Consider the following 64141-nt stretch of genomic DNA (forward strand, 5'->3'; position numbering starts at 1 on the left):
CGTAACGGCTTGTCAAACTAGACCGCATGACAATACTTCAGTTTCTGATTGGCCATACATTCAGTATTTTGAAATGAACCAATAGTACTTAAATTACAATAAACTTTAATCGGGTCATTGAAAAAAAAACAAATATCCATTTGCAGGCACAATACGCACACAGGAAATAAAATGAGTTAAAGGCAGGCTTTTAGTTTTTTAAAATATGTATTTGTTCTTAGCCCCAAGTAAATATTTTGGAGAGTTTTCAAAACAATTGTTGCTTTATTTTTACAACACACATTGTTGATGTGATAAACGCGTATATACTGCTTCAGGTAACCACTTGGAAGTTGGTTACTTATTCCTGGTTTCTTATTCGCAGTGTAGTTGACAAAGCAGCGTGTCCTTTTTCTGTGTGTTTTAACTCACTTACAATTAATATATTGCCAATGTTTAAAAAATCATCGCTCCTTCTTTAAAACACTAGCTCATTAAATATCGAGGTATCCCTAGATAGGTTATCACCCCCTCTTTGCAAAAACACTAAAGATTTTAGTTAGCAAGCCGTACCCCACGATCAGCAGCACCCCAAATTGTAGCCCATTATAACCAATACAAAACGCATGGGGGCACCTCTTTGATGCCCCATTTACCCTCCTTAGACGCCTTGCTCACTAAATATCGATGTATCCCTAGATAGGTTATCACCCCCTCTTTGCAAAAACACTAAAGACTTTAGTGAACAAGCCATACCCCACGAGTAGCAGCACCCCAAAGTGCAACCAATAAAAATGCATAGGAATCCCTTTGCTCTTACGTGTTGATAAACAGGGTCCAAAGTATAATGCGGAAGTTGGCTTCTTATTTGCCAGCTTCTTATTCGCATCCCGCAAATGTAACACAAATTGAAAAAGTAACTAGGGTATTATTGGGGGTTAAATCGCTCTGGGCCACATATTTCAAAGTTGATTCTCACAGGGGGGATCCCCTCTACATCACCTATATGTATTTTGATACATTTCAACATTCACTGCCGAAGCTTATTACTTATTCTTCCAGAAGTAATGGTCGGTTGTAACAGGGATACAAGGTTATATTTGCGCCGGGCCATGTTGTTAACAAGCCTGATGTTGTCGTCCAGGCTTTACTGTGAAACTGACTGTAACCAGGGAGGGTGTGAGCGCATTCTACTGGACTGGAGAATAATGGCACGGGAGTTTAATTATGAACCGCAAGTGTAAACAAACAAGTAAAAAAGATTAGCCTGTCATCAGACATGTCATGGTAATACAAAATGCATTAATATACGGTGTATTGGTACTGAGTCTGGTCTGGGAAGGGGGACACACAGGCGCATTAAGAGAATTTCAGCGGGACATTTTTTTTATTTCAGCTAGGGAGCATTGGAGCAATGGCGCGGCCTAGCGCAAACACTGCATCAATCAAGAACTCCACTGATCAATAATGCAACAAAAATGTGTAGTTGAGTTGTTCTGAGTGAACAGACTCTTGTTGTCCCATAAAAAAAAAAACTGTTCAAATATTCGAGCTGTAATCAGTTGCAATTCAGACCTTCTGACAACAGCGATAATGGTTCAAACATTGGCAGACTCCTGTTTTGTGCAGAGACTTACCCAACCTGCATGATTCTTGCTTATCTCTTAAATTATTGTTCAATTCTTACACCACAGGTAAGTTATACAAACAGAGAGTGAGAGAACACAAAAGATCAACTCCTACACACAATGCTTAGGAAGGAAAGTGTGTATTTGTAGTCATAAGTAAAGATCATTGAAATATTCTTCAACATATTTGCTTTGGCCTTTGTTAAGCGAAAGAATGTTACATGTTGCACACAATCAGTTATACTTGTAATTATAATTACAATTAGATTAAAACTTAGAATTCAGTGTTCTTGTTGGCAAGTATTTGCATTTATGTTTCATCAACTACAAACAATGTTTTCTTTTGGCTTTGTCATGTTAAGTGATTGATAAAAGTGTAGATGGATTTTACCTTGTACAGAACAGCAGTCTGCAGTGGTATGTGCTTAATAGTGCCTTCACAAGATGGTACTACCTCCCCCAAGCACTTTATCTTCGTTTTTGCTTATCTAATGTGTCATGCAGGAATTCCTCACTCCTTAAAACCTACCCTTCCACCATGTATTCTTTTTTCTTTTTTTATGAAACAAAGATACTCAAAATTATTAACCCACAGAGGAGGCCAGAAGCACTAAACAACGTGGGTTACATCACATGTAAACTGCCAAAAATTATTTTAGCAATTTTCTCTTATTTAGATCAGAAAGGTTGTCTGTTAAACGTACTTCTTTTTTTAACCTGGATAAACAGTAGTTGTTACTTCTTTCTTAACAGGACTTTCTCAGCTTTTTAAAAAATATTTTACTGGTTATTTGTGTCAGTCCCCAAAACTAATTTGTAAAAGTTGCTAATGATTTCATTGCATTAGCTTATGTTAACAACACAAATCCTTTGGTTTCATTTTCAGTTAAAATTACCCAAAACCTCACCTCACTAGGATGCTGCATTTTCTGGCTACCGAAATGTGTGCTTCACATTGCATCTAAAACTAAAATGTATTGGTTCCCTTTCAAATGTAACTTCTTTTTTTTTTTTTACTTCCACATACATTGCAGAGGATTAGGACCAATATTGTACTAAATTTTCAGCTTTCACTATGGCTGAGGTTATTGTTGACAATTGCCTGTCAAAGCTGAAAATGAACTCAGAAGCTCAAGCTTGCATCAAAGCAAGTGTCTAGCACTGCCTGTTACTCGTCACTTGACAGATGTTTAATTGGTTGTTAAAGGTCTGGGTGGATTCAAAACTTTGGACAGTTTAATAACATTTGTTTGGTTATAAATAAAAGAAATACATTTAAAACCTGTTCGTCAACCTTAACTTTTAGCCTTAAACTATAAACTGAGGTAAAATTATAAGAAAACAAGTCAAATAAGCGATGAAGACATTAGCTGTCTCCTAGTGAGAACACTGAATTCCCTCTTAAATTTTAAACAAAATATACATTTTGAGATTTGCTTGTGTTTGATGCTCAGATTTGTGTTAATCAAAATGAGAGGAAACTACTACCTTTCAAAGTATGGTAACATTATCAGACGCCCACGCCCACCCCCACACCCTCTTTCCCAATATCAAGAGACAGGGTTCTGAAAAATTCCTAGAGGGAGGAAAACAGTACAGTTCACTGGAGTGCTTGTAACGGTCTGACTCATTCAGTTATCTGAGTTTATTAACCCAAGCACCTGCATCCAAGACACTTCAACAGAATATATTCAATTCCTGTGAACTTTGGTGAGTATATTTTACACAATGTATAAGAAACGACAAGTAGACAAAAGTTTCGCTGGTCTAATTCACTTAATTTCTGATAAGTTTTAACTTGTATTCTGATTCAGCTTTTTCAATTTAATTATTTTCACAGTAAAGCATAAGAATGAAAACAAATCTGATCTCTGTGCGTAGATAGTCATGTTGAAAATGTTCTTTAAGGGCATCATACAGAAATAAGAAATATACAAATGAAGTTTTTAATTAGCTAAGGCTTTTTCATTTTGTATTTCCTTCTTATGCATTTTATTATTATTTTTTAATAAACATGGCTTGTTCTTTGCAAACAGTAAAGGGATACAGGATATATGTAACCACAGTTATAAAAGAAAACTGAAAGCCAGGGATTAGATTTGCATCTAGTTTCTGTTTTTATTCAAATAAAATAAATAAATAAGAAAAAAAACTGCACCACACATCGTAAATTATATGAAAAAATTAAATATTAATTCTATTAAAAGTTTACTGTCTTTAAAACGTTATTTTAACTGTGGTGTAACATTCTTGTACTGAACAATTGCCTGATGATCAGGAATGTCAGAAGTATTTGCAACTAAAGAGTAGTCTTAAACACTAAAATATGTTCATAATGTGTCTCATAAGAATTGTTTAATTCTTAAACATTCAGTTTTACAATGTACAACAGGTCTATGATAAGATAGCTAATGCATGATTATAAAAATTGTATTGCGAAAAAGAGAGAATTCACTGCATTAGGAATTATATTATGTATGTTAGATTTCAGCAGCAATAAGTGCTTTATTGAAAAATCTTTGTTTACTACTAAAACAGATACATTTTTTTAGATAACCACAAGAAAAGCATATTTTATGTAAATATCCATACAGCATTTATACAAAGTCTAGTCAATTAACCTAAAACAGTGGCATAACTAAATATTGCCACCCATTAAATATATTTTTAAAAAAATAATGTATACTCATTTTTTATGCAAAGTGCTTTTAATGATTTCAACAATTATGGTATTTTTTATTTTTTTTTGTAATGCTTCCTATTAGTAAAATGAAAAAAAAAAATCTTAAATTGTCAAATTTATGACATTTTTATATACAGAATTTACTTTTTTTTATAAAGAACCCCATCTACTGGAACATTCTTCATGTTTGTCAAAACTGAGGCTATTTTAATTATACTAGGTTTCACAGTATTACTGATTTTTGTTTTCTAAATTTCTTACAGACAAATTAAAAACATGTTCCTGTTTCTCAGCTCCGTTCTGGTTATGTCTGTGTTTTGGGAAGCTAAGTGCAACCAAGCAAGTAGCAACACCTCTTTCTTCCCTGAAGTACATGGCGGCCTGTGGTCCCTTGACCTTTCCAATAGAAACCTGAGCTCTAGCGACATTTCTTGTGGGACATTTAAGCATTTACAATTAAAATACCTCAATCTCTCAAACAACCACCTTGTGATGTTCCCTCTCTGTTTGCCAGCAACCCTAAAAGTCCTGGATTTAAGCAACAACAACATTTCAGAGCTTACAGACCACAGTTTTCAAGACCTTTTGGATTTGCATACTTTGATATTAAGTCACAACATCATCATACAGGTTTTGTTGAATACAACTTTGAACCTAAAGGTTTTGGATCTCAGTTACAATCAGCTTGTATCATTGCCAGTGACAACAAACTGGACCAACCTCACTTACTTGTCCATTGCAGAAAACCAAATAGAAAATGTTTATCTAAATGATTTAAACACTTTCCAATCCCTTGAGCATCTGAACCTCGCAGGAAATCCGCTTGCATATTTTAACACATCAGGCAGGGCAGATGTTTCTGCAAGCAACCTCATTGAGCTGGACATAAGGAAAACCAATATAACAAGTGAGTACTAAACTTGTCATTTTAAATATTTCTGACTATAAAACACTAAAGAGCGGCCCTGTCTTGGTATTGCGTGGCTTGTATCACATGGTTTGCACATACAGTAATCCGCAATACATTATAAATATATACAAGCTATATAGGATTGAATTTATATTGATAGGGTGCTTTAAATACAAGCTGGTAAACCTTCTTGTAGTGCAATATCAGACTGTTTAATAATTCACATTAGCCTATATCTATATAAATTCTGATATATCCCATGTTTTCTTTCAAGTGAACTTCAAAAACACAAGTTCACTGAACACTGGAAACTCCAAGATTTTCAACATTTTGCAGCAGTTGAGATTCCTCTCCATTGGAAAGTAAGGACTTTTGAAAATGTGTCTCTATTTAGAAAAAAAAATGTTTTTTTATTCAAAAATTGTTGCAAAAATCATTTACAAATTTGTGAAATAGTAATCAGAAACTACTTACTGTTTCAATTATTAGGGCAAACATGTTTAATTCAAATGTTTATTTTTATAATTTCAGCTGCAGTCTGAGCACAGTCGACTCAACAAATACAAGTTCTTCAACTACGACCGGAAATGACAATGAAAGCGTAGTTAATTGTGAGCTTGGGCTCCGTTTGCTTCTGTCTGATCCTGGCAAGAATCTTGAAAAGTAAGAGCTACAGCATTCTGTAATCGTACAACTGCACAGGTCCGGATTGAAATATCCTTATTATATTGTTATATTTATTTATACTTTAAAGCCCTTTAAAGTATAAAGTGAGTGCATCCACAGTATAGCAAATTCATCTGCACTGTTAGGGGGCTTTAAATGGGTCTTGAAAACAAACATCAAAAAAAATCTCTCTGTATTCTTACCTGGAGAAAACTGGTAACTCATTTATAGGTGGATTTTACGTATGTTTATTTGGACTGAATTAACACACCAAGATAGAATATCACTCAACACTTTGCATTAATTTGTGTTCTGAAAAGTCTTTTCACTAGCTAGCAAGTTTACTCAATAGTTATAATGTACTTAATATTTACACAGGTATAAAGCAACCACAAGTGCCAGTATACAGAATGCACTAGACAATATTGGAACTATCAGAACAGATGGGACAGCCATTTCACCAGTTAAAGAGACAACAAAATCTGCAGCTTCAGAAACTACTAGAGGAATGACTACAGAGACTACACCAGTGACGGCAGTCACTTACACATATGTGGTACAAGAAAAAACTACATCTACAAGAACAAACGGGACACCCACTTCCGCAAATTCAGAGTCTACAAAAGCTGCAGCTTCAGAAACAACAAAAACAGCAACAGAGACTAAAATAGCAGCTTCAGCCACCCCAAAAGCAGCTACAGAGAGCACCAAACACAGACCGCTGAGCAAGCCCACCATTCCATTTGAAGTATTTGATTATCACTATGAGTCTGATTTACCATCTAAACATGATCAATTTAATCCTCAATTGGTGCCATGTGACTATGACCCCTGTAGAGACCGTCAAATGCCTTGCTTGGACCTGCAGAAGCTGCATAAATGCTTATGCCCAGGAATGTCTACAGCCGCTACACGGCCAAACCCACCAACACTCAAAGCAGCAGCTGAGATTACATATACATCTGCCAACATCCACTGGTGTGCTCCTTATTCTACTGTAAGTGAGTACCAGCTTAAGGTAGAACGAGAAGACAGACTAGTGCATCTGAATGATCACATTCACGAAACGTTTAGAAGGTTTACTTTGTACGGGCTTCCAGCTGGCACAACACACCGTGTCTGTGTTGCAGCAAAGAACAAAGCAGGAACCTCTGAAGATGTATGCACTACATTCAAAACTGAACACGATTATACAATATTCATGTATGCCTTCGCCACAGCTACAGGTTTACTTCTGCTTGTTGTAATCATACTGGCAGTATGTCTGTACAAGAGGTCTAAAAATCCACCTCCCCAACTTCCATACCTTACAAACTCGATCTCTATACAGAACCCAGCATTCAGCCACCCGATGGGGAAGTATGATTTTTCAAATAACATATAAATGGGGTGAGAAACAGTAGTTTGCTTAATTTGTTAAAAACTAGTTGAACCAAATTTACCTCACATCAGTTTTCTAAATATCCATTTTAAAATAATATAGTTTGATATCCATGAAACTATCTTGACCCTGCTTTCCTTGTTTATAAACAGCATAGAGAAGGAACATCAAATGTTATAGTATTTATAAAAAACACATTATTTAAATACTTCATAAGTAAAAGCTTTGTGAACATGGCCCATGTATCGCAATACTGTTTTTCCTCCCTTACATGTATAGTGGTGCACTAAATTGTAGACAGTTACCATAATATTCAGTATGGAAAGTTCTATTTAGTAGTATATTTGACAATAATCTGCATATTAGTTATGGGCAAGAAAGTAACATGCAGTAACGCTTCATTCAGACTTCACACTGAAGAGGGAACTTTGCTAATCTCCCTGTAAAAATATCATACTACAGTATACATTTATGGATATTAAAACTAAGGATAAGAATATGTTTATTCTTTGGTTGCAATTTTTTTGATGTTACCTTTTTAGGGTTTCAATCATTTTGTGTGTTGCTAGTGTTTTAAGATATATATATATATATATATATATATATATATATATATATATATATATATATATACATAGATAGTACAAACTCATTTATCCACAGTTTCAATTATCCGTGGCTCTGAAATACAGTACTTTATTGCCTATGTAGACTTAATGATCGCAGTACACACATATAAAGACGCATGTGTCAGTGTAAGCGGTGGAGTCGACGCCAAGGCAGCGCTGCAGATGTGAGGATCCATGTATTGGTATGAACAGCAGAAGGATTCTGTAAAGTTAGTTCTCCTGAGACGGTTACTTAGTGAAACCCAGCAAACATATTTAGCCTCACTGAAACAAAAGATTATGATGGACTTTCTCAAGGTTCAAAAGAAGAACTTACAGCACTGAATTGTTTAAAAAAGCTGTTGCGAAAGAACAAAAAAAAGTCGTGTTGGTACGTATTTTGTTGAAATGTAAGTCAAGTTTAAATTACACAGCATGCTTGTTTAATTAGTATTAAAGTTTAAATAAATCACAGAAAATTAGCAACACTTACCTACTATTACTTAATATTAATACATGGAATAAATTAGCCAGCCACACAACTTAGTTTAAAGGAAAATTGTGAGCTCTGATGGGCCGAATAGCTTATCCCCATCATAAAATGTCTTATGATCTTGCAGCTTTGTAGTAATTTATTTATTTTTTGTAGTTTATTTAGTTTTCATTAGTATTTTTTTTTTTTTTTTTGTAACCGTAGGGAAACGATGTATCGCATTTTACAAATATTTTGCTAGGAGTATCACTGTCAAAGTAAACTAACTTTAAAACATTCTTGTGTCTTTGTAATATTTGTATTGCATACATCTCCAGTAAACGCTAATTTGGTTTGCATTACTAGTGTCTGTATTTTATTCATGTATTCTAGTCACATGCAATGACACCTCATGTATCCGCGGATTTCACACATCCATGGACCTATGCCACCTAAAAGCATAGTTCCACGCACGCGGATAAATACAGTAGTTCCACTGTGTATGTGTCTGTGTGTACACACACACACACACACACACACACACACACACATATATATGAAAAGAAAAGGTTTTTAAAAAATGTACACAAAGTTGAAAAGATTAAAACATATTTTATTTTCAGGACGTTTTGGGCAAAAGCCCTTCAGCTGTTTAAAAAGAAAAGTCTATATATATATATATGTGTATGCATATATATAATAAATATCGGTTTGTAAATATATATATTGGTTCAGTTATATACATTGGTTCCAAATTTGTCTACCTATGTATCTCTACCGATTTTTAAGCCTTGACACAATTGAGACATGGATTGTGTATGTGTGCCATTCAGAGGGTAAATGAGCAAGACAAAAGATTTACGTGCCTTTGAATGGGGTATGGTAGTAGGTGCCAGGCGTGCCGGTTTGAGTGTGTCAAGAACTGCAACGCTGCTGGGTTTTTCACGCTCAAGTTTCCCGTGTGTATCAAGGATGGTCCACCACCCAAAGCACACCCAGCCAATGGCAGGCCAGTGGTCGAAAACGGCTCATTGATGAAAGAGGCCAAAGGAGGCTGACACAAATTGTGTAGAGCAACAGACAGGCTACAGTTAATCAACTGACAGGCCAGTACAACATTGGTGCCGAAAGACCAATAAAAGAATGCACAACTTGTCGTACCTTGACATGAATGGGGTATGGCAGCCGACAACCTAACAGAGTTCCACTTCTTTCAGCAAAACACAAGAAACTGCGGTTGCAGTGGGCTAAGGAATGAAGACACTGGGCACTGGAGGATTGGAAAAACATTGCCTGGTCTGATGAATCCCAGTTCCTGCTGTTTCACGCTGATGGGTGGCGTAGTGGTTAGGGCTCTGGACTCTTGACCGGAGGGTTGTGGGTTCAATCCCTGGTAGGGGACACTGCTGCTGTACTGCTGCTGTACCCTTGAGCAAGGTACTTTACCTAGATTGCTCCAGTAAAAACCCAACTGTATAAATGGGTAATTGTATGTAAAAATAATGTGATATCTTGTAACAATTGTAAGTCGCCCTGGATAAGGGCGTCTGCTAAGAAATAAATAATAATAATAATAATAATATATATATATATATATCATCTATATATATCAGCTGGAAGTTGGTTACTTATTCCTGGTTCCTTATTTGTGATGTAGTTGACAAAGCAGCGTGTCCTTTTTCTGTGTGTTTTAACTCACTTACACATCTTGCTCAATTAATATACTGCCACTATTTAAAAAATAATCGCTCCTTCTTTAAAAAAAAAAAAATATATATATATATTAATAACAAATCTGTATCAGTAGCATAGCGGTACCTATTACCCGCTTATTTCGCCCCATTTAACCCACCTTAGACGCCTTGCTCACTAAATATCGAGGTATCCCTAGATAGGCTATAACACCCTCTTTGCAAAAACACTAAAGATTTTAGTGAGCAAGCCGTACCCCACGATCAGCAGCACCCCAAATTGTAGCCCATTATAACCAATAGAGAACGCATGGGGCACGTCTTTAGATGCTCCATTCACCCCCCTTTAGACGGCTTGCTCACTAAATATCGAGGTATCCCTAGATAGGTTATTATTATTTGTTTATTTAGCAGACGCCTTTACCCAAGGCAACTTACAGAGACTAGGGTGTGTGAACTATGCATCAGCTACAGAGTCACTTACAATTACGTCTCACCTGAAAGACGGAGCACAAGGAGGTTAAGTGACTTGCTCAGGGTCACACAATGTCAGTGGCTAAGGTGGGATTTGAACTGGGGACCTCCTGTTTACAAGCCCATTTCTTTAACCACTGGACCACACAGCCTCCTAATAGGTTATAACCCCCTCTTTGCAAAAATACTAAAGATTTTAGTGAGCAAGCCGTAGCCCACGATCAGCAGCACCCCAAAGTGTAGCCCCTTATAACCAATAGAGAACGCATGGGGGCACATCTTTGATGCCCCATTTACCCCCCTAAGACGCCTTGCTCACTAAAATCGTTAGTATATTTACCCCATGACACGCAGCATGATGGATGCATGTATTCGTGTGGTTTTCTCCATACCCTAGGCCTCCCATCAGCGTGAAACAGCAGGAACTGGGATTCATCAGACCAGGCAATGTTTTTCCAATCCTCCAGTGCCCAGTGTCTTCATTCCTTAGCCCACTGCAACCGCAGTTTCTTGTGTTTTGCTGAAAGAAGTGGAACTCTGTTAGGTTGTCGGCTGCCATACCCCATTCATGTCAAGGTACGACAAGTTGTGCATTCTTTTATTGGTCTTTCGGCACCAATGTTGTACTGGCCTGTCAGTTGATTAACTGTAGCCTGTCTGTTGCTCTACACAATTTGTGTCAGCCTCCTTTGGCCTCTTTCATCAATGAGCCGTTTTCGACCACTGGCCTGCCATTGGCTGGGTGTGCTTTGGGTGGTGGACCATCCTTGATACACACGGGAAACTTGAGCGTGAAAAACCCAGCAGCGTTGCAGTTCTTGACACACTCAAACCGGCACGCCTGGCACCTACTACCATACCCCATTCAAAGGCACGTAAATCTTTTGTCTTGCTCATTTACCCTCTGAATGGCACACATACACAATCCATGTCTCAATTGTGTCAAGGCTTAAAAATCCTTCTTTAACCTGTCTCCCCTTCATCTACACACACACACACATATATACACAGTATATATATATATATTGTAAACCGTCCGACACTCATGGTCATTCGTTGCCCCTTTAAAATACTGACCCAGACACAAGAAATGGATTTTTAACTGTGCTAACGCGCTACTTTAATAAACAAACAAAATAAAACACAAAATAAACACCTAGCTCCTTTTTGGAGCACTGACTAACAGGCAGGTCCCTGACTCACTCGCAGGACGGCTAAGCCGTTTACCTGCCAAACAAAATAAACCAACAAAACACACACACAGGTTTCACACTACCTTTTTCTTTTGTTTCGCCTGCACGCACTCGCAAGCGGGCTCTTCACACAGCAGCCGTGCAGACTGACTGCACTCTTTAAATACCCTGCACCTGGTTCTAATTTAAAATAACTACCAGGTGCAGAGGATAATTAACAATAAAACAGTTAACTAAACGCACATGTCTTCTGCAGGGAGGATTTTAACCCCCCTCCCTGCTGTGTTACTATATATATTATATATATATATATATATATATATATATATATATATATATGTGTGTGTGTGTATATTAACAATTACTGTTCTGAAGGCGGATTGCGGTATCAGTATCTACATTTAAATCCCATTCATAATTTTCATTAGCAGCTTGATCGCGGTTGTGGGTGTCGCCATCTTTCTGTTGAGTAGCTCACCAGCTTTGGAAGTTGGTGAGTTCGCTGAGTCAGCGTTGAGCCAACGCTGCGCGTCACTAGCTCTCAAACGGTGAGTTTAGGAACGATTTTGAGAGTTGTTGCTTCTCAGCGTTGAATTTAGGAACACAGCCCGCCTGAGGGATCAAATTGCTCAGTCCACTGGTAAGGTATTGTTGTTTTGTCCACTGTACAGTACTTTATTGCTGTTATTACTGTTATCAGCGTGTGTCGACCTAGTTCGTCCACCCTGTTAAAAAAAAGACAACACTACACAGCTGTGCTTCCTCCCCCGGGTCTCACTGTTAGGCAGCCCAGCTGTTGAGTCGACCTCGTCGGCTGCCCTAGCCCAATCACCTTGGTGCATCGGATCTAAAAAAAGCCTAAAAATACCCTGTGACAGGATGACAGAGGTTGAGACTCAGAGACAGTGTGAAAAGTTCAAAAATAAAGCTTTTAATTCACAAAAATACAAAATAAACCGGCACGAGGGCCAAACAAAAAGGTTCCAAAACACAAAATACACACAAAATGAAACTTACAAAAGAATAAGGCTTCCAGGCTGGGCATTGCCTTCACTGGATTACAAAATGAACAAAAACAGCACCCACAGGAAACCACTTGCTTCTTCTCCTTCTAGAACTCTCCCCTTACTGGGAGGCTGAGGCCTCCTTTTATGCCAGGTGGCTGGATGATAATTGAATAATTAATGGATTGATTGCTCCCACCTGACGCAATCAACCTGGGCAGGGAGGAGAATTTAACTCCATCCCGGCCAGTATTTCAAAGGGCAGAGCCCTGCTCTGCCACATACCCCCTCTCCTTCACTGTTGCACAAGCACTCTTGCCCACCGCGGTTTACAAGCCTGTGTGTTTCCTTGGTGTAAGCTGCTCGCTGCTTTAGATTACACTCGGTCAGGGCTGCACTGCCTGCTCACCCTCTGTGCTTGCGTCCTTGGTGCTTGGCCTGCCCGTGCACGGGGCGATTAATTCCTCTGTGCATTCGGTGCTTAGTGCTTCCCAGCTTCCCATGCCCTTGGTACTTCGGTGCCTCGGGTTGCACGGTGATTCAGTGCGCATGGTACTGCGGCACCTCGGTGCACACAGTGACCTCTGCACAAGGTAACCTAGGTGCTTGGGCACCTTAGGCTTACCCACTGTTCCCTGTACCCTTGGTGCTTCGGTACCTTGGTACATACAGTGACCTTAGTGCACATGGTGCTCCGTGCACGCACTCTGTGCAGTGCCTCAGAGCCCGGTGCACGCAGAGCACAGCGCTTGCACGGACCGTGGTACTGCGATAACCCTCTCTGCACACCTCCACCACTGGAGCAATCTAGGTAAAGTACCTTGCTCAAGGGTACAACAGCAGTGTCCCCCCACCAGGGATTGAACCCACAACCCTCCGGTCAAGAGTCCAGAGCCCTAACCACTACTCCACACTGCTACTCCATACTACCTGCACCTCTCCAGCTTATTCCTGCACGCAGCGCCCTTGGTTTTTACCTCGGTGCGTAGTGATGGCGTTCTATGCGTGCATGTCCTGTGAGGCTAAGATGCTTTCTGAGGAAACCCACCAATGGTGTGTAAGCTGTCTCGGGGTAGAGCATGCCACTCTAGCCTTTCAGGATAAGACCTTCTGCCCGATCTGCGCGTCTTTTCAGCCGTGCTCTCGGGATAAGAGGCTTAAGTGGGCTAAAGGGTTGTCCACCACCCGGTGGGGCCAGGCCGTCAGCGGCTCTGGGATTCCCCGAGTACCCCCTCTTCCAACTATCACAGAGCTCACCCGTGCCCTGCGCTCAGCCGAAGAGGCCACGTCAGCACTCTCCCTCTCCAGAGCAACTCGCAAGGCGAGTTAAGCGCTCGACCAAGGCGAGGGACATTATGGACCTGAAGGCCTAGATGGCCCAAGTGTTAGAGCTCTTGGCCAGGCAGCAGGCCCCTAACCCTGCTCTGGCCGGGGCACCTGAGGCGGTGCGCACACTATACACAGCCCCTCCTCTCCCTATGGAGACGCAGGATGAGCTGAAACCGGTGCTGGGAATAGCTGAGGAAGACGAGGACGCTATTTCTTTGGTGTCCTCGTGGGATGGTGACTTCCTTTCCGAGGAAAGGGGCGCAATGCACCAGCTGCCTCTTGAAGCGGCCCTCAGCTCCAAGATATACTTGGATACTGGCTTGCCCCACCTCTCCAATTCGACATCTGAGCTTGTGGAGAGAGCTTAAGCCTTCCTCAACATTCCCTGGAAGGCAGCAGCTGAGTCACGCCTGTCCGTCTTTAGGACACAGACTGTGGCTCCGCGCCTTCAGCCTTTCCCCACGTTCCCCAACTTCCTTGAGGAAGTGCGCACCTCTTGGGAACATCCAGCGTCCGTGCCTAGTGTGCTGAAGTAAGCCTCTCGGCTGGCTTCTTTGGAAGGCGCAGAGAAGCTGGGCATGACAGACTTTCCTCCTGTGGACTCCATTATCGCAGCCTTAGTTAAGGCTCCGCCGGTATGTGGCTTACCCAGAGACCCTGCTTGCCCTAATTCGTATTGCAGGGTCACCGAGATTCACTTGAAGAGGGCTTACACTGTAGATGCGCAAGCCACTCGCCTGGTGAACACAGCAAGCTTGCTGACGGCATACCTCGATGGTATGATCCAGGCATCGCCTCTCCCAGAGCCACTGGTGTCTGAGTTACGCACAGTGATCAGCTCTCTACTCCAGGTCTCCGGGTTCCAAGGGCAATCCCTGGGCCAGAGCCTGGCCGGTATGATTGTGGCTTGCAGACAGCTCTGGCTGTCCCAGGCGAGGTTCCCTGATGCTGACAAATCAGCGCTCCTAGATGCGCCGATTTCACCAGGGCATACTTTCGGTCCGGCGGTGGAGGAGATAGTTCAACACTCCCACCGAGAACGTGAGGCGTCCAAGCAGGTGGCTGCAATGCTCCCTGCACGCACCCTGGCGAGGGGAAGGTTGAGCCACTGGCAGCCATTTAGGGTGCAGCAGGTCACACGTACGGTCCCAGTCCCCACGGCTCCCGTGGGTGACCTGAGGCACTGCCTACAGTCCACAGCGCCGGCAGGCAACCAAGCCTCCCAGCAGGGACGTGGGAAGACAGGACACGGAGCCCCCGCTTAGCAGGCTATCCGTCTCATAGACCCCATCTCCCATGTGGAGGGGTTCTACTCGAGATACTTCCTAGTTCCCAAGAAGGATGGTGGCTTCCGCCCCATCTTAGACCTGAGGCACTTCAATGGTTTTCTAAAGAAGAGGTTAAAAATGCTGACCCACCGTCACATTCTCCAGTCAATCTGGCCAGGCGACTGGTTTACCTCAGTGGACTTAAGGGACACGTACTTTCACGTTCCCATTCGTCCAGTGCACATGAAATATTTCTGCTTTGCCTTCCAGGGAAGCACGTACGAGTTTTCACTGCTGCCATTCAGCCTCTCCCTAGCCCCCGCACCTTTTTAAAGTGCGTAGATGCCATCCTGGCTCCCCTGCGGCTGCAAGGGATCAGGGTGTTGAACTACCTGGACTGGTTGATCTGTTCCCAGTCACAGGAGGGAGCAGTGGCCCATACGGCAATAGTGATGGAGCATCTGGCGAGGCTGGGACTCATCCTCAACGATGCAAAAAGCAAATTGATACTGGTGCAGTGCCTAACATTCTTTGCTCTCCGGCTGGGCTCCCTTGTAATGCACGCTTACCTGTCACACGACAGAGTAGCAGCTATAGAGGATTGTCTCTCCCTGTTTCATCAGGGATCGAGTTTCCCTAGTGTGTTTCCAGAGGCTACTGGTTCCGATGGCCGCAGCTACATCAGCCATGTAGCTCGGCCTACTCCGTATGTGCCCGCGTGCCTCAACATCTTCTGGCTACATCCAAAACGCAACAGATACCGTTGTGCGTGTTTCATAGCCCTGCGTTGGTGGAGACAGCCCTCCCACCTCCGCAAAGGTATGCATCTAGGAGTAGTGGACGTCCCTGCACATAAATATGCTGGAACTACGGGCAGTTCACCTCGCTCTCCAGCACTAGTGGCCCAGAAAGCTGCTTTACACGTTCCCGCCGTTATCGCTGCTCCCAGCCTTCCTAGAGAAGGTCCGGTTCAAGAAAGCAACGGTTCTGCTGGTGGCCCCGGAGAATCTGGTTTGCAACCTTGTGCCAGCTCCTTCAAGGCCAGCTCTAGGAGATCCCGCTCCGCCTGGATCTTCTCAGTCAGTCAGGCAAAAGGCACTCTTTGGCACCCGGAATCAGGCAGGTTCCAGTTTTGGGACTGGCCCCTGAACTGGACCGTTAGCCAGCCCTAGGGCTCTCTGGTGTGGTTGTGGGCACCTTGCAGAATGCCAGGGCAGCCTCCACTAGGTCGTTATACTTCCAAAACTGGTGTCTGACCCTCGGTCATGACCCCATATCTTGCCCTATGCCTGTTATCTTGCAGTTTCTGCAAGAGTTGTTAGATGCGGGTAAAACGCCCACTGAAGGTGTACCTGGCAGCTATATCCGCATGCCATGCTCCAGTGGACTGTTTCACCTGGTGCGCATTTTTTGTCAACCTTTTCTAAAGGGTGCCCGACGTTTACGCCCTCCCAGGAGGTACGTTCTCCCAGAGTGGAGTCTTGACATCGTGCTGGAGGCTCTCACGAAGGCCCCGTTTGAGCCCATGTACTCCATAGAGTTGAAGTACCTGTCGCTTTGATCGCTTACGCAGCTTCGAGGCAAAAAGAGACCGAGCATTCTGTGCAGTGACTATTTGATCCCTCGGGAGGTGGGACCTGGGACATCACTCCGCAGATGGGCCTATTGGCAGCTTTGATATTAAATGCTCAGAAAGGCAGGCAATATCCCAAAAGTATCATCGGTGGTCATCTTCTCTTTCAGGGAACCTCGCTTACAACCGTAACCTAAAGTTATCTGTATGACAGAGGCATCTTGATAAAGCAGTCACTTCAACTTGACCAGGACTGACCCGCGACAATTTAAACTAGTGTAAACATTACTTATAAAAAATATTTTTATGCTTGAAACTACATTTTTGTGTAATAGTATAGAAGCCGTAGAAATTGTGCAAAACCAGAAACACATTTTTGAATGCATCAGGATTGTTTTTTATTAAAACACAAATTTGTATTAGTTTCATTTTTTCCCACCAAAAACAAAAACTTAATTTAAATTTTAAAATTAAATCTAACATATATAATGTTTATTTTTTTGCAATAGGATATACAGAAACTGCTTGTATATTACTGACAAACAGTTAATAATATTTACCACATTTACAGTAAATATTGTCATTAAAATGTATTACTTTTTATTGTTATACTTTTATGAACAGGCATCTAGCAACAAATTGGGTGTGTAAGTTTTGAAATGTTTACAGTTCATGTATACCATGTAATTTCTAGATCAGGGGTAGTCATTTTTAAATTAATTAAACTCCAGTGTTGTTAATTTAAGTAGCTTAACAAAGTAACTAATAACCCCCATTTAAGGGTAGCATGGAAAGGGATTTGGGGTCTTAACATGTTAAAATGTAGTATGGGGTCCATTCAATTGATCTAAATGATGGCAGGATAGTGTTATAATTTAAATCATCAAAAAATCATACTTCAATCATACAGAAATATGCTAGAGACCCATACATCACTTTTACATAGCTGTTTGAATTTCATAACCATAGCACACGTGTCAATATTTAATTTACTAAACAGTGGCAGCGATTCAATCTGCCTTTGTTTGATTGAATAGACACCAGTCTTTAATTTTTAATTATTACTGATTAGATAATAATTGCTAAAAGTTGTAGTAGTTAGGAAAGCTCAGACACAAAGTATCATCAGTCCATTTTGTTTTTGCCTATGGAGACTGAAGTGTAGTTCTTGTTTTTCTGTCCCTTCACATGGTTTGAAGCTGGTAAACCTTTGCCCCTTTTTTCAGCAAGTAGCCTTGGTCATTCAAGGAGCTGATGAAGCCTTCAAAATCAGCAACCTGCAAACCGCAAGGATTGTAACTTATTATTAGACTTTAAATACACTTGAGTCAAAGACAAAGCAGACAAAATATTTTCTGTCAAAGTTAAACTACCTTATAAATGACTTGCGCTTTAATAAAAAAAAAAGCTTTCCTTTTTATTTAAAAAAAAGTTGAAAACATACAGGTGGGGGGGGGGGGGGGGGGGATAAATAATGTTGCAACCTTCAATTGGCTCATTGACATAAACAATACCAAGACAACAATGATAAATACAATATTATCAGATTCACATTTTTTATTATTATTATTATTATTATTATTATTATTATTAATTATTATTATTAATAAGCCTCACCTAAGAATTCTAACAGGATTTTTTTCATTACCTGTATCTGTAGCTCTCTGGCGATTTGGCGCAGCTGTTTAAAATCAAACATGTTGTTATAGGTCCGCTCTGTTATTCTATTGAGCACTGCAATAAACTTTTTTGCATGTGACCTGTTGCTCATGCCCGAACCTAGCTGCGAACGATCAAAGTCCAGCTTTCCAAATTCATCAGAATAGGTATCCAATAAGCTGTTGGAAGTAAATCAAAAGAAAAAAAAGATGTTATACCATTTTTATTAAGAATAAAACAACCCACTTTAATATTTTCTTTAGCAAATTTAATTTGAATTAGGATAATGTATGGTTGATCATAACAGTGATATTGCTCTTCTTGTTATTCTCCTTATTGAAGAAGAGAAAACAAAAGAAGGTATGAATTGGCAATGGCCTGGGTACACTACAAAACATAATCAGTGAAAATGTGTATGTATCAATATCGTCTATTCTAACTATTTTCCTTGTTTTTGTACATGTCAGGTTTTTTGGTCATATGATGATTACAGTGGTCTAAGTATTGTATATGCTAAATTGACAACACAGGGTAATCTGGGGAAATATATTGCCTCTGAAATGGAAAGGACCAATAAAACCATCTGTTGTTTGGATACAAATAAGTAAGAAACTCCATATATGTTGTCTGTTTATTGAAGTCTAATTAAAGAGTAATTGACCGCCTACCAGCCATCCTTTGTGCAATACTTTGTACAACATATTATACAAATATGGACTGGAGTTGAGACATATAATGGAAAACTACTGGCATTCAAGTCAGTCTAGGTCAGAGCAGTATACTTAGGGCTTGAAGTTTTCAGGTTTTATTTTTGATCACATAACGTCTGTTTAAACTATATATATATATATATGCGCAATAAGGCACGACTGGGTGTGTGATATACTCCAATATCACCATGCCCCAGGTGCGTTGCAAGCCACTAGGCAAAAAATTGATTTGAAGACTGTGGCTTCGGGCATTACAGACCCCTGTCGGTAACAAGCCTTCCCTCAGGTCAACACTTTTCTACTATAGCCCTCATCTCCAGTCCACATTTACTATATACATGCTGGATTCTGCAGACTCAACGCCCTGATTTGAATGATGCCCCCTGCCCCCCAACTTTTAGCTGAAAATAAAATGTTCACCATTAATTTCTGGTTTTAATAACCATGTGCAAATAATGCCTGAGGGGGAATAGCGAGGCTCACATGAATAGAAAAAAATGTCTAGAAGTTGCTCTGTGGATTAATGATTCAGACAATTGCTTGAACCATATTTTGGATTTTTTTTTTGTTGTTGTTTCTTGGACATTGTAAGATCATGTAACTCAGTCATTTTTTTTTTGCACTGAACATTTTAATGCTATAGTGCTGCTTTGGATGCTACGTTGTAATTATTTCGTGTTGTGTTTTCACACTGGACACTCCAATTTCTTACTTACAGAGATTATGTAAAGCCATTTATTTTAGTGGACCGAAAATGTCACATTTAATATCTTTTTTTTAAATGTAGCAACTTTTATTATAGTGTTTTTAACCTATAAATGTGGTTTCTCATGATGTGCTTTTGCACTACACACTGTAACTTTAGAGTTAATGTTTGTTTTGTGAAAATATTTGAAATGACAAAATAGTGGAAATACTGCAGCAAGTTTGAATTGTATTTCACCAGTCAATAAATATGATAACTGCACTTCTGGATTCTTTAGCGTGACTGTGTGCTCTACCTTTGAATTTTAAGCATGTCTAATTTTATCTACCTAATAATGTCTGTAATTTTGCCCCCGCCCCCCACGCTTACCTTAACGATAACTTTACGCCAGCCGGGGCAGAATCTGGTGTGTATCTATATATATATATATCTGTGTGTGTGTGTGTGTGTGTGTGTGTATAAAATATAAGCCCCCAACCTGTGTTTCATTATCTCCACAACATCTTCTGCATCTGTTTTTGTACATTTCTCTCTGAGTTCCAGTCTTGCTCTTGCCTTGCAAAAGATACATACATGGAATATCATCCTTTATTTATAATTATAAAGCCATTAAAACACATACGACTAGATAATGAAACGTTGTGGAGATTGCTGTGCCATCCAGTTACAATGAAGTGTTATGCCCACCAATCTTCCACATAATACAACCTAAGTCCTTCTACACATCGAATCAGCAGTAAGTCATCCACTGATTTAGATATTTAAAAATTCATAAAACGCAAATCTACATAAATCAACAGTAAAATGATATCTCTATTCTTTCAATATTTTAAAACAAAGCTAGATTTTTTTAAAGGGCTCTTCTGCACAGTATGCTTTTTCTTACCATTGACAGTTAGTTAATGGTGCAAACATTGCATGGACACAAAAGCTTACTATACCTGGCCCCTTACACCATAATTTAATGTCCCCAATGTTCTAATACAGACAGCATATCTTGTTTGAAAACTTAAATGCTAGGTCACAACTGCATTTTACATAAACTAGCATTCTGGGCCTTTTGAAATGGTTAATGAGAAAGCTTACTATTTCATTTTACTTTTGTAATCATTTTCTTTTCATCTTTTTACCTCTGTGAGTCGGATGAGTGACTCTAACTGTCGTGTAGTAATAGGAGTGCTGTCTGCTCCAAGGTTCTGCTTTCTCAGCTCAAGATAAAATTCCTGCAACACTTGAGCTGCCTCATCAGATAATCTGGGGCGAACGTAATGACGAGCATACCCTACATATTTTCTTAACAACTGGTGAGGAATAGGATCACAGTTTTCTCCAGGGAGGACCTACAGAACAGTGTAGATAGCAGAACTTATTACAATTAACTCAACCATCAGAATTAAAAACAACAGAATAATGTATATAATAAGTGGACAAAGAACTAGCAAGCCAGTAACATACCGGTACATATCCACTAGCCATGGCTATAAATACAACATTTGACCTAATCAGTGCCATGAAAAGTAGATCACCATAACTTACACACAGAGTATGTAGATGTAAAAAGGTATCTTATGTGAAAGGATGACAATAAGCCTTCAACATACCGAGGCTAGATAAGCTGTACAGAATAATATAAATCAGAAATTAGAAATACATAGAATAGCTTAAAAAATAAAATGTTCCTTTACCTTCAATTAAAAAAATAAATAAATAAATAGAAATTTCTGGTGAACAAATAAATATTATACAAAAAAAATCTCTGGTTGTGGATAAGCAATAAATCAGAAACAGAGATGGTGTACCGGAGCTATGACTTTTGTACTATCCATACGAAAACAGAAAATACAATAATGATGTATTTGATTTTAATTCCCCATATTTGTACATTTTTAAAGATATGTTATAATATTGACCAGTTTACTTTTACTATAATGCTATTTAAAACCATCACGTTTAGCTTAAAAATATTTTTCTAATAAAATTACCTTTAACCTCTCTAACAAAGGTTTATCTGAGAAAACCTCCAGAATCGAAGTGTTGGGATCGCTTCCCCTGTTGACAGTAGCACTGGCGACCTCCCCCTGCCTCCCTGAACGCATCGCCATCACATGTTCAGAAAGCATGTGATCATGAGCTTCATTTGGGGTATCCAGCAAAATAAACACCAAGTCAAATCTGGACAGCAAGGCACTCCCCATCCTAAAGAAAACAAACAATAAGAATATTAAAAATAAATAATATTAGTGATAAAATCAGTAGTTTCATCAGGTGTACTGTATCAAGATTATATTTACATTTCATTGAATAGCTTAAAATAGGGCTCCTCTATCCTATTGTGGAGTGCATTAATGATGGGAGTAATGAATGAACATAGCAAAGTTCAGACAAAGAGAAAGGTTTCTGATTGTACCAAAATCATTTTCCATATCAAACACATATTCAAATGATGATTTATACAGATACACATGAGGATTTCAGATCGAAAGAGGCAATTAGAAAAAGCTGCAGGGAAGAATTTAGAAACCAGAACACTAGATAACAACCCTTCAATCAAAATTAATTGGGTTAGTTTCTAAATTATAATATTAATAACTTGTTTGGACCAACATACTTTAAGTTCTCCGATACAGTTTTGGCTTTGTTGTAGTGGCCTCCCACAGGATTTGCGGCAGCAATAACAGAAGTCCTGGCTGGTAAACTGCAGACAATCCCTGCTTTAGCAAGACTGATACTCTGCTGCTCCATGGCCTCCAGAAGAGCTTGATGCTGGTTACCCATCTTATCAAATTCATCTATGCAGCAAATTCCTAAATGAAATGATAACATGTAAACTAGAAATTAAAGAACACAGGAAAAAACTCAAGGTCTTTCCTCCTGAATTTTATAAGCAATTTAAATCTCTATTATTACCACTGTTGGTGGATGTTCTTAACCTAGCAACTCAAACTATAGGTTTACCGGATTAATTTTCTATGGCTTTAATCACGGTAATCCTTAAAAAAAACCAAAGACCCCCTGAAATGCGGCTCTTATAGGCCAGTTTCACTTCTTAACACAGATTACAAAATCGTTGCTAAATTACTTGCCAATAAATTAGGAAAATATCTCCCTCAATTAGTAAACCAAGACCAGACTGGCTTTATAACTAATCGATCCTCAGCAAATAACCCAAGAAGGCTTTTTAACATAGTGCACTTAGCTAGCCCTATGTTTGTTAATTGGATTAATGGGTTATACAGACTTAATCTGCCCCTTTCACCTTACATAGAGGAACTAGACAGGGTTGCCCTCTTTCTCCCTTGCTTTTTGCCTTAGTAAAAGAACCACGAGCAGAAGCATTAGATCAGACCCAGGGATTAGAGGCTTTGAGGTGGGACAGGCTTGCCATAAAATGTCATTATATGCTGATGGCATTCTTTTATTTATAACACATCCCAAAGAATCACTTTCAAATGTCTTGATTACTGCAGTACATTTTCTGGATACAAAATTAATTATGATAAAAGTGAAATTGTCCTTCTACCACAGTTTGATTACGGTGACTGCAAAGGGAATATTCCTTTTATTTGGTCCCCGACGGGAATCAGGTATTTGAGAATGCATGTAGACAATAATTTTAAGCATTTATATAAGTTAAATTACACTTACTTAATGCAAAAGGTGGGTGAGGACTTGAATAGATGGATGGACTTACCCCTTACATTGTTGGGACAAATTAATGTCAGAAAAATGAATGTGCTGCCTGGCTTCCTGTACCTGTTTCTATTCCTTAGCTTTTTTACAGAACTCAATAAATCAATACATAATAATATATAAATGGAACCCAAAATCTATTTAGAGAAAAACAAATAATTCATTAATACTTAATTTAATACAGCTATGGTACAATCTACATATTTTTTTTTAAAATAGAAGGGTTTCTGTCAACTAAGACCCCTATATAAGATAACTGTTTATTGCCAGTGATTTTTAAAAACACAATTTTTAGATATTGACACGAGAAAGGGATTAACGGCTTAGAACATTGCTATCAGGATGGTATGCTTATGTCCTTTGAACAATTGAGAGGAACATTTCAATTGTCTAAAAAACATTTTTTTTATTTCTTTTTACAATTGAGAAATTTCATTAAAACAACATTAAAAGGCCAGAGATTGAATCCCTTTTTCATCAGGAGAAATCATCTTGTAAATCTATATATGTACAGTCTACAATATACTCATGCAAGAACATCCAAAACCAAACCTGCATTCCTTATGAACTAGGTGGGAGACAGATCTGAAAATCTCTAATGATGAGGGGATGTGGTCAGGGGAAGGCGAGGAAGCAGTAACATCCATGTGTAACTCTAGATACAAACTAATTCAATACAACTCTTGCACCAGCTTTATTTAACCCCTTCAAAGTTACATAAATTTAACCCTGATCCCATCCGTGTTTTAGATGTGGGACAGAGAAGGGCACATTTATACATGCCACTTGGCAATGTTCTAAACTCTTGCGGTTCTGGCAGGAACTTTGTCACTTATTCTTGGTGTTCCTTTTCCAGTGGACCCTCAGGTCTGTTTGTTAGGGAACTTTTCTGGTGTTCAGCTCACAAATAGACATGCAATACAACGTATTGACCTGGCACTGGCTAAAGCAAAAAAATGCATAGCTCAGAAGTGGAAGCTAGACTCACCTCTCCCGGTTTCACTATGGTATGCTGAAATTAACAGTTGTCTACCTTTGAAAAAAAATAACTTATGCAATAAGGAATAAGATAAACATATTTGTATAAAATATGGCAACCTTATATGGACTACATGGAAAGACTTCATTTGAGACATGTTGACCCTAATATATTATAGTTAAGAGAAAGGAATCTTGCAGAGGTTACAACCATTAAAAGATTATAATAAGACAAGGAAGTTATACTCTCAGTTCTATTTGTCAATTTTAATCTCAATTTTTACATTTATTTTTTGTTATATACTGTATATATATATATATATATATATATATATATATATATATATATATATATATATATATATATATATATATTTTAGCTCAAAGAGCCAGCTGCCCAGCGTTTCGATATGTTGTACATATCTTTCTCAAGGGAGCCTGTGTTTGAATCCAAACATTGGAGGTATTTATAGGTTTTTGACGGCATGACAACTACTTGTTATTGTTTACATTCAAATTCATGATTTATTCTTACATGATGTAATGGTGTTCTATATATTGTGACATCATTTTTACTTCTATCTTTGAATCTGTATTAATTCTAATTAACACTACTTTATATAAACTTATATTTTTATTATATCATGCAATGCTGGCTCTGAGGATCAGTCTAGATTTGGCCTCCCCAGCGCATCAGCATGCACAACTTTTGAATGAATTTTGTTTATTTATTTAAATGTTATATATTTATTGAAATTAATTAGTTCATTCTTTTCTGTTGAGTCCCGCTGACATATATTTCTAGTATTTCCTTTGTATCGTTCTGTTACTTTGCTCTGCAAAATGGAAAATAAAAAATAATATAAAACAAAAAAAAAAACTCAAGGTAAGTCTATGGAAACAGATTTGTATTAGTATTCACACACAAGGAACTGATTACCTTGAAACATTTAATCAATGTAAGGTGGACATGCAGTGATAAGTAATTTCAGAAAACACAGCTGTAGGTCAATTTCATATAGTTCACAAGACTAGAGAGCAGTAAGAGACCCACTTACATATTTATAATACAGTTTTATTATATGTATGACAGCACTATGACACTGATTAAAGCCCCTTTGCTCAGGAGCCACACATTTTAAAGTGAAACGTAACCTTGATCAGTTTCAATGATAAATCTGTGCAATTGTATGTACCTTGATCTCCAAGTACCAGGGCTCCAGCTTCCAAAGCAAAATCGCCTGATCCACTGTCCCGGGATAAAGTCACGGTCAATCCTGAGGTAGTTGTAGTGTTTCCACACACATACACACCACGTGGAGCAATATTACACACTGCCTGAAATTCAGTGAAAGTTAACGTATGTTTTCAACATTTTTCATATCCAGGTCAAGGGTTTTCTATTTCTCTTTAAAAAAAAAAAAAATCACCTGCAATCCAAACTAAAATTGATGCGATTATATTTGTATAAAACAAGACAAAGCAAAGTCTGTCCAGTCGGGTAGCTAGGGGATGTAAAATAATATCAAATCAATTTTGTTTTCTCAAACTATCCCTAGGACACATTTTAAATTATAACTGTTATAAGGATAGCGTCACAATATGTAATCCCTGGCTATGTCTGCTAACTGTGATTACCTGTAACATCTGACTTTTACCCAGTCCTGGATCTCCAACAACCAACATATGGGGGTCTCCTCTTACAGGAATCCTATTTTTATCATCAATGTACTTCTGACAGCCCCCAAACAAGGCCAGTGCTAAACCTGCTTTTACGAGCTGAAAACAAAAAAGAAGTAAAAAAAGTATATAGTTTCATATTTCAATGGATTCAAGATGTACATGAAGTTACCGTTTAATCTAAAATTTAAATTACATGATGTATTTCAACAAGCATACTTACTGTATGGCCATAGATTGCTGGACAAAGGGAGCTGAAAAAAAGAAATAAAAAGTAATTTCATATATTTTGTATTTTACTGTGAATGTTAAAACTAATCTTGATTACCCTTTAACATCATTCTTGGAGACTGAAGATTATGAAGTCAAACATTCATATCTGATTTTAAGTACAACAATATTAAAAATGTATCATGATATAATAAGCCCTATAATTGAGCCTGTAAATGAGTCCCAGGAAAGGCATTCCTTGTGAAAAACATATCTGTACTTAAAACAGGAAATACAAAACTACTAACCTTGTAATTCATTGCAGTTCACCTATAATTCCACCTATAATTATTTATATATATATATATATATATATATATATATATATATATATATATATATATATAGTACTGTGCAAAAGTTTTAGGCAGGTGTGAAAAAATGCTGTAAAGTAAGAATGCTTTCAAAAATAGACATGTTAATAGATTATATTTATCAATTAACTAAATGCAAAGTGAGTGAACAGAAGAAAAATCTAAATCAAATCCGTATTTGGTGTGACCACCCTTTGCCTTCAAAACAGCATCAATTCTTCTAGGTACACTTGCACAAAGTCAGGGATTTTGTAGGCATATAGTCAGGTGTATGATTAAACAATGATACCAAACAGGTGCTAATGATCATCAATTCAATATGTATGTTGAAACACAGTCATTAACTGAAACAGAAACAGCTGTGTAGGAGGAATAAACTGGGTGAGGAACAGCCAAACTCAGCTAACAAGGTGAGGTTGCTGAAGACAGTTTACTGTCAAAAGTCATACACCATGGCAAGACTGAGCACAGCAACAAGACACAAGGTAGTTATACTGCATCAGCAAGGTCTCTCCCAGGCAGAAATTTCAAGGCAGACAGGGGTTTCCAGATGTGCTGTCCAAGCTCTTTTGAAGAAACACAAAGAAACGGGCAACGTTGAGGACCGTAGACGCAGTGGTCGGCCAAGGAAACTTACTGCAGCAGATGAAAGACACATCATGCTTACTTCCCTTCACAATCGGAAGATGTCCAGCAGTGCCATCAGCTCAGAATTGGCAGAAAACAGTGGGACCCTGGTACACCCATCTACTGTCCGGAGAAGTTTGGGCCAACCTACCTGCCGAGTTCCTTCAAAAACTGTGTGCAAGTGTACCTAGAAGAATTGATGCTGTTTTGAAGGCAAAGGGTGGTCACACCAAATATTGATTTGATGTAGATTTTTCTTCTGTTCACTCACTCTGCATTTTGTTAATTGATAAATATAAACTATTAACATGTTATTTTTTGAAAGCATTCTTACTTTACAGCATTTTTTCACACCTGCCTAAAACTTTTGCACAGTACTGTATATATATATAATCAATAACCACCCTTACTTGGAAAAGCTTACTCAAATCACCCTTTGTTTGACATACTGGGGAAGCATTTTTTTACATTGAGAATGCTTTCCCTGACTTGAACAACCTTTGACATTGTGAGTACTGCAATAACAATTCAGCTAGCAGGAGGGTAAACTAAGTCTTCTTTTTCTTTTTAGATTTAAACCAAATGCTATGACATACTTGACAATTAATTTAAGGAGGTTTTCTTCTGCCTGAATCTCTTGAATTGCATAAAGGTCTTTTAGAGAAAACTCCATCGAGGCCCCCTGGCTGTCAGATTCTTCAGAATGTTTTACTTTCTGTCCTTTAGAGTTACTGATTGAGTTTGCTTCAATGTACAACAGAAACATACATTTGTCATTTTTGTTTCTTCCACTTCCTGTAGGGTAAACAAAGAATGAAACATTAGGTTACAATACAATTCTAAAAACAATATACAGACTGACTCGATGCACTGTAATCTTGAAGGATGACAGACCTTCTTCACTGCTGGACACTTTTACTATTCCTGTGATGGTGACCATGTCTCCTGGGACGCTGCTATCTACCAGATCTTGGGCAAGTTCACACTCAATAGTCCGAGGAATTCTCCCTGCTTCCCTTTGGTCATCTGACATTAGCTCCTGAACCCTAAAGAAGTTAGATATGAAATCCACAGCTTGTTTGAAAATGTTCATATTTTCCAAAGATTTTACTAAAATGTATTTAATAAATCTATTTGGTAATATCTATACCACCTATAAAAAACACCTATTAAAATGTTTTATGTTGCAACAATAACACACCTATATAATATAAACAGATCAGTCTCATTGAATACATAATCTTTAGTAAATCTGTAACAATCTCGATCGATCTGGGGATCTGCATTTTCCTACAACAGCATTAAAAAAACTGATGTAAACGAATACATCCACCAATATATCTACCAGCTCAAATTCATTACACTTCAGTGTATAACTATGTACTTCCCCTTATCCAAATAAACTCTTATTGAGGGCCTCATTCACTAAATGTTTTCTGCACAGTTTTGCACCGTTTTTGTTTTTTCTGGTCGAATTAAACATACATTTAACATTAACCTTTTAAACCAATAGCTGTCAACATTTGTTTCAATGCGGTTTCACATATAGTATACGCAATTATTGTGTGATTACTCCCGTTACAAGGGGCTTGTGAATAATTAAACATTTTTGCTAATTCACAAATTATTCCACCAGATGAAACTGAGTCACTTTCTCCAGGTCGTTTTAATCTACTTGGAGCTGCAGATTTTCGCGAAGGTTTATTTAAAGGGTCCCATTACTATAGGATAATGCTATAGGAACAGAATCATATTATCTATATGTGTTGATTATTGACTCAATAAAAAATAAATAATGATCAAATAATTACCAAGGTCGAGCAGCTGTGCAAAAGTCACTGAACAGCCTTAAAACCATGTAGAAAACTCCAGTGTTAAACAAATATATAAAATCAAGTAGTTACAACAAAGTAGTTGGTGCAGATCTTTTAATCTGTTTGTAGTTTTGCTGTAAATGCAAAGTGAAGTTTGGATGCACTGAATTGATCTGGGTGCAGAAACTGAACATGATTTAATCAGACCCTAGATCTCTCTTAGGTGCTATTCTGACAGGAGACATGCCTGTAGAAACATCTCTCTACTGTGGTTAGGCACTAAACCCAATCAAAACAAGCTCTCTCCCTCTTTATCTAAACTTGACAAACCCTGCTGATGAATATACAAAAACATTACTTATACAACATCTTTTTATGTTTTTTTCTCCCTCTGAACCCACACTAGACGACATCAGCAGGAACATTATACAGATAATTTCCATAACACTGACAGCATGTGCTACAGTGATTAATTCAGGGAATCATCATTAAATAAAGCTGTTTTAATGATTCTACAGTGGATACACATTATTATAACAACTGTGAATTCAAAGAACTTAGAAAGACAAAACAAAAACAAATCTTTGGGCTTTGATCTAGAGCCCCATTTACATACTGTGATCTAGTTTGGTGTCACCTGCTACTGTTGGCACAACCTTTTATCATACACGTTTTCAAAAGGCCAGAAAGCTAAAAAGCTGCTTACTTGATGGACTGCCAGTCCACAGTAACTGTTAAAGGGGAGCTTCTGTTTGGCAGAAATGACCGACCCCGACATTCAGGCTGCAAGCACTGTGTACAAAAATGTCAGGAAGTGTAAAATAAGCTATTCTTGCAGTATTAGTTTAGGATCAATTAAAATGATCTTAACAGTTGAACAACTACAAAAAAACATAAAAATAATTAAAAAATACAGGCCTTTTGTAAAACAACACCTGCTAGAGAACATTATTAATATATATCTTGTTTAATTCAAAACATCAGTAGTGCACTGCTTAGATCAATGATTTCTGAAACAAACCAGTTTTGCCAAATATTGATGAAAGACACTAATAACTTTTCTCAATAGTCACTAGCTAACAAAATTCCAGTAAATCTTTTCTTATATGTATTAGCATCACTTTGTAGATCTCACATTTTCCTACATGAAAGATGCACACATCTGATTTGTAATGGTATTTTTTTTTTTAAGTATCTTAAATTTTTTCCATGCTGCAGTTCCTGTTGAAGTTAGTTGCTTCTGGGAGTTTGAATCCTTGTAGGAAAAACAATTCTGAATGTATTGTTTTTTTTTTCAGACAATGACTTCCTGATTACAATGTTATATATATAAATGTTTAACAAAAAACTGCATGTACACAAAAGGTTTAAATTATTAAAAGTTTCTGACAAAACCCCTTCTTCAGTTGTGTAGAAAGAAAAGCATACCTCCTTTCAAAACAAAGCTTAATTCCTTAATGTGATCTTAGGAAGTTGATCAGAACTATAGAATTTAAGTATCTGCAAGATAAATATTCTTCTACTACAGCTTCAAATACATTACCATTAAAACAATCTAATTTACCTTTATCATAATCTGAGTGTTTTTCATATAGGAATATCTGAGACCAACAAAAGTGCAGCAATATACAGTATATTAGGTAAGATTTACTAGATTTATTTTATTAGCACCAAGTACTTTAAAATATCTGCAGACAAAGTTAACTGTTCTCTTATGTATTCTTCTTGTTTAGATTAATTTTGCATATTATTATTTCCATGATTTTCAGTATTATATATATATATATATATATATATATATATATATATATATATATATAGACCTGCAGACCTATACAGGTATTGGAAGCATAACTCCATTCAAAACAAAAGGCTGCTGAAGTATATACAGTATATGAAAGATAACCACTCAAAACAGCAGACCAACAAACTAAACCAACTTTGATAGATGTAACCTATTAAGCAGTATTCTGTGATGCACTGCTGTTATTAACTCTGACTCATCAGTGAGGAGATTAAGGGTCTGATGTAAGGATAGGCACAGTGCAAACAATTGCGGCTGCAAAATCCAAATTGCCTTGCGGCCAGGCGATTATTTTGCACTGTGGCATATGTAAGCTTAAGAGCAATGCAAATTACTCAGCACGCACAAATAATGAGCTGCAATCATGATAATGAGGGTCGCAATAAGCGCTGCCTGTGCATCTGTCTATTTAGCGGCTGCACTTCCAGCCCAGAGGTGAGGTGAGTTAGGAGTACAGAGAGCAGAAGGCGTGGTATGAGATTTGTGGAGCACGAAAATCAAACCAAACAAAAAATATGCCAGAGGAAGGGCAGCAAAGTCCTCTTGGAGCACAGAAAAGAAAAGAAAAGTTTTCTGAGGAAGAGCTGAGAGTAATCAGTTATGCTACCAAAGAGGCCATATGGTCCTCCAGTGGAGAAAGTCAATGCTGTCGGTGTTACCAGGAGGACAGTCAACCAGGTGATGACAAGGTGGCAGGATCTGCAGCGGCGAACAAAAGCAAAACCCGCATCGCAGCACAGGCATGCAGCAGGAACAGGAGGAGGGCCGCCATCCACATCACAGCTGACACTGCTGGAGAGGCAAGCGGAGAGGACAATCCACCCCAAACAAAGTGACCCGGGTTTGAATATGCAGGGTCTTCTCCGTCTTGCCCTTCTCCTCCGAAGGTTTTCCTGCCTGTTCTCAACAACAGCCAAGCGTCGCCACATCAGGAAGTGTGCCACAGCTGCCTGAGGCAAATGATAGCTCTGAAGGTGTGTGGTTTTATACAGCTCTTAATTACTCACTTCTACAATGGTTTGCACCTTGTCAGAGGAGGTGCAAAGTTTTTGAAGGGTCAGCAATTGCCCACGTACAAGGCAAAATCCTTACCTCTCATTATAATGTTTTCGCCTGCTTAGTATGCCACATCCCCACCCAATCCCATGCTATTTTCTTCATTTGAATACATTTCAGTATCATTTAAATGGATTCATGATGGCAAAGTGCTAATTTGATAGCAGGTACAGAGTGCCAGGTGAAAACCATTCTTTACTTACGCCGCATTTTTGGTGACTGCTTTATGCCAGCTAAACACGTTTTTTGGCAGCAATATGAGCATTTTGCAGCCGCAAATCACTTTGCACATATCCTTACATCAGCCCATAAAAGCTCTATAACAGCACTTGCAGAAGAGCCTATTTTGCACAGTGGTTAAGATGTTCACTTGCAGTGTGCTTGGTTGCCGTTTCACGTCCAGCCTCAGACCTGTTACATAGGCAACTGTTGGCATGTTTTGTATTATTTAGGTTAATTTGTCTAGATACAGTATATATATATATATAGTGTAAGTTGCCATTGGATTATCAGAATTATAAAATGCATGGTCAAAAATCTGCAAAATATAAAATTTTGTTGAGAACCAGATGAACCTACTTTTGTTGGTGTTGTAAATTTACCATCAGCAAGAGGAAGACTCTGGATCTCTCCACACATGTTGCAGCTGAATGCCATTTTGGTGCACAGTGGTTTAATGTTACTGACACGGACCACTGTTCCTCGTAGAGCAACATATTTCCCATAGAAGTTTGCACGTAGATTCTTTAGTGGAGTCAATGGGTTGTAATTGTAAACTCTAAAAAACAAGTATTTAAGTTTATGTAGGGCATTATCAGTCATTTATTATAAAAGGCAAGATTTTGGTGACTAAAACTGGTATGGTCATTTGTTATTTAGTATCTACATGCTCCAAATGACCACTATACTATGACACCACTAAAAAAAAAAAAAAAACATTTCACTTACTGATATGCAAGTCATCAATATCAGACTAGTGGCAAGCCCAAGGTTTTTATGGCGAGTGTTCTGTCCTAATACAGTACACTATAGTTTGTACTGGCAAGTCTTGGTCTTGCCAGTACAGTAGTTTAATATGGCTGACTTATCCAATGTAACAAACTGAGATGTGTTCGTCACCTGGCATGGATACAAGGCACATTGACTATCGGCGGTTCTTCACTTGCAAGTCCTTCCTGCTCCTGAAGCTCTGCCACATGTCTCTCTAGATCTTTGGTTAAAACCTGAAAAGGGTCCACGGAAGAATAAAGCCATTCAGATTCATTCCATTGTTTATATAAACCATAAAACATGAATTACAGATTGCTACTGGAATATAAGCTTTTTAAGTGCACAAGACAATAAAAATGTGGCTTCTTAATATAAATACACTGGCTATTAACAAGTAGGAACAGTCATCTTAACTCTTAACCACTTGGGTGAAATTGGCTTTCACATTGACTTTTATGGCATCAAAGTGCTATACATACTGTAGAACATTCAAGTGCAGTAATCGTCAGAACATTTCAACAACAAAAACTAAAGAAAAAGTTTTTTTTAAACTCTTGCAATGGTCACGTTGAACATCCCCAGAAACTATACTTTCCTGTGACCCAAAAGGCTTAGGCAAACTTAATATAGTTAATATAGCACACTTCTTGCAATTTCATTTTTCACAAGTCCTTAGCTTTGACTGTACAGCCTTATAATTACCTCTCTTGAAATAACAAGGTAAATGCATACCTGATGTATTGCCAATCCCATACAGTCTAATATTTTTTCTGGCATATCTCGTAGTTCTGATGCTAAATTGGGTATTGACTTAGACAGCCCTTCATCCTGCAAAAGGTCTTTGTAATCCACAAGGACACTGCCTTTTCTTTCAATTTCATCCTGTCGAAAATCAAATATTTGTTATTTTTATAAAGTTTTTTAATTTTTATTTGCCAATCCTATATATTCACTGTAGGTTTCTTCACTCTTTATATTAGCTAACTGTGCTAATATAATTCAATCTGGTCAACTTTTTTACCATCCAAGCAAGGCATGGTTAACATTTAAAATGAATCCTAACTACATTAAAAGTAGAGACAACTCATGCTTATACCTGGGATAGTGAATGACATTTACCATGTTCATTACTGTTGGAGCATATTACATTCCTTTTTACAGCTGCTACATTTTTAAGTTTCCATTCAGCAAAGCTCCACAGATGTTTCCATTTCCATCTATAATAATAATATTAAAATAAAGAAATAAACATCATGCATTCTTCTCACCTTGTCATACAGTTCAATACGTTTTGTAAAAAACAATTCAAATGCCTGGATCTTCTGCACAAATGGAGAGCTCTCACTGTATGCTGTAAAAAAAAAAACATGACGAAGTTGATTACTAACACCTATATCAATTGCATGTACATGTATGTGGTTCTGTATTTATATGTTAAAATGTAAGTGTAATGTACAAAAAGACAGTTGGGCAGACAGACAAATAGCATCCATATACGGTACATTTTATAACTTGTGCTAAATAAGATCCTTAGAAGGTTTTGTGACAATTGGACAAGCTGCTCTCTAGATATGAAGTTTCCCTCGAAGGGATAAGAACCCGGGGCATGGGATAATAGTTATTGATTATGTGGTTTACAAATGCATATTTTATGTGAAAATTAAGAGTTGTTTGTTATTAATTTTGTTGATTAACATTTTAATTCTCTTACACAAAAATGCAATGATTACGCCTCCCCTGTAAAGATATTAGTACAAAATATCACTGTTCACATAGCACATGCCTCCTGAAAATCTAACTGTTATAAACTATCAGCCCCAAAAGCAGGTAAAAATTAAAAAATCTGAAAAAAATACTGAAGGGAAACTAGCCCAATGGACTTACATGAGGTGTCCAATCACAGTCCTGGAGGGCTATTCCACTCCAGGTTTAACAGGTAAAATGAAATAATAAACTGGAGGTTTAATTGGTTTGATTAAACCATTTAGAACAGGTTTGGAACAAAGACCAGGAGTGGAAGGGCCAACTTTGGCCACCCCTGGACTAAACAATGCTAGTCGTGTTTTATGTGGCATCTAGCTAATTGCAAAAATATACTAGAAAAATAACTGGATAACAAACCGGTCTGTAATGTCTAACTGTTAATATATAACACAAAGTAGCAACACATTGAGTTTTTCAAAATTACCTTCTGAAAAATAAAGTCTCCATCCTTTGTAAAGACAAAGATGGTCCAGCGTTGTCTGGATTAGTTGAGGGCGTCCACTTGATGTTCCAAATCCTACTGTTAAAACACACAATTGTAAAGTAAAACTGTCCAATGTCTTTGGAATTTCAAGATGAAAACTTGTCATGAGAATTAGCAAGGGCGTTACTCACCCCCATCGACTCTGCAGCCTCTCTGTCCATCTCCTCCTCCCTTCCAGGGTCTTCCTCTCCCACTTCCATTTCCCCTCCAGCCTGAACCTCCACCTCTACCACCCCTCCACCCCCCACCCAGCCCAACAGCACCCCTTCCCCTCCAGCTTCTAGCTCCTCCTCCTCCCCCCCTTCTCCAGGACCCTCTGCCATGCCACTCCTGACTCATTCTACAGGTATTCTCTCCAAACACCTGAAAAAAAAGTTAACAAATGAAAATGAAATGAATGTACTAGTCAAATAAAGGACCACATTACTAACAAAATCTGTTCAGTCATAACGAAAAGGGTGGTTTCCCCTACTGTTCATTTTAAATATTTGTATGCACTTTTCTATGCAGCAAGGTTTTAATGAGCAAACTGCCAAGTGTTGTGGTATACCAACACTTAAAATCTTACCAATTTAGCACTCTACATCCCCTGTCCTCCATTCATTGCACTAGCTCCCTGTCAAGACCAGGGCTGTTTTTAAATGGATGCTCCTTACATGTAAGCCCATATTTACACCAATGTTAACCTTAAACTTTCAAATTAACAATGCATGAAACAGGATTTTCTTTCCTTAAACCCACCAGGAAAGTGTCTAAAAGTAAATTAAACAGTGAATTTAAAGAGCTCAATATGTAATTCATTGTCATATCTTCCACCTTATCTGTAATACAAAATAAGAGCTATACCGTTAGTATCATGAAGAAAATAAAAAAGATCATGGTGAACTACATCAATGGTATACAACATTTTGTTTGCAGGTTTGACAGGTCCCCCAATATATATCCCCACATTCTAATACTCTTCTAGATAACAGTAAAATATGTGTGACATACAGTACATACATAGACAGGCATCACTTTATAAACCCATCTTATGAAACTGCTGTTAATAGTGTGAGCCTAAGTTTAATCGCAATAGGATAGGAGGTTCTCTAGATGTAAGTGAAAGTGACATATGTATACTATCATCAGAATTTAACTGTCAAAGACTGTCCTAACCAAATTTCATCACAGCTGGATACGTGGTTATGTAAACTGAAGCGTGACACTATGCTTGTCAACGGGTAATACAATACCAACGCTTCAGTATTTTGGATGAAGTAACTTAAATAGCAATACAGTATTTAAAACATGCAAAATACTGAATTAATTATGCAAAATATTGAAGTACATTTTGAGAATAATGGAATTTGGATTTATATTTAGAGATTATATTAGTACACGTTTTGAGACAGTGTCCAGTATATATCCGTTTATGTATGCTCACTTTCAAAGTACATCTTGTACTATATGTTTTGGGATTAAATATATAAGTACAAATATTACCATCACAGAAAAAAACATAAATTATATATGTAATCGATGCCCTATATAATAGCAGACAGCTACAACGCAATCACCAGCAATAAGTAAACTTTATAAAGTACCTGTTACTGAGTTCTTGTTGACATTTTCATTCTTGGCGCGCTGACTACGTCACTACCGTTTCCACTAGCTTCTGGTTCCACAGTGTCAGAACAAACAGCTAGGCTGTTCGTGTTGAACAGCAGTTTAACATAACATTGATTTATGTTTGTGACTTAAATCATTGAGGATTTACCATTGCCAAAGTTATACTTGTTGTTTCCAAACCCAATGTTATATCTGGGATCTGTTGCTCTAAATTCTTGAGGAACCGGTGTTAATCTGCGATGGTTTACTTTTCCTGCACATCCAACAGGAAGTGCTGTACACGTGGGAGACGGGAGTAGTGCTTCACCCTCAATTTATTAGAAAGAAGGAAAGGAATGTATTCAGTGATGGAGAAGTTTAGCGTTGGTCAACGCACAATCAGGGAAGGAGATTATGTGGTCCTAAAGAGAGAAAATGTGTTCAAAGCCGTGCAAGTGCAAATTAAAAGTTAGGGTTTCAGACGTTCATTTGCAGAAACATGTATCGTGCTGGTAATTTAGAAACACTTTGAACCATCTATGTAACGCAGTGCAGGCATGCCACTAGTACCGCCCCTATCCCCATAGTTAAGTATGTGGTACGCGTTGAAAAGTATGACATCTTGCGGACTCTAGCAGCAGTAATTTATGAAGCCATATAGCTTTTAAAAAATGTGTTTTCCTTGTCCGGTCCTGTATATCATGACTACGCCAGTAAGCAGAATGCAGCAGTGTTTGTATTTTGTTGTTGTTCGAAGTACACATAGTTACCGTTTAAGACCTTCTTACTGTTATGTTGCTCAAAATTTGAAATGTAAAACTATTAGGCTTTTTTTCTTTATGTAACTTTTTTTTGGGGTGAATGGGAAAATTGTTATTATTATTAGTACTAGTAGTCGTAGTCGTAGTCGTAGTAGTATGGTAGTCATTTTCGCACGTTATGTACGTTTAATTTTAGTTTTCTTATAAAATGTGCCATTTTGTCATGTTTTCTTATGTAAATTCATCATTTTCATTAAGTGTCCACACCCTAGACGTGCTCTGTCTTCATTCGGTGAAGGACAAATGCCACCTGTTTTCTTCATGCAGCAGCAAGATGTTCGATAAGGATATAATTGACATAATGGGAGTTAGAGTTGTTTTGAAATCATTATAACCCCCAGTTTGAGAATCCCAACAGTATTTCATTATGCTGCTATAATAATTGTTGCACTTGATCAACAGATGTTTTTTTTTTTGTTTGTTTTAAACAGGAAAATAATCTTTGAGAAACAATGGCTGCACCTCGATTATGCTATTGGCCAGCTCTATGGAACTTATTTTGAGGTTGCTGCTGAGGGAACCCTTCAGGCACTAAAAGCAAATCCTGAAGAAAATACTAAAGGTAATTTCAATTTGCACATTTAGGTGGGGCATTACTGTGTTTATGGTTAACTCTTTTAGAAATTGCTATAGGTTTGTAACACGATTTCCATGATTGCTGAGCACAATGCTAAAACACCTTCTACTTTATAAATGTGGCCCAGTGTGTATTCAGCATTCAGGTAACTTTTAAATTGTAAGGAACTGCAACAATAAGATAGATTGAACAAACAATTAATAGTCAGTATAGAGTTTGTTTCTTAAAAAGAAATACAAAAATCTTCAGCCATTCATTTTCCCACTGCACTTATTTTAGAAACAAAGGAAGCTGGTATGGACAATCGGAACATTGTCGATGATGGAAGATCCCAAAAACTCACAAGAGATGATATTGAGACTTTAAAAGAGCAAGGTCTAAAGGGGCAGGTGAATGCATCTTTCTTTGACATAATTATTTTGCTTTATTAAACCCTGCAGTGGATTCATAGTCCTAAAATATGTCAAAGTTTTGCATCACCTAGAATTTTAGGATTGAGCCATAATTGAATAATATATAGTGCTGCCTCGCTATAAGGCTCTCGATTATAACGTGCCTCAGATATAACGCTCCTGCAGCATGACCCCCAATTCCCTATACTAGTGATTCATGTCATATTTCTACAGTAAATAACTTATCAGTCTAACTTCCGTTTCTGTATCTCCCTTTTGATATAGTATCTAAACTGAAGAAAAGCTGCGCTGGCACTTTATAACACAGACATCTTATTCAGCATTCGTTTAATAACTAAATAAACATTAGGCCTATGACGTGGTTATCTTTCTTAATGTATTTACTTTTTTTGCTGCGAGAGGAGCTGCAGCTTTCTCCAGGAGACGAGACGCTTCAGCCCCACTTCGGCAGCCGAACCTGGGGCGAGACCATTCCCTCTTCCCTTCACCCAACCTGCTCTCCTTCTTGCACTTGGTTTGCTTGTCTGTTGCTTTGAACTGAACTCCTGACCGCCGTTTAGCCAGGCTATTTATAGTTTAAAAACGGCTAATTAAAATGATCCATGAGTGAGAGCCACTTGTTTTTTTTTGTAAAAAAATATAGCATTGATTACATGGTGCTTTGTGCATGGTTAATTCACGGAAAGTTACATTTCTGCTTTACTATACATGCATTATAGAGAGGGAGTTATTTTATTTTGTATTTTAATCAGGCGCTCTTTGTTTATATCGCTCATATTGTGTGTCCCCCGAGACCCGCGTTATACTGAGGGAGCATTGTGTATGGCACATTAGTTACTGTAGAAATGTCACATTTTTTCAATTGTCAGTTTTTCGGTAAGTATGTGGAAAACTACAAAGCAGTATGTCATTCAATATGTTAACGTAACATTATTCATCTGGTTTCATTTGACTTTGTGAAGCAGAATTAGTTCACTCTATAGGGTGATGCAACTTTTGGCCATAGCTCTATATTCATATCTTATGAGGTGCCATTCTGCTAACTCGTTCTGTTTTTGTTCTGTGCTTAGTTGGGTATATATCTATACCTGGATATTGTTCATTTAACGTAGGCTATATGATTGACTGTTTTTGTTTTCTCACCCTGTAGGAAATTGTGCAGCAACTGATAGAAAACAGCTCAACATTTAGAGACAAAACGGAGTTTGCACAGGAGAAATACATCAAGAAGAAAAAGAAAAAGTATGTTTAAAGTACAACTGCCTCTGGAAAGGAGGCCATTTCCCAAAAGCTAATTTAACCTACCCAACATTGTGAGAGAATTGTAGGAAAAACTTAAATCTAAGTGTCTTCAAAAGATCTTGGACTTGGGTGGTTTGAGGTAGTCGTGGGATGTCATGGAGGTTTACAATCAATGCAACTCCATAAATACGTATTTGTGCATGGCTGCTTTAAGAATACTGTAGCAATCTCGGTTAACGCAGGCAGGCGCATCACACAGGGCAAGACAATCCACACACAGGCGGAGGGCGGGCACAAACCTGGGACCTCTTGTACTAAAGCATGGCGCCGATACCGCTGTACAAAAGAGCCGGCTCCTTTGCAAGGAGCGTATATCAGTTTTATGTCTTCGTGTGTGATTACATCACCTACCAGCCCTGCTGCTGCCTACCCCCGTGCACGCTACAATACTTTCCTAGAATCTTACAAGACTAACCCTTTTCACGTACAAGAAGACTAAATTTGATTTCACAATTACACACTTGGATGAAAAAAACTAAACAATGCTTGTGAGCAAATTGGTGGGTTTTGGGAAAGTGGCTGCACCTTACTCTAATATGCTGTGGCATATGTCTTTGCAGGTATGATAATACTATAACAGTCCTGAAGCCATCAACTCGTATCATGGCACTGATGTACCATGGAAGAGAACCTGGGAAAATCTGGTACGTGTTCCTAAGCAAAATCTTGTAACCGAAATCTTGAATTTGAGGTTTTTTTTTTGGTTTTTTTTTGTACAGTCTGGTGTGTTTTTATTTGCAAAAGTGTCTATACAGGCTTCAAATTGTACTCTGCTAAATACACTGACCTAAATGTTGGCTGTGTTCAATTTTAAAACAAATGGAGACTATAAAGTATGATAACTCAAGCTGTCTCTACCCAAGTCTCTGCCCCTGCTGGATTTAAGTTGTTGTGTGAGCAGAATGTACTGCCATTTTACAGATTTTGCTTATAGAGTAAATTTGTTATAGCTGTACTTTTGTATTTGTAGTTATTGTTTTTGTTTGTATGTACCTCCCTTCCACAGTAACCTACATTATGACACTCTGGCACAAATGCTGACTCTAGGGAATATACATGCTGGCAGTAAAATAATTGTGTTTGAAACCTGTGCTGGGCTAGTCTTGGGAGCTGTCATGGAGCGAATGGAAGGTAAAGTATTTAATTTGCCTGTACGTATAACTCATATCAGTGTTTAAGGATTTAATCGTTGACAGTCATTTTGATATTTTCTACCTCATCCGAAGTATACATGACACATGTTTCTTCAGACTTTTTAAAAAGAAACTAGCAACACATGGCCTCCCTTGCAAGTCTGAAAATGGAGGAATGCTTTAAAATTGAATTGAGGAGATAGTTTTGGCTTTCCAGAGCATTTTTATAAAACACTTTATGAGTTTCCTCTCTGCAAGGTGAACAGCCTCCTTGCTGGAACTCTCTCACTTGAGAAAGATCAGACAGAAACTGTGTCTGCAGTAGACAAGAGTAAAGGGGCAAGGAGGGAAGCCCCAAAAGACTCTGTCCAGAAAACGGGGGGGGGTCGAGAAAGGTAGTGCTCAGGCCAGTCCAGAGGTGGATATGGTCACCATTGAGGAACCAGAAGATAAGTAGAAAGGGGAACTGGCTGCTCGGAGAGACAATAAAGTAAGAGGGGTATTTCAGTCTTGTATTTCAGATGTCTTTAACAACCAAAGTCTGATTTTGGAGTGATGTCACAAAAACATTTTATTGAAGCAATTATGAAAATAATTCATCAGATTGTGTTGACACAATTTTATATTTAAATACTGTAAAATACTACAGGACATTCTCTTTTGATCATTGTTTTCATTATTCAGGTAATTAACAAATGATACCAAATGTAATCCAGAGTTAAAACTGCTTGATATACATTGACCCTGGCCTGGATTAACCCTAGAACCGCCAGCAGTAGTCATTTTGACGGGTACATTTTAAACAGCTTCGATATGAAAATGAAACACAAACTATCAGATACAACTCAAAAGTTTTATTTATGAACATCATATCTAACATTTGCATAGCAGAAACACTGTATTTAAATGAAAAAATAAATATAAAAGGCTATATTTTCGAAATTAGCGCATATAATGCATGATGTAAAAAAATGAAAAGCTATAATAAAATAAACATTTCAAAAGAAGATATTGTGTAAACAGGTGTAAACTGCTATATATACATACAAAATTGTGAAAACGAAGTAATTACAAAAATAACATAAAAGGCTTTTTTTCACATTACCCTACTGCATAGCACGACTTCAAAAAATGAAAAACTATAATAAAATAAACATTTCAAAACAAAATATTGTGTAACCAGCTGTAAACTGGTTACATGTAGGCCTACATATACAATTGTAAAATCAAAATAATTATAAAAAATAACATAAAAAAGAAAATAACTCCGTTCCGATTGTGTAACGGGAATGTGCATTGAGGGAAACATACTTCAAAGTAGTCCCCATATTCGCACCATCCACACAGATGTAATGCTCATCAACTTGTCGTGTGCATTTACCACATACTGCTCTTTCACACTGGGCACAGATATCACAAGTTTTATTTTTAATGCATTTAGTTACCTGGCATTATTTTCAGTTGCTTGTGTCACTTGATGCACACTGTATCCAGGCTGAGCTGTGTTTCCTTGCCTCTTTGCAGTTTTCTGATCGAAATGTTTCTGCCAAAGCTCCGTGGCTAGCATCATAAGAGATCTCTCCTACTGATATTTTCCCCGGTGCATTCATTGTACAAAACTAAGGAATTGATGGCTGCCACGTCCAGTACATTGTAAAATACAGCAACTGGACACCAGTGATTGCTGTCACCGAGTACTACGTTTTGCGCAGATGGTGGAAACGCTTTTCATCTTTGTTTATTGTTGCAACCAGCCTGGTTTTTTTTTCTTCAACTTGACAACACATTGTCACCCAGTCTCTGACCAGCGGGCGAGTTTCATCTTTGCACAGGTAGGGGTAGGGTCCGCTGCCTGCCAAAACTTGATCCCAAATTTGACAGGTTTGTTTGTCCAGCAACACCGTGCTTTTGTCGGAAACAGCTGCTTGTCCATGTAGTGTTGTATGTTTAGCTTGAAACAGGCAATGTTGTTTTCAGCGAAGTCGTTCCAAATTTCTGATGCCAAGGCAAATATATCTGTAGATGCTCTCAAATCAAAACGCAAAAATATCAAGATTTCTTGTAATAGTAATATTATAATACAGCAGACTATATATGCTCACGTAGACAGCCAGACTGCAGTTATGCAAGTAATTGATAGGATTACAATAGATATTTGGATAAAACATATCTAGACGTCAAGAGCAATAGTCTATTCAAATACATACTGCTGTAAACTCAGTGGAGGTACAGATAACAAACTGGCTTGTATACATATAAAAAAAATAGTGTGTTGTAGGTTATATTATTAATAAAAGCATGTATTGTAACAAGCCGTCAAAATGACTACTTTTGGCAGTTCTAGGTAGAAGTGCTCATAACTTTTTTTTATTTTGCGATTCTTAGTTTCAAATGCCGTCAGTATATTTAATACATATATTTAGGAAAAGTCAAGAACAGACAACCATGGATCTTTAACACACGCAGAGTAATTTAAATTTTAAAAGTGAAAACCGTCAAAATGACTACCATGGCAGTTCTAGTGTTAAATCAAAATTATGGCACCGCCACAAAGTAGAGCTTTTGTTGTGCTGCAAACGTTGATTTTCATTCAGGCCCATGTGGTATACATTTTGCAGGCTCAGGAAAAGAAAGTAAAACAGGAAGAGAAGGGAAAGAAACATATGGACGCTAATGCCTTATTACTAGGAAGAAATGCTGATGGGTAAGATTGTTTAACAGAATGTTGGGTAAAGTAGTCAATGGTAAATTTGTTGTTTTGCAGTTACTGCACAGCCTATATCCTCAGTGAAAGGAATATGGCGTGGTCGAGCATGATTTAATACAGGTGTTTTAAACAAACACCTGTTAACAATTGGCACAGGTATTTAAGTGGGGCTGGGGCATGTATCAGGTTCGGTGTTAAGGCTGAGACCTGAGAAAAGACCCAGAAAAACGATTGTACAAAGGTATTGTAATACTTAAGATTGTGTGTTTGCTTGCTGGTAAACGGCGTAGATGTCCGGTGTTAGTTTGAGGATGGGTGAAAAGTTTAATTAGCGCTTCAAATTGGAGTTAGGTTTTGTTTTGTTTTTTTCTTGTACACAATAAATATACAGGTACTAACCTGTTTAAATATATTCCATTTGTGAGCAAATTATTTCCTGCACTAGAAGACAGGGTTACGATCCCAAAACAGTGACTCTCTCTCTCTCTCTCTCTCTCTCTCTCTCTCTCTCTCTCTCTCTCTCTCTCTCTCTCTCTCTCTCTCTCTCTCTCTCTCTCTCTCTCTCTCTCTCTCTCTCTCTCTCTCTCTCTCTCTCTCTCTCTCTCTCTCTCTCTCTCTCTCTCTCTCTCTCTCTCTCTCTCTCTCTATATATATATATATATATATATATATATATATATATATATAATAATACTTAGATGTTGCCATCGCTGAAAATCATGCACATGCAATCTTTTGCCAGATCGTGCATATCATTTAGTTTTAAATTAATTATCATATATATCCACAAGAATTGTTACAAAGTTATTTAAAAAAGCAAACATATATCTGCTACTTTAGATTTGGTCCAGTGGTTAAAGAAAAGGGCTTGTAACCAGGAGGTCCCCGGTTCAAATCCCACCTAAGCCACTGACTCATTGTGTGACCCTGAGCAAGTCACTTAACCTCCTTGTGCTCCATCTTTCAGGTCAGACGTAGTTGTAAGTGACTCTGCAGCTGATGCGTAGTTCACACACCCTAGTCTCTGTAAGTTGCCTTGGATAAAGGTGTCTGTTAAATAATAATAATAATAATTTCACCTCAGCAGTGTCTTCTAGGTCAAAGCATGTTATTGACTAAAAGCATGTCTACCCTGATGTAACTTTCACTATTATCTGCTGTATTATTGAATTGTGGTTTGTCACACTTGAGAATTATTGTATTTCTTGTTCTTATTGTATGACTTATATTGTAACACTTGAATGTATTTGTATTTGCTTGCGATTGTAAGTCGCCCTGGATAAGGGCGTCTGCTAAGAAATAAATAATAATAATAATAATAATAATAATAATACCAATAGGTTGTTCAATAAAAGGAAAGAAGGTTGGGGACATTTTTATTAATTTTATTCATATAAGTATATATTTATTATATATAAACTGGATAATTGAAACGTAATCGCTGTGAAGAGCTACATTTGAATAATTTATTCATGCTTCCCAACCCTGGAGATGTTTTCCTTTGCAGTTCAAAACACACTTATTAAAAACCATCTGAATGGTATGTAAAAAGGCAAATATGTGGTATAACTAGAATACCAGATGAACCTACAAGTACCGTATTCCTTCGAATTTAAGACGCACTTTTTGAACCAATTTTTTCTTCTCAAAAAAGACCCGTCTTTAGCTTCCTGAGGAGTTGAAGAGAAGCTTTTACATTTTCAGTTGTTTCATTATTAGGTGCCGTTCTAACAAACCGTGCCAGCTTGGACAGATCGGAAATGCTGATCAGACCCCCGTGTTTTTCGACATGCCAAGCAATACCACAGTTCACAAGAAGTGAGAAAAACAGGTACGAGTAACCAGGACAGGACATGAGAAGCAGCACATAACTGTAATGCTCTGTGTGACAGCAGACGGCCACAAACTGCCTCTGTTATTCTCTTATAGGCACAATTGAGATTGTATCTTTGTAAATTTATTTTTTATTTGCTGTTTTATTTTTTTCTCAAACTTAGGGTGGGAAATTTGAGCTACGTCTTAAATTTGAAGGAATATGGTACTTTTATTTTACATGTGAGAATATCCTTTCACAATCCACAGTTACCAAGGCTAACATCCAATTAGATTTTCCTTTTACAAGTTGCATTAAACACTTTATTTTGTTTTGCAGGTTGGTTATAGCTAGTTGGTTCCACCCTACTCCTCTGGTGCTGTCTTTACTGAAACTTGTAGCCCCATCTTGACCGTTTGTCATTTACTGCCAGCATAAAGAGGTAATTTCTGTTGAATATTTTCTTAATGTGACCTTAAATTTGCAACAGAACTTATCTAATGTTCATCTTTTTATTTTAGCCTTTAATGGAGTGCTACCCAAAGCTTCATGAACGAGATGGGGTTATCGGCCTCCATTTATCTGAAACCTGGCTACGACATTATCAGGTGCGTCTTTAAAGAGTGAATATTAAGTTTGGAGATGCATGGCAATAAAAGTATTGATCATAATAGAAAGAGGTGTAGGAAACTTTACATGTGCTTAACACAGCTAATAAATTAATGAGTAAAATATCAATTACCATCTCTTTTTTTTTCATTCTCTAACTATTTATTTTTATGTATTTATTTGTTTTACTATTACTGCAGTTATTTAATTCTAACCTTGCAGTCAATGCTAAAAACCATCAATTATCTTTGTCACATGACATACAGGCACACCATGGAACTATAAAGTGCAGTAACAGCCTTCATAATTATAGAAAAATGTATTCAATTAAGAACAACTGCAAATATCACATTAATGTGTTTTAATTTCTATTTTTGAAGGTTTTGCCTAATAGAACTCATCCAATGCTGCTGATGAGCGGTGGAGGAGGTTATATTTTGTCAGGAATGACTGTTGAAATGGATCCTGCCAAGTCTTTGGGACCTCAACAAACTGAAGAACCAGCACCTAAGAGACAGAAGCTGCAAGACACTGAAAGTTAATTTTGCTAATTGTATTTTTTTCAGTGCTGCTTAGTTACACAGGAGAAAATCTATTTTTTGTGTTTCCTTGTATATGTAGGACACACAAATAAAATTAACTTATATTGAAGTTCGCTGATTTCTTAGTCGTTCCTTGAAAGGTAAAGATGAATTGTATCACAAATAATTATTGAGATTGCTTGTGAGCTGCTAGTCAGCGAGGACACTGTAACACCCTTTCATCAACAGTAATCAAGCACGGTTTTTCACAACAGTATTGTAATCAGGAACAAATTTATTCCACAGCATGATCCAGATACATAATTAACACAATTAAATAGACCTTGTGCATCCTTTATAGCAACATGCTTCAGGTACAGTTAATAATTCTGTTCGTAATTGTGTAAAAAAACGAAATGTTCCCAGCAAAGCTTAAATACCAAACTCTAATTCATTAAAACAATGTGGCTATTGCATGTCTGTCTTCAGCTCAGCTGTGCTCATAATTCTGAAAATTAATTCACGGGTGCAGAAGTACATTTATTTTTATTGGTAAAATTAAATAATTAACTGATTTAGCACCTTTACAATAGAGCTGGAGCAAAGACATAAACTTGACAGGGGAACTATGTCAGTCTTTATTTATGAATGCTTATTGAATGTGTCCAGCTATAGTGGTGTATATCATTTTATATTGCATGGACTTTAGGTTATACTTCATTCATATGAAGTATCAACAAATCCCTTGGAACTGCAGTTTTAATTGTAAGAAATGCCTGTCATGAGTTTTCAGTGGAGTGGCTTATTACAGCATTAAAAATGCAGACTAAGTGCACTATTCTTCCACCTCCCATGATCCCTGCAGTGGCCAAGTGAAGACAAATGAGAACGATTGTTTTACAGAACTTACCATTAATTATACTTTGCTAGACAGCTTAGTTTGTATTTAAAGTCAGTTGAAGAGATATTATCTGCCACTGGTGACTAGTGATATCACAATATTAGACAGAGTATGTATCACTATTTTGTAAAGAAAGGTGACCCTTTTTGTTTGCTGCACCCTGGCATTACTGGTTAGCTAACTGCTTTATTACTGCATTATTTCTTCATTGCTTTTTCTAGGGAAATGCTTTTAAAAGGTCTGCATTCATAGACCAGAGGGGATGAGAAAGGAAAGCATTTTTATAATTCCTGTAACAACACACAAAAATGAGGGACTTGAGTGGCTGCAAACCCAAATCAGCGATATAAACTTCAACTCCACAATAATCTGTGAAGGTTCAAAATGGTACTAAAGCTGAAAAGTAGGACACACACACACACACATATATATTGGTAGGGTTCAAAAGTTTGGAAACAACAAACGAGGTACTGCAAGACTAGTGGTGGGGATTGTATTGCCCATGTTTCCTTACTGTGACCCCTTACTAAATACCCTGGTATCTCTGAATAGATAATCATCTTTTTTTTTAAAGAGGAGTCAATTAAATACCAAGGTATTTAGTGAACAAGTCTGAGTGAAGTTATCCCGCAACAAACTCCCCATCCCCAGTTGTACTGCTTTCCTAGAAAACGAATAGTTTGGAGTACCATTCTACCTGTGACATGTCTTGCTCATGGGTCAGCAGTGTGGAGTAGTGGTTAGGGCTCTGGACTCTTGACCGGAGGGTCGTGGGTTCAATTCCCAGTGGGGACACTGCTGCTGTACCCTTGAGCAAGGTACTTTACCTAGATTGCTCCAGTAAAAACCCAACTGTATAAATGGGTAATTGTATGTAAAAAATAATGTGATATCTTGTAACAATTGTAAGTCGCCCTGGATAAGGGCGTCTGCTAAGAAATAAATAATAATAATAATAATAATAATAATAATAATAATAATAATAATAATAATAATAATAATAAAAATATTTTGTATGTTTTTTTTAGAGGAGACAATTATCTATTCAGAGATACCAGGGTATTTACTAAGTACTGTATGTATGTGTATTTGTATATAATACTCTTTTTAGGGTCTGTGTCATGATTAATAAAAAAACTTTTCCCAAAAAAAAAAAAGTTTGGTCCCAGAATGTTGGATTTTATTGTTTGCAAACTCTGAAACAGATATCTCAAGAACAGAAACAATCACTTCACGATAGTTATTGGTAGTTAGTGCACAGGCTGAAAACGTGTCTATATTTTCTAAATAATTCTCATGCCAGTTAATAACATTAAAACTGCACACTACAAATATATCCAGTGTGCATGAAGCACTACATGTTGTAGACAGTAGTTATTTTCTGTTTTGTTGTGTATATAACAACCACGCAGGTTTACTATTTTATCTTCTACACTCATTCATTTTCCGAATAGCTTTGGAGTGCACAGTAGCATTCATCTCTTTTCACCCTCTACGGTTTTCATGAAGCTTCTCTGCTATTTTCTGCAGCTGTAGGTCCATGGATGCCAGGTTCTGAAGTTCTTTCTCCTGGGAATTTAATTAGGAAGAAAAAAAAAATGATGTTAATGGCCTGAAAACTTGCTCTGGTAACTGGCATGGGTCCATTACCACAATGCCGTATTCACAAAACTACCTCAACTTGATTTTTGGTGAATTGAGTAAACCCATTTTTATTATGAAATCATATGTATGAAACGTTGCACAGCCCTGCATTTTCTGAGGTACCGGTAGTGTAATCTTTATGTCTGTCTGAATCAATGGGCTACAGTTTTGTTATATTGTAGTATAGTAAAGTATTCTAAGACCTCAACTGTAATGACAGAAAGAAGACTGCTGTTTCATATTAATTGGCCCATCAGGAGAGCTTTGAAACATGGACTGTCCTTATTTCAAGTGCATTACCATTGAGGCCAAAAGAGCAAATGAGGAAGATAGCCCACTTTGATTCAACCACCAGTTTGCTAGTTGTCACAGAGGAGTGTACATAAGCAATCAATACACTATTACTGATATTTTTTAGTCGGAAATCCAATTTTTCAAATGGTATGCTGTTAAATGGGCATAGGATGGACAAGCAGAATGACATGTCCTTAAGACCTGTTGTCAACTTTTGACAGTACTGAACTCCCTACAGTCTCACTAATGTACTGTACAGTGAATAAACTCCATCTTCCATAAGCGTGCATGATCTTTAGATTTCCCTAAATGACAATTTTTTTCCTTTTTCACACTATCAGTGCCTAATTAGATGCCAATTAGTGTGACTGTTATAGCATATAAACTTCAAAAAACAATAGAATCAGTCAGATGGAAATTAACAGTGTGGCATTTAGACCTAGAATTAAGTCAGCCCTGGGTCTCAGAGGCAAAGGCCCAGTGCCCTAAACTTTTATCAAGGGAGCACAATAGGAACTGAGCTGTGTATCTTCCTTTTACTTTTTCTAACAAAAATACATTGTTAAACAGTTACAGCGACAGTCCTGGTGTCAACAGAAACAATAGTAACCTAAAGGTGCAGGTCATCTTCCAACTAAAAATATAATGCATTTGTCGGATTATTGACTTTGTCCATATTTTAACTTTCTGTGATGACAGTTCCTAAAGACAGTTCAAGTTGTAGAATGTAAAATAAGCACACTCTTGCTGCTTCTTACATCTACTTAAAGTCTAAATAACAAAACTGGCATTTAAAGGGGGGAGGGATTGTACAAGAAATACCCATAGCTCTGGTATTTTCATCATAGGTTTATAAGGTTGCAAACTTATTAAACACCTAAATGTTAAATTAGGTGAGTACTGAATACTGTGTATTGAAACTATCATAGATAAGGTGTGCAGCATTGTAGAGGTGTATGATATATAAATTATAACACTTATTTAAAAAAATAATAATAATAATATATATTTCATGTTCTTTCATGTTTACTGTAGTAGAAGTATTTCACCAGTAGAGGAGAGTATACCAATTCTATATCCCCAAAGAGATTTTTAATGTTATCTACCTATGTTTTTTTGTTTGTTTAATGTTTTCAATATAAATGGTTATACCAAATGTCTTTGTTCAAAAATCTCCATTGAGTATACACGTAGTTAATGTCCATATCATGGCAATATTAATAGGTAAATCATTTTTATATAATTTTTTTACATCCAAACACTGTATAAGTGATACACTGGACTAGCACAACATGCACCCTTTTCTATATTTCGTGAGTTTAAACACTGAACTGTGCTTTAGAACTTCCTATGTATTGGTTTCCCGTTTTCTTGCATTGAACTTTTTTTTTGTTTGTCTTATCAATTGTCTTCGCCTCTCACAAACATACAATATGTTTTTATTAAAATCAAATGAATCTAATGTTTATATGTGCACAAAAAATCATCTTACCTCCTCTTGCGTGAATGGCCTCTGATGAGGGTTTTTCTTTTCTTCCTGAAACTCATGATGACTTCTCTTCTCCTCAGAAAGAAAGTCAACTGCCTTCTTGTAATTCAAAAGCTTTGCTAGTTCATCTATTCTATTACCAGAGAATGGCCTTTTCTCTTGAAAGGGATGGGTCAGAAGGTTGTTCCGTTTCTCCTCATATCCGTGGTGTCCATATTCCATACCGTCGCTCCTCTTGTCCCACCAGTCGTCTTCTACAGCCTCTGGGTAATGACGTTTTTCTTCCTGGTGTCTTTCCTCTTCATTTTCTAGATTTTCTCTTTTGTCATTATGTTTCTCCCACCATACCTCCTTGTGGTAGGGACTGGAATTACCAGCTAACCTTTTGTCCTCATCTTCTCCCATATGTTTCTTTTTCTGAATGTGTCTTAGCACTTCCTCCCCTTCCTGACTTTGAAATCTCTTATCTTCGCCATGGTGCTTATTTTCTTCTACCTCACTATAATGTGCCTTCTCATAAGGATGGTGTCTCTTTTTTAGCTCCTCATCACTATCTTCTCCAAGGTATTGCCTTTTATCTTCACGAATCCTGTATCCTTCTGGGCTTTCTTTCACTACCTCACTTTCTTCAGAATGACGTCTCTTCTCTTGACTGTGATGTTGTTTCTCTGTCTCTTCACTTTCTTCAGAATGATGTCTCTTCTCTTGACTGTGATGTTTCTGTGTCTCTTCTTCACTTTCTTCAGAGTGCTGGTGCTTGTCTTCACTGTAGTGGCGCTTTTCTTCCTCCTCTTCACTTTCCTCAGAGTGGCTTCTCTTTAGTTCATGGTGACGGCTTTCAACTGAATGGTGTTGTTTTTCTTCATGGTGCCCTTCTTCCTCCTCACTTTCCTCTGGATTGTGTATCTTTACTTTGTGGTGTCTCTTTTCCTCATGGTGTCGTCTTTCCTCCTCCTCACTTTCCTTAGAATTGTGCCTTTTCTCAAAGTCATGGTGCCCTTCATCCTCCTCACTTTCCTCTGAATTGTTTCTCTTTTCCTCATGATGTTGTTTTTCCTCCTCTTCGCTTTCCTTGGAATTGTGTCTTTCCTCAAAGTCATGGTGCCCTTCATCCTCCTCACTTTCCTCTGAATTGTGTCTCTTTTCTTTGTGGTGTCTCTTTTCCTCATGGTGCCGTTTTTCCTCCTGTTCGCTTTCCTTGGAATTGTGTCTTTTCTCAAAGTCATGGTGCCCTTCATCCTCCTCACTTTCCTCTGAATTGTGTCTCTTTTCCTCATGGTGTCGTTTTTCCTCCTCCTCTTCACTTTCCTTGGAAGGGTGCCTTTTCTCAAAGTCATGGTGCCCTTCATCCTCCTCACTTTCCTCTGAATCATGTCTCTTTTCTTTGTGGTGTCTCTTTTCCTCACTGTGTCGTTTTTCCTCCTCTTCGCTTTCCTTGGAATTGTGTCTTTTCTCAAAGTCATGGTGCCCTTCATCCTCTTCACCTTCCTCTGAATTGTGTCTCTTTTCCTCATGGTGTCTCTTTTCCTCATGGTGTAGTTTTTCCTCCTCCTCTTTGCTTTCCTTGGAATTGTGTCTTTCCTCAAAGCCATAGTGCCCTTCATCATCCTCACTTTCCTCTGAATTGTGTCTCTTTTCTTTGTGGTGTCTCTCTTCCTCATGGTGTCGTTTTTCCTCCTCTTTGCTTTCCTTGGAATTCTGTCTTTCCTCAAAGCCATGGTGCCCTTCATCCTCCTCACTTTCCTCTGAATTGTGTCTCTTTTCCTCATGGTGTCTCTTTTCTTTGTGGTGTCTCTTTTCCTCATGGTGCCGTTTTTCCTCCTGTTCGCTTTCCTTGGAATTGTGTCTTTTCTCAAAGTCATGGCGCCCTTCATCCTCTTCACCTTCTTCTGAATTGTGTCTCTTTTCCTCATGGTGTCTCTTTTCCTCATGGTGTCTCTTTTCCTCATGGTGTAGTTTTTCCTCCTCCTCTTTGCTTTCCTTGGAATTGTGTCTTTCCTCAAAGCCATGGTGCCCTTCATCCTCCTCACTTTCCTCTGAATTGTGTCTCTTTTCTTCATGGTGTCTCTTTTCCTCCTCCTCTTCACTTTCCTCAGAATGGTGTCTTTTTTCCTCTTCTCTTACTTCAGAGACCTGTCTCTTTTCTTCATGGTGTCTTTTTGCCTCTTCCTCTTCATTTTCTTCAGAATGGCGTCTCTTGTCTTCACTGTGGTGGTGTTTTTCTTCTTCCTCACTTTCCTTGGAATGGTGTCTTTTTTCAAAACTGTGCTGCCTTTTCTCTTCTTCACTTTCTTCAAAATAATGTCTATTTTCCTTTTGGTGATGTTTCTGCTCTTCATCATCTTCATCACTTTCTTCAGGTTGGTGTCTTTTCTCAGCAGTGTGGTGTCTCTTTTCTTCAGAATGATGTCTCTTATCTGACCACTCTTCATAGCTTCCCTCTGGAAAATTTCTAATCTCGTTGTGGCGTCGTTTGTCGTCTTCCTCTTTAGACTTGTTAGACTCGTCTGACTCTTTGCTTCTCTTTTCTTCAGAGGAATAGTTCCTTTTGTGTTTTCTATGATAGTGTCTGTGACTTCTGTATCTGCGTTTTTCTCTTGCATCGCTCTCCTCTTCTTCTGATCTCATCTCCTGATCATGCTCCCCATGAGCCTGCTCTTCAATAGATTCCTCCCCACTTCTCTTATTATGACCATGATGAGATATTTTATCCAACTCCTCACTCAGATCCAGAGGATACTCCTCACTTGTATGTCTCTTTTCTTCAACTTCTGTATGGTGGTTACGTTTTCTGATTTCATCTTCTTCACTGTCTGAATAATGCCTTTTGTCTTCCGCATCATAGTGCATTTTTTCTTCTTGACTGCTGGTCTCCTCACTTCTTTTGTCTGCTGTGTGGTGTCGTTTCTCCTCGCTCTCTTTGACATGTCTTTGATCCTCGTCATCTTGAAAGCTTCTTTTTTCCTCCAACTCTTTCTCCTTTAGGTTAGGCTCCTCCAGATATCTCTTTAACTCCTCTTCAGGTTCTTGTTTATGGTTGCCAAAATCCCCAAAATTCACAAGCTCTTCATTACTCTTCTTTTCCGTCATCTCATGTTTTGCACCTGATCATAAACAATAAATTAATTCCATCAATAATAAAAGGAACCATGTACATAAATAGGCTGTAATTCTATTATCATCATTACCAGTCCAGTGAGATGGGATAACATCTTTAGCATGTATTGTGCATTTGGTTTTAAGAAAACCAAATTAAAATGCTGCGGTAATGTTACTGTCTGGAAAGACCTTTTTTTTTACATACTTCATTAATGTCATAAAACTGATTAAGCACAAGATTCCAGGAATTACCGTCTGTGCCTAACATACCCAGAGATATTAAGTGCACCTATTTTATGTAGTCATTATACAGTATTTTCTTCTAGCCATGAACAAAACAAATCGTCAAACTGTCTTAAACCAAACTCAAAATAACCCCATACTGTGCCGCGGAGCAGTAATTGAAGCTAGAATGGCAGACAAATGTATAGGATGGTTTCCTCTACAGAATACAATTCAATCCACAACCAAATAATGTGTTTTTTTGGGTTGCATTGCAGAAAACTGCAGTAACTGCAGTAATCATACATTTGAACAACATATTGTCTTCTTCAATATTCAACAATAATAAGCATCTATATATTATTATCATACTGCATTTGGTTTTATGAATGTAAAAACAAATTCAGTATATTACCAAGAATCAAAATATACTATACTATACTTCTTAGACAAAGCTTTGGATGGCTTTAAAGTAAGTAACAAAAATGCACTTCCATAAATTATAAAATAGATTTTGCTCTAGGGTGTGAAATTCTATACTATTTGTAATACTATGGCTGATGTTTTGATTATGGTCTTTTATAGTGTCTCAATGAAATACCTTATCAGAAGTAAAGAATGCAGTCCTTTATGCATCCTCTAAAAAGTTCCTTTGGTATTTTACTCACTAAAATATACAATACACCCCCTCCATTCTCCATACATAGTTATATTTAAACAAAAGAAAACATACTGGAACCTTGTCTACCTGTTTCACATTTCTAGCCAGTTTGGAAAAATACTGCAATAGTATAAATAAAACTGTTTCCCCCATCTTGACTGCTACACAGAATCCTAAACCCTTCCCAAGACAAAAAAAAGATGATTGCTAATATTATACCACATATTAGTGTTTTAAAGAGATGTCATCCGGTTTCAGTCTTTTAAGAAGCAGTGCATTTGAAAATAAAAAAAACACTTTATTTTTTATGTAGTCTATACTAGGTGGTTTATAAGTAGGGCATCTGTTTTTTTTTTGGTTTTTATTCATTTCATTTTTCAGTGATTATTTTTAGCTATTTTCGAGTTTTATTTAGCTTTTTATATACTGTATGCAGTTATTGTTTTTGGTTACTTTAAAAAATGCTTGGGTGTTTTTTTCTGTCACAATATGTATAGTAACTCGACAGTAATTGCACACTTAAGTTGTACCTTATTTCCTTTGCTGTCTTCCACAACAAAATCATTATGGTCATGTATGTATTTTTTACATTTCACCACAATTTGCAATTCTGTTTTATTCTATCTAACTGTAATACAGCCTTCTAATTGTAATCTCGTTTTAAATCTGGCAAGCAGAGTCTCCAATAGAAATAGTTGGGTGGGTTTAAAGTATTTAAAACAAATCAATGATGGAGGGACATTGCACAGCTGCACTGGGAAACAGTTGTTTTTGTTGTAGTAGTAGTAGTAGTTGTAGTAGTAGTAGTTTTTGTATATAAAAGGAGTGAAGTCAATGTGAATTGAGTAACCATTTCCTGTATTTTTCCGGTGTATATTGGCTATACACTGATTTCATTTTTTATTTTATTTTTTGTATCGGCAGTGTTTTATCGGTTAAAACCCAAAATCAGAAGCCCTATTTATAATTGATTTGTAATGGATTTTAATGTAATGGTCGATTTTGTTTTAACTGCTGTCATTAACATTAGGCTATTAATAGGTCTGCTGTGAATACAATAGGTATCTTCAGGGGTGTAATTCTCAACAAAAAAAGTGCAGGCACTCATATGCACAGCCAAGAGTAAAGATTTTAAAAATGGAGACAATTTGAGTGTCAATGAATAAATACTTAAAAAAATGTATACATATTGGTACACGATACATTTATAAATACAAAATAAGCCTTAAAAAATAACTGAACAACTACAACCAAATCACCATAAACAAAGAAGCTGAAAATACTGAAAGCTTTGTATCCTCTACATGTATCACTCAGCTGTGTACTGTAATATAACACTTAAATCTTAAATGACAAGCATTAAGAAATATTACATTATGCAGTAACTGCTGTAGAGAGGGAGTTTTGTTTATATATATATATATATATATATATATATATATATATATATATATATATATATATATATATATATATATATATACAGACATGCTCAAATTTGTTGGTACCCTTACAGCTCATTGAAATAATGCTTCATTCCTCCTGAAAAGTGATGAAATTAAAAGCTATTTTATCATGTATACTTGCATGCCTTTGGTATGTCATAGAATAAAGCAAAGAAGCTGTGAAAAGAGATGAATTATTGCTTATTCTACAAAGATATTCTAAAATGGCTTGGACACATTTGTTGGTACCCCTTAGAAAAGATAATAAAGAACTGGATTATAGTGATATTTCAAACTAATTAGTTTATTTAATTAGTATCACACATGTCTCCAATCTTGTAATCAGTCATTCAACCTATTTAAATGGAGAAAAGTAGTCACTGTGCTGTTTGGTACCATTGTGTGCACCACAATGAACATGGACCAGAGAAAGCAAAGGAGAGAGTTGTCTGAGGAGATCAGAAAGAAAATAATAGATGAGCATGGTAAATGTAAAGGCTACAAGACCATCTCCAAGCAGCTTGATGTTCCTGTGACAACAGTTGCAAATATTATTAAGAAGTTTAAGGTCCATGGAACTGTAGCCAACCTCCCTGGGTGCGGCCGCAAGAGGAAAATCGACCCCAGAGTGAACAGAAGGATAGTGCGAATGGTAGAAAAAGAACCAAGGATAACTGCCAAAGAGATACAAGCTGAACTCCAAGGTGAAGGTACGTCAGTTTCTGATCGCACCATCCGTCGCTTTTTGAGCGAAAGTGGGCTCCATGGGAGAAGACCCAGGAGGACTCCAGTTTTGACAGAAAAACATAAAAAAGCCAGACTGGAATTTGCTAAAATGCATATTGACAAGCCACAATCCTTCTGGGAGAATGTTCTTTGGACAGATGAGTCAAAACTGGAGCTTTTTGGCAAGTCACATCAGCTCTATGTTCACAGATGAAAAAATGAAGCTTTCAAAGAAAAGAACACCATACCTACAGTGAAACATGGAGGAGGCTTGGTTATGTTTTGGGGCTGCTTTGCTGCGCCTGGCACAGGGTGCCTTGAATCTGTGCATGGCACAATGAAATCTCAAGACTATCAAGGCATTCTGGAGCGAAACGTACTGCCCAGTGTCAGAAAGCTCTGTCTCAGTCACAGGTCATAGGTCCTCCAACAGGATAATGACCCAAAACACACAGCTAAAAGCACCCAAGAATGGATAAGAACAAAACATTGGACTATTCTGAAGTGGCCTTCTATGAGTCCTGATCTGAATCCTATCGAACATCTATGGAAAGAGCTGAAACTTGCAGTCTGGAGAAGGCACCCATCAAAACTGAGACAGCTGGAGCAGTTTGCTCAGGAAGAGTGGGCCAAACTACCTGTTACCAGGTGCAGAAGTCTCATTGAGAGCTACAGAAAACGTTTGATTGCAGTGATTGCCTCTAAAGATTGTGCAACAAAATATTAGGTTAGCGGTCCCATCATTTTTGTCCATGCCATTTTCATTTGTTTTCTTATTTACAATATTATGTTGAATAAAAAAGTCAAAAGCAAAGTCTGATTTCTATTAAATATGGAATAAACAATGGCGGATGCCAATTACTTTTGTCAGTTTCAGGTTATTTCAGAGAAAATTGTGCATTCTTAGTTTTTTGTGGAGGGGTACCAACAAATTTGAGCACGTCTGTGTATATATATATATATATATATATATATATATATATATATATATATATATATATATATATATATATATATATATATATATATATATATATCCTAAAAAAGGATGCTGTTATAAAAAATGGTATAAAAAAAACAACTGTGCTATGAAAAAAATGATACAAAAAGGTCTATGTCAAACAATGCACAATAGGGGCTAAAATTACCCCTCAAATTTATTATGTAACAGGCACTACTACTGCTACTAACGATGCACTTGACTTGGCCATTTTAATCTCCATAATATTCTCCGAAATCATCCCCATACTTTCCAGACCCTGGATACTAACCTACAACACCACCTGGCCATGCTACAATAATAGCCTTGGATTAGAACATATATCCCTGTTTCTTTTATTTATTTTGTACTTATTACTTATCGTACAATAATGTGTTGTGTTTCTGTGTAGATTAATTACCATGATCTATTCCAGAAAACTATGTTTCAGGCAGAAACAGTATAAAAGTAGACTTTATGTTATTTTATCCCTGGTATTGTGGTTTTTGCACAAGAAACAAAATGGTAAAAGACACATTTTCATAAAGTAATATAATTACTGTGGTTTACTTCCGCTTTTTTTTTTAGATGTGCATGCAAGTGAAAAAAAAACATTTAATTAAAGTAAACTCTTCAAAATGTTTCAGAAAAGGGGGCATTGTAGAAAAAAAACACCTCGCCGTTTTTGTTTTCGTTTATTAGTCCTCATAACAGAAAATACTAGGATCACAACAAAACAAAGCGTTGATCACTAGGCTTAATATTTACCTTGCAAGTTGGGCCAGTGTTTGAAAATCTCAAACAAACAGTCAAATTGGATATTCAAAAACATGCTGTGTATATCGGGAAAGGATTAGAACTTACTTGTCTTTAGAATTTCTTTGCATGCTGGATCAACAAGAGGAGCGTTTGGTTTGGAAAGTGCATTGGAAAAGACTTCGACGATACATCGGGTCACCTATTACATGTTTAAAACATATTTTAGAACATAATAGAATATTTTCCTTTAGAATTTACCAAAACAAACTTAACATTGTTAAAAGCATAACTATGTATCAGTCTATAATATGCAAAATGTAACACTGGCAGTAGTAGAATTCACACGTACCAAGTCCTCTCTTCTTCCCTCCTTCCCAACTGGAACAGGTGTGATAACTGCCAAATAGACGTACAATTAACTGTTTAGAATATGCCTCCATATAATATACCAAACAACTGATGTTCAAATACGATTTGTGTGAATTGTACACAAAGTTAGATTCTTGGACCAGTATATTATTTATATTCTTGGAAACATTCATAAATAATAAAAACGTAGCACAATAAGCTTTTTCATTCCAGTTTTTCGTCACCTATAACACGCGCTAAGTTACTGTATTCATAACAGGACAATCTTGGCTGTGATGTTACTGACAAATACTGTTCAATAAGAAGATAACCTTTTTTTAATAATAATAATAATAATAATAATAATAATAATAATAATAATAATAATAATAATAATAGCAAAAACTGAAAATGCGTGCACTACTACGAAACGTATAAGCATTGGACATTCTGAACGGTCATTAAAACACAATTGCAGTCTCTCCCTCCAATGCGGAATAGCCATCTGAAAAATCTCAAACGCTGTCCACGGTGCTGAAACCGCGTGCGTCAGTTTTAATCAAAACCGAACTTTTTAGTCTAGTTGGATTTAGTTTAGCTAAAAAAAAACGTGCTTACCTCCCAATACAGATAAAAAGACAGCAACAAGAATTGAGAGCTTCATAATGGTACAGCGCAGTTCTTCCTCTTCCTCGTACGATCTGGATTTTTTCCTAAGATTTCACTAGTAACGAACCAACAAGCGCTGCGTCTGCTTCCACTGTGACTGCACAGCGCGATGGTCTCCAGCTCATAAAAGCAGCTCCGCTTCTTGAGCTTTTATATAAACCAGGGGGAGGCACAGGAAAGTGTTACGTAGGCAGCTCTGTTTTATCAGAGATCTGCGTCTTGTAGACCAGGAGAAGAATACGGCTACATATTCAAATTAACCAACTTTTTTTCTTACACATATTTATGAATATTTTTGATTGACGGATTACCTTTCGATATATAGTAATGATTTTAATCGATTCATCCTACATCTTTGATGAATTACATTTTGTGTAAATCGAAAAATACAGTATCAGGTGAAATATAATATAACATTGGAAACACTAAACGTTTGCATATATTTACACGTTCTTAAAAGAAATATGTCTATGTGCTCAGAAGACAGGGCTTAAAAGGTTAAAAATATTTTTCCTCCTCTTCACTTTCCTTGGGTTAACCTTACTGTACTGTGGGTTAACCTTAAAAGGTTCTAAAAATATATATTGTATAATATAATGTTTGTTTTACGATTGTGGACCTGCTATTTTTGTATTTTCTTCTTTTTTGTTATATAAAATGTATACAAATTACATTCATCATTAGATGAATACGAATCATTAGAGCTGAAAATTAGTCTGTCAGAAATCTGTACAGTCATCAGAACAATTAACATCATGTCACACATTCATTGTATCCCCAAAGTAAACAATTTTAACAAGAGTGAACAGCATAATAACTTTGAAGCTAGTAAGTAATCAGAAAGATTACTCTAAGCATTTAAACAAAATGTTAAACAATTAAACTTCCACCCATCTTCAAGAGGATTGCATTGTTATGTTTGGTTTCTATAATAAGATCATTTGTTTATTAAATCCTTAATTAGTACTAACCAACGTTTTAAAATCAAATTTCTTTCCTTATTATTAGCAGTATCAACACTTTGACTGGCCCTATTTATTTTATTTAAAGTATTCTTGCTAAGGACTGCTGACTTGAACAAGCTAGGTGGCTTCTCTGAATTACATTAAAGCCTGCCTAATACAGTATTGTTTAAAAAGAGGAATATTTTCAGGCATAAACAATGTGCTATTCTGGTATGATATATATATCATGTTAATTTTTTTGTTTTAACCGATAAAACCTGATAAAACACAACCGATACAAAAAAATTAAATTGGTCGATAGCCAATGAAAACCGGAAAACACCAGAAAAACTGTGCAAATGGTTAATCTAATCACGTTGACTTTACCCTTTTCCCACTAAAAAAATAATAATAAATACATTTCCCAGTGTTGCTGGGCAATGTCCAGCCTTCCTGACTTGTATCGATTCGTTCTGAATACTTAAACTCGCCCCAACTACTGAGTGACAGCACATTCCTACATTTCTATTGGAGACTCTGCTTGCGAGATTTAAAACGAGATTACAATCAAGATGGATGGAGGTTTGCTAGCGGGATTTAAATCTGTATTACAGATTTAAAATACGGAGTATTTAAAACAGAATTGTGGCGAAATGTACAAAAACGCCTACACACAAAAAAACAGATGTGCCCTTGACCATATGGATTTCGCTGTGGAAGACAGCAAAGAAAAGAAGGTACAATTTAAGTGTGCAAATACTGTCGAGTTACTATACATATTTTGACACACACACACACACACACACACACACACACACGCTCGTGCATTTTGGAAAGTAACCGAAAACACTAATTTCATACAGTAGTATATCAAAAACGAAAGCCCCGAAAAAAAACGATTTCCATAAAACTCAAAAATAGCTCAAAATAAGCACCGAAAAATACACTTAATAAAAACCGAAAAACGCCGTAAGAATATTACATGCTGAGTGAGACTTGCATAGTGATTTCTCAGATGGCTTTTGAATAGTGTTACTACTACACTGAGTTTTCTTTGTTCTGTTCTCTGACTAAATAAATACCACAGTATATTTGTCAGTTTTTGTGTAATTCTTAGTGACAGAGATGAAAAAAAAACAACAGATTGTTGAGCGATTTAATAAATGCTGTTTCAGTTGTATGTTGACAGTTTTACCTACAGAAACACTGTTTAGATAATTGTTACTATTAAGGTGTAATCATTTTAATAGATCAGGTAAGTAAGTTGATCTATGATGTCATAGACGTGCGGTAATACAATTATTACCGCACGGTCATATGATCTTGTTCAGCCAATCACAGCACTTAATTTATCCAAGCCATTTTATAAAGTTAAATCATTTCATCTAGGGTTTCTGTGACGTCATAAATTACGAGACTGAAGGTCAAGTAATTTATAAACTGTCACAGAAACCCGAGATGGAATTGTTTTCCTTTAACTCACTGAAGAGGCCCATCTATTATTTTGTATAATACATGGATACCCTAGTGGTGCTAATATTAAAGAAGACGAGGTTCAGCAGTACAGTTCGGTTTTTTTAAACGTAGTGTTTCAGTGCTGTACAGACGTTCTATGTCATTGTCCATTTCTCCAGTTTTTCTGAGATACCAATGTACCAGCTTTTGTACCAGCTTTTTTTTTTTTTTTTAACGTATTCTCATTTTGTTGATAATTAATGAACATTTCTGTACTGTGGGTTTTGTCGAGTGGTTGAATATTGACATTTTGTGTTTGAATTGAAAGTGATGGTCTTGAGGAGTCGAATGGGTCAAAGTTCAAATATATTTTCCTCTAGGTATTATAACTTTTTGACGTCACTACTGTGATATTATGCTTTTTTTTTTAGAATGGCTTAGGATGCAATTATTATTATTATTATTATTATTATTATTATTATTATTATTTATTTCTTAGCAGATGCCCTTATCCAGGGCGACTTACAGTCATAAACAAATGCATTTCAAGAATCACAGTACAAGTAATAATACAATTAAGAGCAAGATAAATACAATGACTTTGGTTCTAGCAAGTACAAGTATGACAAAATACGATTCAGTAATGGAGCAGATAACAGTGTCAGTGATAGTTGCATCAGGATATAATTAAATACAAAATACTACAGATTAAATAAAATTTAACAGATTACAGTAATCAAAAGTACAGGATTAAATGCAGTAAAATAGGGGACAGATAAGAGCAAGTAAAGCGCATTAAGGAAGAGTGATAAGTGTCCAGGGGGAAAAACAGAGGAGTTCTACAGGTGCTGTCTGAAGAGATGAGTCTTGAGGAGGCGCCGGAAGGTGGTCAGGGACTGGGCAGTCCTGACATCTGTAGGAAGGTCATTCCACCACTGCGGGGCGAGGGTGGAGAAGGAGCGGGCTCTGGAGGCAGGGGAGCGTAAAGGAGGTGGAGCCAGTCTTCTAGTGCAGGAGGAACGGAGAGGTTGAGTGGGGGTGTAGGGAAAGATGAGGGTCTGGAGGTAGCTGGGTGCAGTCTGGTCAAGGCATCTGTAGGCTAGTACAAGCGTCTTGAACTGGATGCGAGCGGTGATCGGGAGCCAGTGGAGTGAGCGGAGCAGTGGCGTTGCATGGGAGAAGCGAGGCAGAGAGAACACCAGGCGAGCAGCGGAGTTCTGGATGAGCTGGAGCGGACGGGTGGCAGACGCAGGGAGGCCAGCCAGGAGGGAGTTGCAGTAGTCTAGGCGGGAGAGTACCAAGGCCTGGACCAGGAGCTGGGTGGCGTAGTTGGTGAGGATGGGTCGGATTCTACGGATGTTGCTCAGGAAGAATCGGCAAGTGCGTGCCAGAGTGGAGATGTGCTGGGAATAGAGGCAAGGGTCCAGGGTGACTCTGAGGTTTTTAGCTGAGGAGGAGGGAGAGAGTGTGGTAGATTCCAGAGGAACAGAGATAGAGAGATCAGAGGAGGGGGAGGAGGAGGAGGGAAAGAAAAGGAGGTCAGATTTAGAGAGGTTGAGTTTGAGGTGATGCGAGTGCATCCAGGAGGAGATAGCAGACAGACAGATAGAGATAC

General features: G+C 37.5%; 3 protein-coding genes and 1 pseudogene across 5 annotated transcripts; 2 read left to right on the forward strand and 2 right to left on the reverse strand.

The window, feature by feature from the left end:
- Positions 1–3125: 3125 nt before the first annotated feature.
- On the forward strand, positions 3126–7744 carry LOC117402207 (leucine-rich repeat neuronal protein 4-like). Its single transcript, XM_034003125.3, has 5 exons — positions 3126–3317; positions 4554–5197; positions 5475–5562; positions 5732–5863; positions 6245–7744. The coding sequence occupies exons 2-5, from the start codon at positions 4567–4569 to the stop codon at positions 7248–7250; spliced, it is 1857 nt and encodes a 618-aa protein (XP_033859016.2). The 5' UTR covers positions 3126–3317; positions 4554–4566; the 3' UTR covers positions 7251–7744.
- A 9488-nt stretch (positions 7745–17232) lies between these two features.
- Positions 17233–37270, reverse strand: mcm8 (minichromosome maintenance 8 homologous recombination repair factor). Of its 3 annotated transcripts, none has more exons than XM_059024271.1 (19): positions 37165–37270; positions 35537–35768; positions 35346–35438; positions 34426–34508; positions 33890–34039; positions 33287–33390; positions 32747–32945; positions 30014–30099; positions 28388–28539; positions 28090–28288; positions 26506–26536; positions 26241–26381; positions 25799–25940; positions 22543–22738; positions 21917–22130; positions 21065–21274; positions 20413–20489; positions 18508–18697; positions 17233–18136 (listed from the first exon to the last, which is right to left on the reverse strand). In XM_059024271.1, exons 1-19 carry the CDS (start codon positions 37165–37167, stop codon positions 18044–18046), a joined length of 2595 nt encoding a protein of 864 aa, XP_058880254.1. In that variant the 5' UTR covers positions 37168–37270; the 3' UTR covers positions 17233–18043. The 3 variants fall into 3 exon arrangements, with proteins under 3 accessions (XP_058880254.1, XP_058880253.1, XP_034777303.2); XM_059024270.1 differs by having other exon boundaries at positions 35346–35441; XM_034921412.2 differs by lacking the exon at positions 37165–37270 and adding an exon at positions 36992–37096 and having other exon boundaries at positions 35346–35441.
- A 5-nt stretch (positions 37271–37275) lies between these two features.
- On the forward strand, positions 37276–47021 carry LOC117403156 (tRNA (adenine(58)-N(1))-methyltransferase non-catalytic subunit TRM6-like; annotated as a pseudogene).
- A 147-nt stretch (positions 47022–47168) lies between these two features.
- LOC131737133 (sarcoplasmic reticulum histidine-rich calcium-binding protein-like) lies at positions 47169–60249 on the reverse strand. The gene is made up of 5 exons (XM_059024269.1): positions 60077–60249; positions 59460–59506; positions 59216–59309; positions 51223–54323; positions 47169–49361 (listed from the first exon to the last, which is right to left on the reverse strand). The coding sequence occupies exons 1-5, from the start codon at positions 60120–60122 to the stop codon at positions 49278–49280; spliced, it is 3372 nt and encodes a 1123-aa protein (XP_058880252.1). The 5' UTR covers positions 60123–60249; the 3' UTR covers positions 47169–49277.
- Positions 60250–64141: the final 3892 nt, after the last annotated feature.

This window comes from Acipenser ruthenus, chromosome 5 (assembly GCF_902713425.1).
Source record: "Acipenser ruthenus chromosome 5, fAciRut3.2 maternal haplotype, whole genome shotgun sequence".
NCBI lineage: Eukaryota > Metazoa > Chordata > Actinopteri > Acipenseriformes > Acipenseridae > Acipenser > Acipenser ruthenus.

Coding starts and splice junctions, on each gene's coding strand:
- LOC117402207 (XM_034003125.3), top strand. CDS start 4,567: ATGTTCCTGTTTCTCAGCTCCGTTCTGGTTATGTCTGTGTTTTGGGAA. Junction 5,198..5,474: donor AAGGAAAACCAATATAACAA/GTGAGTACTAAA, acceptor TTTTCTTTCAAG/TGAACTTCAAAAACACAAGT. Junction 5,563..5,731: donor AGATTCCTCTCCATTGGAAA/GTAAGGACTTTT, acceptor TTATAATTTCAG/CTGCAGTCTGAGCACAGTCG.
- mcm8 (XM_059024270.1), bottom strand. Junction 33,391..33,889: donor TGGGATTGGCAATACATCAG/GTATGCATTTAC, acceptor GACCCTTTTCAG/GTTTTAACCAAAGATCTAGA. Junction 18,698..20,412: donor GTGGAGATAATGAAACACAG/GTTGGGGGCTTA, acceptor TACTTCCAACAG/CTTATTGGATACCTATTCTG.
- LOC131737133 (XM_059024269.1), bottom strand. CDS start 60,122: ATGAAGCTCTCAATTCTTGTTGCTGTCTTTTTATCTGTATTGGGAG. Junction 59,310..59,459: donor AGGGAAGAAGAGAGGACTTG/GTACGTGTGAAT, acceptor AACATGTAATAG/GTGACCCGATGTATCGTCGA. Junction 54,324..59,215: donor CAAAGAAATTCTAAAGACAA/GTAAGTTCTAAT, acceptor GTTTATGATCAG/GTGCAAAACATGAGATGACG.